The 72,089-nt window shown below is 39.8% G+C and overlaps 1 protein-coding gene across 2 annotated transcripts; it reads left to right on the top strand.

The window, feature by feature from the left end:
* The first annotated feature begins 19,950 nt into the window (after positions 1-19,950).
* TERT (telomerase reverse transcriptase) lies at positions 19,951-71,311 on the top strand. Of its 2 annotated transcripts, XM_020976714.2 has the most exons (16): positions 19,951-20,530; positions 25,453-27,358; positions 27,892-28,087; positions 31,256-31,445; positions 34,302-34,484; positions 36,780-36,941; positions 38,446-38,541; positions 41,633-41,718; positions 46,709-46,822; positions 49,971-50,042; positions 51,710-51,898; positions 55,648-55,774; positions 57,822-57,883; positions 64,397-64,521; positions 66,936-67,073; positions 70,635-71,311. In XM_020976714.2, exons 1-16 carry the CDS (start codon positions 20,237-20,239, stop codon positions 70,736-70,738), a joined length of 4,044 nt encoding a protein of 1,347 aa, XP_020832373.1. In that variant the 5' UTR covers positions 19,951-20,236; the 3' UTR covers positions 70,739-71,311. The 2 variants fall into 2 exon arrangements, with proteins under 2 accessions (XP_020832373.1, XP_020832377.1); XM_020976718.2 differs by lacking the exon at positions 51,710-51,898.
* Positions 71,312-72,089: the final 778 nt, after the last annotated feature.

Below are 72,089 nucleotides of genomic sequence, written 5' to 3'. Positions count from 1 at the left end.
GGAACTCTGGATTTTGACTCTGACATTCTTGGGTTTGGAATGTTCTTTTTGGAATTTCTTTTAAGAAGTGGTTGGTGAATTCCTTCTATTTTCACTGTCTTCTGGTTCTGATAGATCTGCTCCTTTCTCCTCCTTAATGAGTCTTTTCATTTTCCTGAGGTCATACTGGTTTCTCAATGCAACCCCTCTACTTGCCTCCATTGTCTTCTGGTCATCGTTTTATGCAGTCCTTGACTGAATGGAGCTCACCTATATTCCTTTTGAGTTTTCTTTTTCATTGGTCTTTTTGGTTTCCTTTGCAGATATTTTGGGGGTATCTATGCTGGAAAGCTGAGCTTCTCTACAACGTTTCACATTGCCATTTTAACTCTAAATCTTAAGGTTAATTTTCAATTTTGGTTTCTGTAACATTTTAGAGCACTTTCAAGGCTCAGAGGAGGATCATTTGTTTAAAAAAAACTTCCTAATCACCACAAACCTAGCACTAATCAGAATAGGTGTACAGACAGCAAGAGATAATTTGGGGGAAGATAGGAAGAGGTTCTATGAAAATGCATTTAAACCACTATGATATAACAACTTTGATATTAGAGGCCCCTCCTGCCTCTCCCCCACCCCCACCAAAAGAACTTATAGGATGGCATCCTGGCACTGAGAATGGTCAAACTATTGTGTTGGGTGAGTAGTGGTCATCAGCAGTGTCATGGCAGTCTCTCTCTCTCTCCATGTACATATATGTGTATATGGGTATAGATAGATAGATGGATGGATAGATAGACAGATAGATAGTGTGTGTGTATATATGTATATATACATACATACATACATATATATCTATCTTCCTCCCTTCCTCCCTCCTCCTCTTCTTTTTCTCACTAACAAAAGCACAGAGGCTAATAACTTCTCAGCTTGCCTTAGTGATAATTTCATTCTTAGAGGCTTGTTTCTTTAGGGTAAATGAAACAGCTGCAAGAGCTGTTGATCCAAAACGTGCCCAAGTGGTCCTAGAGCCATGCAGAAACCCCAGAAAGATCCGAGATTCAGATTAAATTAGAGAGATGTATCCTCTTCAGACCCCCCGAGAAAGATAACAAGTGGATCTTGTCCCAACAACAGATGGTGTGAGGATGGTAGCAGCCCCAGCATATCTGCTAGGACCAGGCCTCAGGGTCAGGTTGTTTGAGAATGCAGCCCAAAGCAAGTGGTAAATTCCATTTGAAGTTAAATTTTGGACACTCCCTCAGTTTGGTTTCTGTAAAATAATTACCTAGTTATGGTTGATCCGGGTTTTTTGTTTTTTGGGGTTTTTTTTTTTGGGGAAGCAATTGGGGTTAAGTGACTCGCCCAGAGTCACACAGCTAGTAAGTGTTATGTGTCTGAGGCTGGATTTGAACTCAGATCCTCCTGACTCCACTGCTGGTGCTCTATCCATTGCGCCATGCCGGAAGCGCCTGCGTCCCTGGCTGTGGTCTGATGCTGGCAGAGTGTGAAGAGAGAAAGAATCACGGGCCAGGAGAGAGCAGTGAAGAACAAACTCTGCTTATTGATCTGAGGGCTCAGGCTTATATAGTACTGGATCAAGCAACAGTAACATTGTTATTCATGAAAAGTACAAATCTAATTAGGTGATTTCCTTACTTCCTTGTACCTTGTCTGTTACTTTCTTTCCTGCATCCTGTCCTGTACCCTATCCGTTTCCTCCCTTCCTGCATCCTGTTCTCAAGAGATGGAACAGGGGGGTGGTGGCCGACATTCTGAGTTTCACAGCTGTTGGGCTTAGTACAAGCTGCAGGTAAGACCCGGGCTGGCCTAAGCCCTCCAACTCCCCAAAGCCGGCCCTCTACAGCGCCACCTAGCTGCCCCTGATCCTTCATTTTTGAAGGGGACCTACAACACCATGGAGCGATATCCTGACTTGCTCGTGAATTTGATTTATGTGAGACAGAGTTGCACGAAGCTGTCCAAGCTAATGGGCCCATATAATGGCCTGTAAGGTCTAGCTTGTTTCTACCAGGCAGCGAGTTGGCACAGTAGATAAAGCGTGGGACCTGGAGTCGGGAATACTTGAGTGCAAATCCAGCCTCAGACATTTATTAGCTATGTGACCCTGGTCCAATCGCTTAAACTCTTTGTGCTTCCATTTCCTCATCTATAAAATGGCGAGAATTATAGCACCCACCTTCCTGGGTAGTTGTGAGGAATTAATGAGTTAACATTGGTCAAGTGCTTTGCAAACCTTTAAGAGCTATGTAAATGGGGGTACCCTTGTAGAGTAGCCTTTCTTTTCTCTACTGTGTTAGAGGTTGTGTGGTTTGTCCTTTGTTCTCCAAGAGGACAATGATATCATCAGGGAGATGAGTGAGGGAGGGCTGTGCAAGATCACCAGCCCCACTTTCTCCTCTGGAGCCATCTGGGTCAGATATAGATCAGATGGCCCAGGATGCAATGGGAGACCCTGGCCTTTTTGTTTTGTTTTTTGTTGTTGTTGTTTGTTTTGCTAGGCAATGGGGTTAAGTGACTTGCCCAGGGTCACACAGCTAGTCAGTGTTATGTGTCTGAGGTCAAATTTGAACTCAGATCCTCCTGACTCCAGGGCCGGTGTTCTATCCATTGAACCACCTAGCTGTCCCATAACCATGGCCTTTTTAAACTAAGGTCTTTCCAAGTTCTCACTTTGACTGAGGCAATCCCCATTCAGTGAATAGGCCTGTTTAAGAAATGAGTCAAAAGGTGGGATGCCTCTTTAATTAAAAAAAAAAAAAGACCAATTATTATTTACCCAGGAGGGCCGGGGAAAACTAACCATTAAGTGGTGCTTGAGCAGGGACTTATTTATTGTTGTCCAATCAAAGACAGCCTGAGTGAATTGGGTTTAAGGCGTGGTCTTTAAGAAAGACCTAGCCTGTACACCCAAGATAACTAGATAGGTTTTAGACGTCAAAATTTACCTTCTTTTGGGCAGAGCACTCTTCGGTTAAGGGCGTGAGTTAATTATGAACTAAAGGTTAAGGGTATAAAGTACCCCCAAACGGGGTTGCACTCTTTGTTTCGCTATGGAATCTAGTATAAATTCAATAGCTACATTGCTATCCTTAGTCATTTTAGTAGTTGTTCCTTAAAAATTTTTTTTTTATAACAGTGGTAGTTCATTTCCTCAAAACCATAAGAAGATTAAGATGAAAATAGTGATTGTAAGTTCTTGCTGTCTTTTTAAAAATCACGTGGCCCCATTCAAATATTTTAACTTATATAAGCAAAAGTATCCATAAATTCATCTTTTTTTATCTTGCAAAATGAAGACACTGACTAAATATGTATATATTTTTGTTAAAGTTAAACATGTAATTGCTATGTTTTGCAATAATTTAAGTTTGTAGCTATGTCATTTGAAATATTTTAAATGTAATCTATATTCATACTGCCTATAATATGTTTTTTAAAATTTGTATACATCAGATGTATATTTTTGTTTAGGCATAAGCTACTGTCTAATTTTTCCTGACATTTTGTACATATGATAGGCTTTTTGAAGGAATGGAATCAACTTCTCAAAAATTGTAAATAAACACATTTTTACATTAAAAAATTTTTAAAGGGCTATAAAAATGCTAGCTAGCTAATTGTTCTTTAAAATTTAATATACTTTAAAAAACAAGTTGCATGTAATAAAGATTCATGGTTTCACATACAATTCTCTTTTCATGATCTTTGTATATATAAATTTTCATGTTTGTCAAATTCATAATAAAAATTGCTTTTAAAAAAAAGGGAAGATTTGAACATGGGCCTAGCATCAGATGGTGTGTCCTTTGTCTGAGGACTAAATTCCAGCACAGTTATCACCACAGGACTGGGGACAAGATGATGGATTTGAGGATTGGCTGGTGTTCTCCCATCATACAAGCCAGATTGGGGGTGGTGGGAGGAGGATGGGAGTGGTGGGGCTTCTATTTTAGATCAATACAGCATACGATTCGGCTTAATTCTGGAAGGGAAATATCAAACTATACTACATAGGACAGCTTGTCAGTGAATTGTCAGAGGTTAAATGACCCACAGAGAAAGACAAGTCAAGGCCAGTTCCTATAAGAAGGCAAAGGACCCACATTTGATGGAACAGAGTGCTGACCTGGCAGAAGTTCAGCCAGGACCTCCGGAGGCCTTTCAGTAAAAAAGGCAGAAATGCTGAGAAGTCTGAAGCAGGTGGCTGGGTTTCTGTTTCACTCCATACGATTAACAGATTAAGATGTTTCATGCAGAATTACCTTAGAAAGTCTTAAGGGCAATGTGGAAATTCAGGCTTGCTAAGAGTTACCCAGTTCCCCCTACAAAACTTGGCAGTGGCATATTCTAAAAGACATATATCAGTGTTCATTCATTCCTCTTCATTTTACTGATAGGAGAGCTAAGGTTCAGGGAATTTATGCGACTTGCTCAAGGGGCCACATATGCGTCAGAGCTAGGGCTGGAGCCAGGGGCTTCTGATTCCTAATGATGATGATAATAGCTAGCTGTCTCTGTCTCTCCCCATCTACCTATTTGGATAGATAGATATTATGTGTGTGTATGTATACATGTGCAATGTCTAGCTTTATATTGATATTTAAAGTTTGCAAAATACTTTACTCCTAATGATAATAAATACAATAGCTATCTAGCATTTATATAGTGCCCATCATGTGCTAGGCACCGTGCTAAATGCTTTACGAATTGTCTCATTAATAACTCTGGGAGGTTAGGTGATATTATTATTTCTATTTTACAGATGAGGAAACTGAGGCAAACAGGCTAAGTGACTTGCCCAAGGTGGCACAGCTAACGGGCATAAGCGTCTGAGGCAGGGCTTGAACTCAGGTCTTCCTCTCTCCAGGCATAGGGCTCTAGCATCACCGCCCACCTCTAGTTCACTGCTCTTTCTACTATGTCACACTACCTCTCAAAGCATTATAAGGAAAATAGAAACCTAAGTGTACCTGGAGGCTGCAAAGTGCCCTGCAAAAGAATCATAGATCTCAGACCAGAAGGGACCTTACAGACCATCTGGTCTAGTCCCCCCACCCTCCATTTTACAGATGGGGAAACTGAGGCCCAGATTGGCTAAGTGATGTGCCCAAGATCACTGAGGTAGTATAAACATCACAGACAGTATCTGGAAAATCCCCAGGCTATAACTCATTCCAGCCCCTTTCCCTATGCAGAGCCACTCGCACAGAGAGAAGCTGATTCCATCCCTTCCTCTACTGGAATCATAGGGATGGTTCCAGAAGCAGCCAGAGGCAAGGAGAGGATGAGGTCCAGCGGTACTCCACACAGACATGCATGAATATATGTATGTATATGTATATATTATACGTCACATTGTATATATGTGTAGAATTAGGTTATATACATAAAGGTATACAAGTACATACATGTAACTAGGTAGAGCAGTGGATAGAGTGATGGGCCTGGAGTCAGGAAGACTTGAGCTCAAATCCTACCTCAGATATGTACTAGCTGTGTGATCCTGGGCAAGTCACTTGACCTCTGTCTCTCTCAGTTTGCATATCTGTAAAATGGGGATAATAATACTATCTACCTTCCAGGGATATTAGGATATGAGGTAGTATTTGTAAAGCACTTTGCAAGCTTTAAAGCACAATTTAAATGCTTGATATTATATAGGTATACATATATAGGGCACACACACACACATATATGTATATACATTTGTTATTGTTGTTCATTCATTCCATTGCGTCTAACTCTTTGTGACCCCATGGATCATAGATAGCACACCAGGCCCATCTGTCCTCCACTATCTCCCGAAGTCCAAGCTCATGTTCATCGTTCCTATGACACTACCATCTCATCCTCTGCCATCCCCTTTTCCTTTTGCCTTCAGTCTTTCCCAGCATCAGGGTCTTTTCCAATGAGTCCCATCCTCTCATTATGGCCAAAGTATTTAAGCTTCAGCTTCAGTATTTGACCTTCCAGTGAATTGCCTGAATTAATTTCTTTAAGTATGGACTGACTTGATCTCCCTGCTGTCCAAGGAACTCTCAAAAGTTCTCCAGCACCACAGTTTGAAAGTGTTGACTCTCTGATGCTCAGCTTTCCCTATAATCCAGCTCTCACAGCCAGCCATACATTATTACTGGAAAAACAATAGCTTTGACTATATGGCCCTGTGTTGGCAAGATGATGTCTCTGCTTTTTAATATGCTCTCCAGATTTGCCACAGCTTTCCTTCCAAGGAGCAAGCATTTTTTAATTTCATGGCTGTAGTGGCCATCTGAAGTGATCTTTTAGTCCAGGATATAAAACCTGACACTGCTTCCATTTCTTCTTGATTTGCCAGAAAGTGATAGGACCAGTTGCTATGATATTAGTTTTATTGACATTATGCTTCAAACCAGCTTTTATACTCTCCTCTTTCACCTGCATCAAGAGGCTTCTTAATTCTTCTTCACTTTCACACATCAGAATGGTATCATCTGCATATCTGAGATGGTAGATATTTCTCCTGGCAACCCTAATTCTGGTTTTTAATTAATGGCATTTCCCATGTTGTACTCTGCATATAAGTGAAATAAATAAAGTGACAATATACAGCCTTGTCTTCCTAATCTTAATCCAATCCGTTGTTCCAAGTTCAGTTCTAACTATTGCTTCTTGACCTGCATAGAGGTTCCTCAGGAGACAAATAAGATGATCTGGTACTCCTATCACTTTGAGGACTTGCCACATTTTGTTGTGATCCATACAGTCAAAGCCTTTAGCACAGTCAATGAAGAAAAAGTAGATGTTTTTCTGGAACTCCCTTGTTTTCACTATAATCCAGTGAATTCTGCCTCTTCAAAAGCCAGCCTGTACTTCTGGTAATTCTTGGTTTGCATATTGCTGAAGCCTAGGTTGCAGTATTATAAGCATATGAAATGAGCACAGTTGTTTGGTAATTTGAATATTCTTTGGCATTGTCCTTCTGGACTGGGACGTAAACCGATCTTTTCTAATCCAATGGCCACTGCTGAGTTTTCCAAATTTGCTGGCATATTGAGTGCAGTAATTTAATAGCATCATCTTGTAGAATTTTAAATAGCTCAGCTAGAATTCCATCACTTCCACTAGTCTTATTGTTAGCAATGCTTTCTAAGGCCCACTTGACTTCATTCTCCAGGATATCCAGCTCTGTATGAGTAACCAACCATACCATGTTGGTTACTGGTGATGTTAAGATCTTTCTTATATAATTCTTCTGTATATTCTTACCACCTTTTCTGAATTTCTTCTACTTCTGTTAAGTCTCTGTCATTTCTGTCTTTTATCATGCCCATTTTTGTATGAAACATTCCCTTAATATCTCTCATTTTCTTGAAGAGATCCGTCTTTCCCATTCTATTGTTTTCTTCCATTTCTTTGTATCATTCATTCAAGAAAACCTTATCTCTTCTTGGTATTTGCTGGAATTCTTCATTCCGTTGGGTATATCTTTCCCTTTTTTCTTTCCCTTTTTCCCTTTCCTTTTTTCCTCAGCTACTTGTAAAGCCTCATCAGACAACCACTTTGCTGACTTGCTCTTCTTTCTATTTGGAATTTTTTTGTTGCTGCCTCCTGTGCAATATTATGAACCTCTGTCCATAGTTCTATAGGCACTCTATCTACCAGATGTAAGCCTCTCTCTCTCTTTCTCTACATATGTATATACATATATATGTATACATATATATACACATATATATACATATATATATACACATGCCTATATATATACATACACACATATAGGCATGTATGTGTATATGTGTATAAATGCATACATGTATGTATATATACATATATATACACACCTATATATACCTATGCATACATATATAATAGTTATCCATTCCAATAGATAGTTGGGGGTGGGAGAGAGAGAGATTGAGAGAAAGGAGAACGTTCTAGAAGTCCAGATAAGTAAAGTCCTCCATCACTATGACAGCTATGTCACCTGGTGGGCAGTTAGCTTGTACAGTGGATAGAGTGTCAGGCTTGGAGTCAGGAAGACTCATCTTCCTGAGTTCAAAACTTGCCTCAGATACTTATTAGCTTTGCCTCAGATACTTACTAGCTTTGCCTCAGATACTTGCTAGCTGTGTGACCCTGGACAAGTCACTTAACCCTGTTTGCTTTAGTTTCCTAGTCTGTAAAATGAGCTGGAGAAGGAAATGGCAAACCACTTGAATATCTTTGACAAGAAATCCCAAATAGGGTCACCAAGAGTTGGATATGACTGAAACAACTGAATAACAACATTAGATTTTGAATGCCTTGAGTGCAGAGATTATCTTTTTCCTTTCTTGTATCCCCAGTGCTTAGCACAGTGCCTAGCAGGTAATAGATGCCTAATAAATATTTAATGTTCATTGACTGACTGACTGACTGATTATTTGTGTATGTGTCATGACCCCATTAGATTGTAACTTCCACAAGGCCAGGGCCCAGTAGCTATTCACACTCTTCCTGTAGCACAGTGCTCTCTACACAGTAGATACTTAGTACACATTTGTTGAATTGAACCAATTTGACTCTCACTCTTGCTTTTCCCATAGCCCTTCTTCCAGACCACTCACCTGAAGGGAAGAACTTTGTGGATTGTTTCCTGCCTGGCTGGGCTAGGCTTGGAGGGAAGTGCTCTCTGATTTTATTAGGAAAAAAAAAACCAAGAGATTTAATTCCTAGAGTAAATTTCAAATCTTCAATATCCAAGTGAATAATTGTATATCACCGTTTTCTTAACTTCCGCCAGGTAACTTCCAGAGCTGTGGAAATCCGGAGATGTAAAACAGGGAGTGAGCCATGTTTGCACAGGTAGAGGGATTAAGTAGCTGCCTTTGGAAGGATTTTTTTCCTAAGTACTTTTTATTAGTTTTTATGAGGTGGTTTAAAGAATGAGGAAAGGCAAACAGGGAGACAGAAATGGTATCTGGGTGGATTAATATAGCAAAGCCACTACAGGGAGGGGATCAGATGTCTGATCTACTAAGAAAATATGACAACAAAATTATGTTCACAGAAAATTGTAAAATGTTTAGAGCATTGACAAGTCAAAATTTTCATAATATATGTATGTATACATATATTATAATATATGTATATGTAATATATCATAATGTGTATATATGCATATATTATAAAAACTTTGACTCTATATATTATATATAAAACATGAATATATAAAGACTTACTACATATGTATATGTGTATATACATACATATATCTCCATATAAAAGCTTGCTATATGTGTATTATATGTGTGTATGTATATAGGCATATATGTAGTATGTAATTAAAATACATAATTTAATGTATAATTAATTAAAATACAGAATATTTCTATGTAAATATGTATATGAAGGCATAATGTATATGTATATATGTACATACATATATGCGAGTGTGTACGTATAGTAAGCCTTGAGATAGATATCAGTTTCTTGATCATCTATCCATCTATCCATCTGTCTATCCATCCATCCAACCATCCATCCATCTATCTATCTGTCTACTCATTATGTGGCCAGCACTGTGCTAAACTTTGTTGATACAAAAATAAGATGTCCCCTACCCTCAAGGAGCTTACACTCTAATGTTCTTGTGGTTTTTTCAGTTGTATCTGACTTTTTGTGACTCCATTTGGGGTTTTCCTGGCAAAGATACCAGAGTGGCTTGCCATTTCCTTCTCCAGTTTATTTTACAGATGAGGAAACTGAGGCAAACCCCTAGGGTTAAGTGACTTGCCCAGGGTCACACAGCTAGTAAGTGTCTGAGGCTATAGCAATTTGAACTTAGGAAGGTGAGTCTTTATGACTCTGGGCTTGGCACCCTTTCCACTGCCACATTGTTTCTTCACCTAGCTTCCCCCAAACAGTTCTAATATAATACAATAAAATTAACATTATTAGGTGCCTACTACATGCCTACTACACTGTGCTAAGAACAAAAACATTCTGCTTACATTGTTTCTGTGTCTCCTAAATTATTTTATTTCTATTTCAGATGTTGGTAGATTTACATAGGTAAAGTAGTGGGTCAATTGTTACTTTGATTCTGTTTTCTTCACTCGACCCTATTTCATATTTCTTCCCATATTCCTATGAATTTTTCAAATCTGTTATTTTTTTGTGTGTGCTGTAATAATATCCCATGATGTAACACATTTGGTTCAGCCATTCCCTGATTGCTTGACACATAGGTTGTTTCTAGTTTTTTGCTCTCAAAAATAATGCTACTCATCAATATTTTTGCACAAGTTAAGTACTTTTTTCCTATCCTAGTCCCACCCTTACAGTATAATCCTAGCAGTGGTATCATTGGGTCAAAGGGTATAACCAGTTTTGTAACTCTGTTTCTTTTCATATAGCTATCTGAAGACTACTCCAATTCCTAGCTCCACCCACAGTATATATAGAGTGTCTATTTCTCCACAGCACTGCCAACATGGACTTATCACTTTTAACTACATTTGATAAATAAATATATATATATATATATGTAAAACAGTATTAAAAACAGTATTTTCCTCTAATTTTTAGAACATGAGCAAAGCAATTTTTCAGATGGCTATTGTTAATTTATTTTTGTTTAAAAACTGCTGGTTTGATTTTTTTTTAAAATTACTTACCTGTTGGACAACAGCTGGAGAACAGTTAGAATTATCCTCAGCTATTTATTTCACATTGCTTAGAAACAACAGGGTCTGTCTAGTGCAATATATTCAACAGGTTAGAAAGATTTTTTTGAACCCTTAAAGCATCATTTTCTCAGAATTTTGTCATTTTCGTATGTGCCTCATTCAGCCTTCCTTTTAAGGTTATTAGTTTTGTGAAGGGCAGCTAGGCAGTGCCATGGTGCACAGAGCGCCAGGCCTGGAGTCAGGCAGACTCATCTTCCTGAGTTGAAATCTGGCCTCAGGCACTTACTGTGTGACAGTGAGCAAGTCATTAACCCTGTTTGCCTCAGTTTCCTCATCTGGAAAAAGAAATGGCAAACCACTCCAATATCTTTGCCACAGCAACAACAAGAAGTTTCTGAAGATAGGCTTTAGGTCGAATGCTGGGAAAGAGTTTTCTGGAGATTAAGTGTATATGTTGGCAATTTTGAAAAAAAAAAATTTTCTCACCAGTAAATCAGTTAATTGTGCCTATATGACTTTTTGCGTCCCATCTGATTTGCACTTGTTTATTGAACTTAATTCTTGTTTTCATGGTAAAATGTTTATTCTTTGTGTTTTTATAATCCCTTGATGAATGGAATACTAATCTCTTTATTAGAAAGTGAAGTAAAGCCAAACCATCTGTCAGTAGGAATAAGTAATTCTCAAATACAGTCCTTAAAACCAGGTTTTTACATAGTGCTGCTCACTAAATGTGGTTTAAAAATAGGAAAACCTAATCCTGACTATTTACAATACCATGGCAGTTGAGAGATGTTGAAAATGATGCATATGAAAGACCTATATGCCTGGTGGAAGCAGGTGAGGAAAGGACTATTTAAATGCTATTCTCTAGGATTTAACAAACAAAAAAAGAGCAATGTCATTCACAAATGTTTAAACATCACAAAAGGTTAGTATTTCCAAGTCTAACCAAATGTGTTTATTGACTGACTGACTGATTCATGGAGTCAGGTGGCGTAGTGGCTAGAGCGCCAGCCCTGGAGTCAGGAAGACTCACTTTTCTAAGTTTAAATCCAGCCTCAGACACTTACTAGCTGTGTGACCCTGGGCAAGTCACTTAACCCTGTTTGGCTCAGTTTCCTTATCTGCAAAATAAGCTGGAGAAGGAAACAGCAAACCACTGCAGTATCTTAGCCAAGAAAACCCTAAATGGAGCCACAAAGAGTCTGCAATAAATGAGGAACAACAGATGACTAACTAGAATTCTGTCCAATAAGTGATCTAGAAGAAGCGTAATGGAGAGGAAAGACCCCTGGATCTGAGATCAGGTGGCCCAGGTTACCCGTTGTCCCAACACACACTTATCTAATCAAATCTGTGATTTGGGGGAAGTCACCATGTCTCTAAGTCTCAGTTTCTTACATAAAATTATATATGCACACACACATATATATATGTATATACATATGTATATATATAATATGTATCATAAAACAGGTATGCACATATATGCATGTATATATATTCTATGTCTCTACACACAATTTCCTGCGTAATATTACATATATGTGTATATCTACATTTATGTATGTGTATATATGTGTGCCTATGTAGTCTTAGAAGGTAGGATGGAGGGGCAGCTAGATGGTGCCCTGGATTCAGGAGGACCTGAGTTCAAATCCAGCCTCAGACACATAACACATACTAGCTGTGTGACCCTGGGCATGTCACTCAATCTCTCAATCATCCAGGCAACTTTTGAAAATTAAAGGCTGCAAAGCAGCCAAATGCTCTGCATTTGGTAGAGGCTGTTTCTTCATGGGAATTCTTTAAACTAATGAAATTACAGGTCAGTCCAGACGAAAACATCACCTGTCTCACAGAGCGGTTGCAAGATAAAATGAGATCATATATATGAAGTGCTATATAAATTTAAGGGCAGCTAGATGGCTTAACCTTCCTTAGCCTACTTGAGTGACCTTGGGGAAGCAATTCTTCTTCTCTGGGCTTCTGCTTCCTTATCAGTAAAATAAAGAGGGTGTACTAACCTTTTGTGATCCTAAATATATGTGTGTATGTATATACGCACATATATACACACAGACATACACATATATACATGCGTATATTTGCGATCCTAAAATGTTTACACACATGTAAATATGTATAAGGACAGCTAGGTGGCACAGTGGATTGAGCCCCAGGCCTGGAGTCAGAAAGACTTATCTTCCCGAGTTCAACTCTGGTCTCACACACTTACTAGCTGTGTGATCCTGGACAAGTCACTCAACACTGTTTGTCGCAGTTTCTTCATCTGTAAATGAGCTGGAGAAGGAAACAACAAACCACTGGTTTGTCAAGAAAACCCCAAATGAGGTCACAAAGAGTCAGATATGATTGAACAACAAAATATGAATTTAAGCAATTATTATTAAAATATTAATTCAGGAGACATAGCAAAAATCACCCACAGCCAATCTTTTCCTTCTTTTCACTCCTATTGCAACCCTATTCATTCTAACTCTACCATACTAACATACAAACACACTAACTCTACTCATGCAGGCTATCATAATAGGCTCCTACCTAGTCTTCATGCCTAGTGTATCCCTCCTTCAATCAATACTTCAAACAGCAGGTAATCATTCTGCTTACATCACTTTGATCACATTACCTCCCTACTCAAAAATCCTCAGTGGTTCCCAGTGTCAACAAAAGAAGCATAAACTCTGAATCCTGGTATTCAAGGCCCTGCCATGACCTGACTACAACCTATCTCTCCATCCTTATCAGGCACTATTTTTCTTCACAAACTCCCAATTTCAGCCAAACTGGCCTATTCTCTTTCCTATCTTCTCATTCTGCCTTCTTCCAATTGCACAGCTTTACTCTGTACCACATCTTTCCAAAACTCTCCATTCCTTCAAGCCTCTGGCTCCTTCACAAAGTTGCCTCTGGTCTCTCAAGCCAGAAGTGACCCCTACTCCCGCAGATTTCTCACAGAACTTTTTCTGGACATCTCATTAGCACTTACCACAGCCCCTCTTCTCCTCTCTTCCCCTAATGAATGGCAAGGTTCTTGAGATCAGAGTTTATATTGTATCTTTTTTATGCCCAGAGTAGCATATGTTTGCTAGATTGAACTGAGACGTCCAAATGGTTTTTGTTCATTTTGGGATTTTGAACTTAATAATAGTGAGCTTAAGCCAAAATTATAGAAGATTCATAGAAAGATATCATTGTGAGACAATTTTACTTAATAACCTTCTAGTGATTAAAAAAATATACAGATCCCCAAAGTTATTGCCATTTTCAGGTAGGAGGTTTAGCATAGGTTCCAAATGTAAGAGGGATTCCCAGTAAGGAAGGGGAGGGAATAAGCATTTATATAGCACCTACAATGTTTCAGGAACTGTGCTAAGCATTTTAGATGAGAAATTCTTAAACTGGGGTCTATGAACTTAAAAACAAAAAAAGGTTTTTTGATGAATATATTTCAATATAATTAGTTTCCTTTGTAATTCTATGTATTTTATTTTATGGATTTAAAAACATTATTCTTAGAAAGAGATCAGAAGTTTCACCAGACTACTGAAGAAGTCCATGACACACAAAAAAGCTAAAAACCTCTGTTCTAGATATTGAGGTCATTAAGCTATTCCTGTTTGTGGATAATAATCATAATACCTAACATTTTTATAGAACTTACCATATGCCAGCAACCTTACAAATATTATCTCAATTGATTCTATTATTATCATCCCCATTTTACAGTTGAGAAAACTGAGGCAAACAGAGTTTAAGTGACTAGCTCAAGGTCACACAGATAATGAGTGTCTGAAGCTGAATTTTAACTCAAGACTTCCTAATTTCAGGTCTGGCAATATATGTATCACACCACCTAGCTGCTACTATGACATTATGCTGATTATATCAAGTACAAGAACATATCAAAGTCTCCTAAATGAAATCCAGAATCACTCACAAGAGTGATTAGCTATCCACAGAGGTAAAAAAACAAGTAGATGAAAAATGTATATTTTCTGGATTGTGATAAATGGTTGGATGGGGCAACTCATAGCAATAGTCCATATGTATGCATGCATGTATGTATAGGTATATGAGTGTATGCATGTATATGTGTATATATGTATACATGTGTATGTATATGTGTATGTGTATGTGTATGTATATATCTTAGATACTATGAATGGATAATGAACTGGGCCCAGAAATACACAGCAGGAGTGATTTGGACTGCTTTTTATGGAACTGCATAACACTTTTAACAACCCCAAGTTTTGCCTGGTACCAAAGGATCTTTTTTAATAACACATTTTTTCCAGTCATGCTGTAGGGTTGTATGCTACACACGCATAGCTCTCTGCGTTTAAAAGTTGTGTCATTCAAAAGGGTGGTGGAAAGGTACATGGTGAGCATGAGTAGGCTATCACAACCTACCAATGAAAAAAAGCACTAGAGAAGCAGTGTAAGAATGTCATAAGAGAGAGTTATACGAATAAGGAAATACCCAAAGAGAAAGAAGGGATAGTGGACTGGAGGAAGACAGAAAGCCAGTGGGGCTGGCTTCTATTTTTTGGCTTTCTCCTGAAGACCTCATATTCCTCACCACCTCTTCTTTCACTCTTTCTCATAGGACCAGGAGGAGCACTTTACATACCATATCATTGTGCTGATTACATCAAGTACAAGAACACAGGAGAGTTTCCTAAATGAAATCCAGAATCACTCACAAGAATTCAGTTTATCCCCAGAGAAAAAAACCAAGTAGTTCCCTGGCCACTTTCAGACCCTTGATCTGACATTATCGTTCACCAGCCTTTCTCTCTTTGAAGTTAACATCATCCAATTATATCATATCGCCTGGATCCTTCTTCCAGGGTGCTCTCTCACCTTCTTCCACTTATAATTCCTCCATCACTTCGGCACCTAGCTCATAATTTTCCTTTCCAACCCAATCCTTGGTAACTCCTCTAATAATATTCACTACCCTTCTAACGAACTTGCTGCTCAGTTGATTAGCGTCTTCGACTCCCATGAACTCCATCTCCATGTGACCTTAGCTAGCCCACAAAGGTGTTCAGTATGAGACCTTATCATCACCAGAATGGTTCCTCCTCCAATTGGGATCCAGAACTCTGAAGCTGCCTTCAACAACTTCCCCTATCACCTCCTCTCTCTCCTTCTCTCCCATTCGCTCATTCCTCTTGAAACTCTTCTTTGCCTTCATAATGACATCTGGGTCCCCTTATTCTTCCTTGTTTTCTCAGTCCATCACTCCTGCTCTGGCTTCAGTTTCTTCTCTTCATAATCTTGACCCTACAGTTAGACATGACACCAAGGCACTGCCTTTCAATCATTACTCCCTTCCTTGTCCCCTTGTCCTTCATTCTTGCTTCACTGCTAATCCTTCACCATAGCTTATAGAAGAATCACAGAATCACCAAATTTGAGAGGTACAAAGAACTTCAGTAGCTATTTAGTCCAACCCATACTCATGAAAAAGTTCCCCATTACAACATTCCCAGTAAATGGTCATCCCAGTCTCTGCTTAAAGACTTCTAGGGGGAAAGAACTCATTGCTTCCTCAGACTGCACATTGCATTTGTTAATTATGTCAATCCTAAACTGAGCTCTTTGCACCCACCACTGTTCTTGGCTCTTCTCTCTAAGGCCAAATGGGATAAGGCCAGCCTTATAGCACTTCAAATACTTGAAGACAGCTACCTTGATCCCTCAGTCTTCTCTCTTTCAGGCTTACCTTCCCCCCATTCATTCAACTTATCCTTATGTGGCATGGATTGAAAGCCTTTCACATCCTGGTTGTCCTCTTCTAGACACTTATCAATATCCTTTTAAAACTGTGGCACTAAGAACCGAACACAGTACCGCAGAGGACAGAGTAAAGGACTATCACATCTTTATTGCTGGAAACTTTGAGTCTCTAATGCAACCCAAGATTATCTTAGCCTTTTTGGTTGATCCTCACACTGCTGACTCATACTGAACTTTCAACCCACTAAAAGCTTCAGGCAAGCTGCTAACAATTCTCCCTTCATCTTGTACTTGTGAAATCTACTCTCTCAATTGTGAGACTTTACATTTTGTTCCTTTAGACTTTCATCTTATTAGATGCAGCCCAATGCACTTTACTGTTAAGTTCTTTTGGGATCCTGACTCTGTCATGCACTGTGTTAGCTATTGCTCTGGACTTGGTGTCATTTGCAAATTTTAAAAGGATTCTGTTTCTGACTTTATCCATGTACTAATAAAAATCTTAGCACACAGTCCAGCACAAATTCTTGGGGCATTCCAGTGGGGACCTTCTTCCAAGTTTATATTGAATCATTAATGACAATTTGAGTCTGGCTATTTAATCAATTCTCAGTCCATCTAATTACACCATCATCTAGTTATCAAACATGTGGCCAATAGCCCTTGCAGCAACACTCTCATATGGCAGAAACTAGATTAAAATGTAATTTAGAAGTACATAACAAAATAAGAAAAAATACAATAGAACATAGACAATATTAATATATGGTTTTCTAAATCAATATGTGGCAGAGATCCTTATGTACAGTTTAGTGACCCCACTTTTATTCAAATTTGATTTGGCCCTCACTTCTCTTATTTTTCCCCCACAAGAATAGCATAAGATACTCTATGCACTATTTGGCTAAAATCCAGGTAAACTCTATCTGTAGCATTTTCAAGGTCTTCTAGTTTAGTAGAAATAGGAACTAAAGTTAGTTAGCATGACTTGTTCTTGAGGAAGAAATGCTGGCTCTTTGTGATCATCTTTTCCTTTGCTAGATGTTCTTCTGGGTCAAGAAATAATCTTTATAAATACACAACACGGGAGAGGCATAGTCAGATAGTAGTTCTTTTTAAAAAAAGATCTGAGAGTTTTAATCTATTCTGCCCTGGTTAGATGTTAGTGTGTATCTGTTATTGTCAAAGAGTACTGTGTTCAGTTTGGGGCACCCCAGTTTAGGAAAGCCATGAGAAAATCCAGAGAAGGGATGAACAGAATGATGAAGGGCTTGGAGGTAACACCATGGGAAGATGAATAGAAGCAGTTAGGAGCCTGGAGAAGAGTAGATTTGGAGAGGGAGGGAAGGGAACATGCTAATTGTCCTCAAATATTTGAAAATTCCTACCATCAGGAAGAGGATTTGAACTTGTCTTGCTTGACCCCAAAAGGAACAATGATTAAAGTTTAAGTGGAACAACTTTGGCTCAACAGAAGTAAAAAACCTTTTCAAAACTGGAGGTGACCAAAAATGAAATACAAATATTTGAGAGGTGTTAAGTTCTACCTCTTCAAGCACAGGTTGGATAATGAATGAATACAAAAGCATTTATTAAACACCTACTATGTACTGTGTTAGGTCCTAAAGATACAAATTTTAAAATGAGACATTATCTGACCTCAAAGAGCTTATATTGTGATAGGCAGAGACAATATATGTAGGAAGAGTTGTAGCCAGGGAAGAGAGTTTTGGTTTGGGCAGTCACAGGAATGGTAAATAGAGCCATAGGTAAGGAGGTCAAAAAAAGCTCTGGTAGTATTGATTTAACTATTCTTCCTAGAACAAGAGGTGGAAAGGGTTGGAATTGGATTACTGTGTAATGGCAGAGCAGGTGACAAGATTTCTGGGGTAGTTGGATGTGACACATGGCCTGAGGGCTGGCTAGAGATAATGGGTTAGGTGATTTTGTACTTCACATACCTGTCAGAAGAGCTGAGCCCAGGATGGAGTTCCAAAGCAGAGTGGGTTAACCACTAAAGGCATAGTCTCTAGAAATCTGGTCAGAAGTGTGCTGTGCCAGGGAGAGTGTACCACAGTAGATGGTAAGATGTCCAAAGTCAATAATGGTATTCAGGTGATGTGGATGTTATAGTGGGCTAGAATACTTCTGAGGTACTTTCCATATCTGAATTTCTATAATTCTTATTCACATTTTCCCCTGGGAAAACTGGGAGAATTTCAGAATACTTATTTCATTTCAAAAGTTCGACAAATGCGTCACATCTTGGTATTCATATCATTTCATGTGCATACATTGTTTCTCCCAGATGGATAGTGTGTTCTCTCAACAAAAGGGATAGATGATCTTTTCAGTTTTTTAGGTACTTAGTACAGTGTTCTGCTACCAGTTAGTGCTCAATAAATGTTTAATTCCATTCCATTAGTTATCTCATTGTCAACAAAACTTCGTACCCAGGAAAGAGAGACAAGTTTTCCATGAAGACCACATAAGCAGGGATGGAATTGATGGGAGCAAAGAGAATGGGTATGTCTACCAGGCTCCAACCAGTTATTGTTTGTCCTTAGAAGAGGACCAATGACATCATGGGGTGATGGTCCAACTTCTGAGTGAACTGGATATAAGTGAGGCAGAGTTGCAGAGTCAAAGGCCTCACCCTGTCTTCCACAGTCATCAAAGTCCAGTGGCAAGACAAAAGTCAAGATGACTGGTGATGGATGTGGTGGATGACCTTGATTCGTTGATACCTGACCATTTTCTAAGCACTTGCTTCAGCCATCTTCATGGCGGTTGGAACAAATTGTTCTCATTGCCCTCGTCTGTCCTGGGAAGTCTTCCCTGCATGGGGTAGAGACCCCCCCCCATTGGTTTGAGGCCTGTCAGTTATCCCCCACTTGAGTTATCCCATCTGCCCACACGATTTTACCAGGGTGTGGACGCTGAGCATGCTACAGCTTCTTGGAGCCACAGGTGAAAGTTGGTGAAGGTGGACATCAAAGGAGGAGCAGCCCTGAAAAGGGATCGGTCAAGCCCTCACACCAGACGTGCTAGTCCCTAGGACAGTAAAAAATCAAGATAGAATTTCAGCTGCTGGCAACACTTATGCCTATTACAAAGTCATAGCAGGAAGGAGGACTTTGCAGAGGGAACTTTTTTTTTCAGATTTGGGATGGGCTAGATGGATTTTTGAAGTTGAGATTCCGTGATTTTATCCCCAGTGCTTAGCACAGCGAGCGGCACACAGCACAGACTTAATAAATGAGGGAAAGAGAAGGACTTTTTCCTCCTTCCATTCAATTAACAAATATCGCTGAACCTCTTCTCCTGGAAAGTGCAAATGAAAATTAAACAACTTGGTTCCCGAATCCTTCCCAACGCTCTCTAGTCTTTTTCCAGTTGTTGCCCCTTTAAGAGCCCAGACCTAAGAAGCCCCCTCCCCTTTTCCTCTTCCGCCTCCTTCTTCTCCCCGCCCCCAGCTTCTGCTCCCCCAGGCTTCCCCTCTTCCCCGCCCCTCGCTCCTCCCCGCCGCCCCTTCTGCTGCCTCAGCCGCGGGTTCCTCGACTGCGGCCCGGCGTTGCAACTGCAGCAGCAGCAGCAGCAGCAGCAGGTGCAGCAGCAGCAGGAGAAGCAGCAGCAGCCGCGGCAGCAGGAGCTGCAGCAGCAGCAGGAGCCTCAGCAGTAGCAGCAGCAGCAGTAGCAGGAGCCGCAGCAGCAGTAGCAGCAGTAGCAGCAGCAGCAGCCGCAGCAACAGCAGCAGGAGCCGCAGCAGCAGGGGCTGCAGCAGCAGCAGGAGCCGCAGCATGGCCTCCCGGTCCCCAGCCCCGCGCTCCTTGCTCGTCTCGGCCGCCTTCCGCCCCGTGCGCTGTGTGCTGCGGGCCAGCTACCGGGACGTGCTGGGACTAGCCGAGTTCGTGCAGCGCCTCGAGGACGAGGCGCAGACTGCGGGGGGTTCCGGGGATGGCCTGGGCGGGCAGGGAGCTGTGCAGCTCCTGCGCAGCGGGGACCCCGAAGTCTTCCACGCTTTTGTGTCCCGGTGTGTGGTGTGTGTGCCCTGGGATGCCCGGCCCCTCCCCAGGCCTCTCACCTTCCAGCAGGTAATGAATCATTGCCTTGCTTTGCGCGCATCCAGAGGAGCCCTGCGATGGGTGTATCGGCCCGAAGCTCGGGCTTCCTTAGTGGCTGGGGGCTGCACTTTTCTGCCCTCCGGACCAAGAGAGTGTTTGGATTGTACCCCGATTGTGCCGGGGGCACGTGCCCCTCCTACCCGAAGTCTGGGGCAAGTCATGTAACAATTTGAGTTTCTCTATCTCTACCTTTTATTCCTCCCTAAGTGATTTCCTATCCCGCCTCCCCACCGAAGCATCTCCAGGCTGTCTGTCCTTAAGTGCCACATACCTCCCCCATCTCCTCACCTGGGGAAGTCACCTCTTATTTGACAACATCCACCTCTCTCTGTGATGGGGTGGGCCCTTCCTGCCAAGGCCAGCTTTTCTACCTATACTCACAGATCTCATTCCTTGGGCTCTTCTTCAGCAGATTGCACCTCCCCTCCATTACCTAATCATTAGTCTCCCCCTCTCTATTGATTCCTTACCTATTGCCCAAGGATCCCCAATTCTTAAAGAACTCTCTCTAAACCTTATCATCTCTTCAAGAAATTAATTGTCCTATACCTTCTTTCCCTTTCTCAGTTAGACTTTTGGAAAAATCCTTCTAAAGTCTTCTCTCATTCTGTTCTCAACCCTTTGCAGTAGGGCCTTGGACCACATCACTCTGACTGGAATTGCTCTCTCCAAAGTTGCCAGTGATCTCTTTTTTTTGTTTTGTTTTAAAATTTATTTTTGGTTATCAACTATCATTTCCATATCTTTTGAGTTTTAAATTTTTCTCCCCCTCCCCCCATAAGACAGTGTGCAGTCTGATATGGCCTCCACATATACATTCCTAGTAAACATTTTCACATTAGTCATGTTGTAATGAAGAATTAGAACCAATAGGAGGAACCACAAGAAAGAATAAACAAAACAAAACAAAAAAAATAGCAAATAGTGTGCTTCAATCTACAGTCAAACTCCATAGTTCTTTCTCTGGATGAGGATAGCATTTTCCATCATGAAACTTGTGTAGTTGTCTTAAATCCTTGCATTGCTGAGAAGAGCTAAGTCTATCAACCTCAGTCCTTTCACAGTGTGGCTGTTACTGTTCTCCTGGTTCTGCTCACTTCACTCAGCATCAGCTGGAGATTTTTTCCATAGGGATGCCTTGTTCAATTTCTTTTTCTGAGATGGGGTTATTTAAGTATTTAGTTTCTTCTTCTGTTAATCTGGGCAATTTATATTTTTGTAACTATTCATCCATTTCACTATGATTGTCAAAAATTAACTGTTGAAAACAAGTTCTTAAAAAATACAATTGACCAAATGGGGAAAAAAAGTACACTGAAGAAAACAAGTCCCTAAAAAATATAATTGTCCAACAGGAAAAAAAGTACACTGAAGAAAACAACTCCTTAAAAAGCAGAATTTACCTTTGTCTGCCTCCTTTCCTTTTCTTCTAGTACAATCCCTTAATTAGATTCGATTAATCCACTTACTTAGATCCATTTAACCCACTTAATTAGATTTTTAAAAATCATTACATCAAAGTCAACTTATACCCACCCTCTTATACCCCTTTAAATACAGTTCTCAAGAGTTACAAGTGTCATTTTCCCTTGTAGGGATATAAACAATTTGCCCTTATTAATAACATGGTTTTTTTCTGTCCTGTTTACCTTTTTATGTTTCTCTTGAGTCTTGTATTTGAAAATCAAATTTTCTGTTGAATTCTGGTCTTTTTATCAGTAAAGTTTGGAAGATTATGAAAGATTATGCTCATTTTAGATGGGTAGTCGATCCTTGGTTGTAATCCAAGCTCTTTTGCCTTACAGAATATCGTGTTCCATGCCTTACAGTCTTTTAATGTAGAAGCTGCAAGGTCCTGCGTAATCCTGACTGTGGTTCCATGATATTTAAATTGTTTATTTCTGGCTGCTTGCGGAATTTTCTCTTTGACCTGATGATTTTGGAAATTGGCTGCTATATTCCTTGGCGTTTTCAATTTGGGATCTTTTTCAGGAGGTGATCAGTGGAGTCTTTCTGTGACTATTTTACTCTCTGGTTCTAGGACTCTCAAGGCTTGATGATTTCCTGAAAGATGCTGTCCAGGCTCTTTTTTTCATTGTGGTTTTTAAATTGTCTCACCTGGATCTGTTTTCCAGGTTAGTTGTTTTACCAGTGAGATATTTTACACTTTCATCAATTTTTCATTCTTTTGTTGATGTTTGACTGATTCTTGCTCTCTCATGGAGTCATTAGCTTCCACTTGCCCAATTCTAATTTTTAACGAATTGTTTTCTTCTATTAGATTTTGTACCTCTTTTTCCATTTGGTCCATTTTACTTTTGAAGGAGTTCTCCTCAGAGGATTTTTGTGTCTCTTTTTCCATTTGGCCAATTCTGCTTTTTAAGGAGTTGTTTTCTTCAGTATACTTTTTTTCCAGTTGGCCAATTGTATTTTTTAAGGACTTGTTTTCTACAGTTAATTTTTGTCCTTCCTTTTCCAAGCTATTGACTTTCTCTTGCATACCTTTAATTTATTTTCCCAATTTTTCTTCTACCTCTCGTATTTGACTTTTAACATGCTTCTTGAGCTCTTCTAGAAAGGCTTTTTGGGCTTGAGACCAGTTCATATTCCCTTTGAGGTTTTGGATAGGAGTATGCTGACAGTGTTATCCTCTTGTGAATTTCTGCCTCGATCTTCCCTGTCCCCATAATAAGAATCTATGGTCATAGTACATTTCTTTTTGCTAATGGTGTTTACTTATTTCCTGATCTTTAAGAAGACTAAGCTCCTGCTGAGGAGCAGGCATCACTGACCCAAGCTTCTTGTGCTGGGGCCTCAGGTGCTGACAGCTGGGGGCTGTAGGGTTCTGACAGCTTACCAGTTGATGAGCTGGAATCAGCAACTCTGGAGCTCTAAGTATAGGGGTGGGGAGTCTGGCCCCTGGAGGATGCCTGCTCACCCTGGCCTTTCGCTCCTTTCTCTGGCTCCTACTCCCCAGGCCTTGCAGAGGAATGTTTCTCCACCTGGAGCTTTCCCTCTTGGAGTTGGGCTGCCCAGAATTTTGCTGAGGCATTGGGAGACTGCCATAGAATTCTGTGGCATGTGGTGGTTTTCCAAGATGGTTTCCACTGGTTCCCCTGCCCCTACTAAGGCACTCAGGGGTCCTAGTGTTAGTGCTTGCCTGCTCCACCATGCTGGAGTACAGGATTTCCCCCTGAAGTGGGGCTTTCCACTAGCTTGCTGGGACATCTCCTGTTCTATATTGCTCCTCCTCCCCCAGAGCAAGAGGGCCTTTCCTGTTAATCCCCTAAGCTTCCTGAGCTATAAGACTGCTGCACCCCATCTTTCTCCTGGTTCTGCTATTCCATGGTTTTTCCTAGGGTGATATTTTCTGGGCTTTCAGAGGTCAGTAGGGGAGAGTGAGTGAGAGAGACTTGCTTCTTATTCCACCATCTTGGCTCCCCAGTGATCTCTTAATGGCCAAATCTGGTGGCCTTTTCTGACTCATCTTTTTTGGCCTCTGCAACATTGGGCACTGTTGACCACCCTCTCTTCTCCTCAGTTTTTTTGTAAAAAATGCTCTCTCCTGGTTTTCCTCTTACCAATCTACCATTCCTTCTCAGGATGCTTTGCTGGTTCTTCATCCAGGGCATGCCCTCTGTGTGAGTGTTTTCCAGAGTCCTGTCATGGGCTCTCTTTGCCATCATTCTCTCATTTGGTGTCCCCATCATCTCCCAGAACTAAATATTCAAGTCCCAGCCTTTCTGCTGAGTTCCATCACTCCTTGCCTGTTGGACATTTCAAACTGGACGTCCCAGAGACATCTCAGGGTCATATCCAAAACAACGCATTATCTTTTCCCCCAAACCCACTCCTATTTCTGTTGAGAGTGCTACTATTCTTCTGGTGTGTCAGATTTATAACCTCAGCATTACTCTCCCTCATACCACGTATCTAATCAGTTGCTGGATCCCACCATTTCTACCTTTACAACATCCTTCCAACTCTATTTTCAAAGCCATCACCTCTTCCCTGGACCGTTGTAGTAGCCTTCTAATTTATCTCCCTGCCTCATGTTTCTCCACACTCCCATCCTTTTCCACACAGCCGCCAAAGTGATGTTCCGTAAGCTCACATCTGACCTTGGCATTGCCCTACTCAGTAAACTCTAGGGGCTCCCTAGTACCTCCACTGCCCTATTAGAGCAGTGTGGAGCCTTTAAGGCCTCTCATAATTATACATTACTCCACTTCCCCCACTTTATGGTGAAGCTTAACAAGCCTTCTCTATATTGTTCATACGGGCACTCGTTTTCCTTCTCTGAGACTTTGCATTGGCCATTATCTTCCTTGCCTGGAATGCATGCCTTCCTCACCTTTGTCTTACACCAATCCCTTATTTCCTTCAAGATGTGCCTTGTCCAGCAGCACCTTGTCCAGGAAATCTTTCTGGATTCTCCTAGCTGCTAATTAGTGAACTCTTTCCCAAGCTACCTTTTGTTGAACTCTTTTCTGTTTATACTCTATATCCTTAAGTGTATAGGTTGTCTGACTCCTCATAGAATGTAAGAGAAAGGATTATGTTACTCCATTAGAATGTGAGACCTTTGAAAACAGGCTTTGTATTTTGCCTTTCTTTCTGTCCCCAGCATTGGCACATGGTTGGTGCCTTTAAAATGGTTGTCGATTGACTCATATTTTCTTTAATCTCCCTTCAAGGGGACGTAGTTCCAGCTTCTTCTAACCTGGTGCCCTGCATATAGGAGAAGCTTTAAAATATTGTTGAACATATTTTTGAATTGGCTCTCTGCTTTGAGTAACTTTGAGATGAATTTTGGCCCCAGGGTCACTTTATGAATGTTACTTAGAAAGTTGTAGAAAACTGCTATCAATAATTTTGAATTTTTTTTTTAGCTGTCTTCCCAGAAGGAAGTAGTTGCTAGAATTGTCCAGAGGATTTGTGAAAAGAAAAAAAAGAATATTCTGGCTTTTGGATACACCCTGTTAGAGGAAAACAGAATGCCATTACCAGTTATGTTTACAACAAATGTCTACAACTATCACCCTAACACAATAACGGAAACAATTAGCGTCAGTGCCTTGTGGGAGATGCTTCTAAGCAGGATAGGAGATGATGTGATGATGTATATGTTAGAGCACTGTTCCCTTTTCATGTTGGTACCCCCAAGCTGCTGTTACCAGATCTCTGGCCTACCTATCTATGAACTCTGTTTAAAAGATTCTGTCTCTCCATCTGGGTTCATGCGGAGAAAACACCCAAAGCAGAAACCAAATGCCTCACTTGACAATGTCAGAAAGAAGATTTCCTTCCATAAAAAATCCTTGGTCAAAATGGATTTGAGGAAAGAGATGCTTAGATCCAAAGACAAGGCCTTAGAAATTGCAGATCAAAACCAGAGTAGTGCAGAGGATCTGGTAGGTGAACCTCTTCAAGACAGACCTGAAGATTCCTGTGGGACTGAGCAGGGCTCTAACCAAGTAGAAGAACAAGCCAAAACCCATTCCACGATGGCTCTGTTATCAAAAAGGCAAAGGGAGGATGAAGAGGAAAGTGAGATGTCAGCAAAGCGACCAAAGAAAGAGGAGTGCCATCATGAAAAGAGAAAAGAGCTGTTCTTGGAACAGGGTTTTGAACTTCATGAGGATGAATCTAATTCAACCAGTACTGACAGCATAACCCAAAGATCAATGGAAATCTGCTCTTCAAGGCATTTCTCCAATGAGAAATCTGCCCTTGAAGAAGATGGTGGTGGGAATGAATGTTTCATCGAGACCAAGGGTGGCCTTCCCCTTTTGGAACATAATGATGGAAATTTAACCTGTCGTGATTCTTTGGTTATCAAATCCACTCCTGAAGGTAAAACGGAAGCCAGATCTTCAGAAGAAGATTTGGATGGAGAGACCAAACAAACAGATACCATTTTCTCACATTCCCTGTGCCCTGGGAATGAACCACCAAAGAGACTGAGAAGTGCCTCCAGTTCCACTATATACATTAACAGGAAACGTTTCTTATATTCTGCCCGAAACTTCAGAGAATGTTTGCCTACATCATTTCTGCTGCACCATTTGCATGATTCGCTATCTGGCGGTCAAAGGCTGATTGAAACCATTTTCTTAACCAGTCATCTCTTTGAGCAGAAAGGTGACCCCCCGCAGCCAAGGACACCTTGGAAAAAGAGACGTCTCCCCAAACGTTATTGGCAGATGCGGCACCTGTTTAAGGAATTGATAAAGAATCACCGAAAGTGTCCTTATTTCATGCTTCTGAAAAAGAACTGTCCCCTGAGGTTTTCGGCAGCCAAAGCAGATCCTTCCAGCCACCTGAAAAAGCCACAGGCCATTGCCTCCAGCCATTTAACCGAAGCTGAGGAAATGCAGCAGAGGGAACAGATGACCGAAGCTCCCCTGAGCTGTGGAAGTAACAACACGGAGAAGCCTAGTTGCTCACTTACAGACCAGGTGCCTGATAAAGATTCAGCCCTTTCTGGTAGAATTTCTGAAAAAACACAGCCAGGGTCACGTACAGTTGGGAAGACAGTGTTCCCGGGCAAGGGTGGTGGTGATGTCCTGCAGCTTCTCAGTTGGCACAGCAGCCCTTGGCAGGTGTATATGTTTCTGAGGGAGTGTCTTCACCGTGTGGTGCCTGCCGAACTCTGGGGATCAACTCACAACAAATGCCGCTTCTTTAAGAATGTGAGGAAATTCCTCACTCTGGGAAAACATGACAAATTTTCTCTTCGGGAGCTGATGTGGAAGATGCGAGTGAAGGACTGCGCTTGGCTTGCCCTGGTCCAAGGTACTAAGTCTTATTTAACGGCAGCTGACTTGTGATGCAGCTGGTGGTGAATAGATAGAGAGCTAGTCCTAGAGTCAGATTTGAACCTGAGTTCAAATCCAGCCCTCAGGTACTTACCTAGATCTGTGACTGGGGAAATCACTTAACTTCTTTTCTATCTTAGTTTCCTTCTCTGTAAAATGGGAATAAGAGGAGCACTTGTCTCTCAGAGCTGTTTGAGGATGAAAATGGGATCCTGTATTTAAGGTATTTTTATTGTAAACTCTTTAGTGCTATATAAATGTTAAGTGTCAGGATGATGATAATGATGCTAGGTGCTAGGGATTAAAGACAGACATTAAACAGTCCTTGCCCTTGGGGAACTAATATTCTGCTGGGAGATTGTACTGTCCCTCTAATTTCCATTTTGTTCCTGTGACCTGAGAGTGAGGATGGGAGAGGTAAGGTGATGAGGAAGAAGGCTGCTGTTCAGTAATGAAGCTCGTGGATTCTGTGGATGTAATTTAGTTTTCTGACATTTTGACTCATTTCAGGGAATCACTTTGTCCCAGCCTCAGAACACCGTTTGCGTGAAGAGATCTTGGCCAAATTTGTGTATTGGTTGATGGACACATACGTGGTTGAGTTGCTCAGGTCTTTTTTTTATGTCACCGAGACCATGTTCCAGAAAAATAGGCTCTTCTTCTACCGGAAGTGTGTTTGGAGCAAGCTGCAAAACGTTGGCATCAGGTATTTCTCTCTAGAGCACCACCTAAGCCATAGAGGGAGATGATGTAGATACAAGAAGGAAATGAGTTTGCTTCTCTAGCATTCAAATGCCAGCTGTGAAGTACTGGTCCTGTACTTTCCCCAGGTTGTGTGAAGCAGTCTCAGATTCAGAGTTATGAAATTGAATGCTCTCTCTGGTGCCGGGAATATAGCTCTTATCAGTTTTATCCTGTCTGCTTTAAAAATAGTTACTTATACGTTCCGTTAGAAGAAAAGTCATCTCTAGGCTTCAGCAGGAATGGTGCCAGGGATCTGTTGGATAAACCTTTTTTTGGGGTAGACCTAAGGATTTCTGTGGTTAGAGCAGGGCACCAACCCTGTGGAATAAGTAGAACAGCAAGCCAGAGCCCAGTTAATTTCTATAACAACTTGGTTAACAAAAAGGCAGACACTGAAGAGGAAACAGATTCAACAAATTGGCAGAAAAGAGAGAGAGGCACTCATTCACAAAAGGAGTAAAGAGCTGGTTTGAGGACAGACCAAATACTCTCTCTAGCATTATATTTAACTGCATGCCCTTATATCATTCTCTCCGCCTCTTCTTCAATAGAACATACTACAGGGCCTGTGACATTCTTTATGTTTGCACATGTAGGTGAAAGTTAATTAATGTCTATTGTTGAGTTGCATTGAAGGGTCTCCTTATTAGTGTAGATCAGTCCCCCATATTACAACTAGAATAATACTGTCCTTTAAAGGTTAAGATATTCAGATTCCACCCAGTGGCTCACTTATTTCAAGAAGCGCTGAGTACAGTAAAATTTCAGTACAGCAGAAGACAGAACACTCTCTTAGGCTTGGAGATTGGATCTTCTATGCAGTTGGCTAATTTTCCAAACTGAGTGTTGAATATTTTCTTGAACATTCGGATTGTTACGATTCCAATAATCAGTCAAATCAATTTCCAACTTTGATTGGGCATTACTCCAAGTTAAAAAGATGCATGTAATTGCACAGAGCTAAAAAGAAGGATGTGCTTTGATTCAGCCTTTTCTGCTCTTTTTACACTTACTACTCAGTGTCAGTGTTTCTCCAGATATTGGCCACAGACCATCAGTAACCCATGAGAGCTACCTCTTGAAGAAGTATCAATATTTGCAGTTGGACAAAGTCTAGAATTTTTGTTTTCTGGTGAAATTAGTGATTTCCTCACATTATTTTATTTAGTAATTTTCATTTAGTTAGTTAGTTAGTGAAAACCAGAAACCACATTGTTAATGTCTCAGCCAAAAGTGTGCCTTCATGGTGTTAATTTGGAGGGGAAAGTGGAAATGAATAAAGCAGATGTTCTTCTGGGACTTTGCTCCTGTTGGAGCTGAGAACTGAGAAGTAGGATTCTCATACTTTGTTCTTGTGCTTTGATGCAGTGTGGGTGGGGGAGGAGGGGAAGTACTGCATCATCTAATTAAAATTATTTCTTACTCTTCTGTAAATGGCTTGAGATGAAATTTTTGTTCCTTGTCAATTGATCCTGTCAAAATGCCTGACGAACTCTCTTCTGGTTTGGATCCCAAGTAGCCAGTAACTCTTCCACCGTGGTGCCTAGGCACCTTGGCCAGTTACAACAGTTAGGGCTCCTTACATTTTCTTCTCCACAACCCATGCTGATAAAAGGCTAGATGGAGCTTCCTCCAAGCCTACAGTCATGGTTTTAGTGCCCAAAGGGCAGTTCTAAGACAATGACTACATCTTCTATATGAATTCTGCTGGTACTAGATAGCATAGTGGTTTTTTTTTTTAATTTAAATTAATTTTTTTAACTAACAAAATTTTCTTCCTTTTACCTTCCTCCCAACCTTCACTGAAAAAGAAAGAACAAAAACCCTTAAAAGAAATAGCATAGTCAAACAAAACCAGTAGCTATATTGGCCATGTCCCCAAAATACATGCCTTAATCTATAATCTGAGTCCTTCACCTCTCTGTCAGGATGTGGGTATGGTGTTTCATCATTGAGCCTCTGGGAATCATGATTGGTCATTGCGTTGATCAGTCTTCCAAAGTTGTTATTAGCACTGTTGTTTAAAACCAGATATTAATGAGGCCAAGTTCATTGCCCACAAGGACCAGGTAGTCTTGCAAGGAGAGAATTTGTTCCTGAAGAAGCATGCAGTTGTTCATAAGGGGAAATACCTGCAGAACTGTGAATAGTTAAGTACTTAGGCTCATCATACCCACCGAGGAAAAAAAAAATGCCCTTGAGGAACATATCTATAGATAATAAATACACGTCATTTCTTTGTATGTGAAAGATGTCAGTTCGGGACTGTTCCGTTTTCTCAGCTACACTGAATTCATTTATTCCATTGCTATCCTAGTTGACTCTAATGTTGCTGTACATTTCTCAGCCCCAAGGCCCAGCCTTTCTGTGAAGCAGAGAGAGCCCATGAGTTTGGGCTGATAAGCTCTGTACCAGACTGCATTACTGCATTAAATCTAAGCATAGATTTAATCTGGCTTAAGGGAGAGATTTAGGATTTAGGACTTCACAGTGAAGACGATTCCAGTACAAATCTTGCCTCAGCAACTTATTAGCTCTGTGACATTGGGCAAGTCACTTAACCTGTTTCAGCTTCCTCATCTGCAAAATGGGGATAATAATAATACTAAAGCCCCTATTTTCCAGGATTATTGTGAGGATCAGATGAAATGACATGTGAAGCACTTTAGAAACCTTAAAATGCTATGTAAATGGTAGCTGTTATAGAGATGATTTGATTTACTTTTAATTGAAATGTTATCTCTATATATTTCATACGTATGTATGTCTATCAACTTAATATGTGTTATTTGAGGGGCCGTTAATGGAATAAATATTTATTAATGAATAAATAATATTTATTAATCCATGGGCTCTAATGGAGTGCTAAGGGAAGAGATTACAATTCAGTTAGTATAACTAGTGGTGTGATCTTGGGCAAGTCATTTAACCTCTTTTTGCCACAGTTTTCTCAACTGTAAAATGGAGACAATAATAGCACCTAACCTCCCAGGGTTGTTGTGAGGATCAATTGAGATATTTGTAAATTACTTAGTACATAATAGATGCTATATAAATGCTATTATTATTTTATTATTAACTGTTATCTTCATTATTACTATTATTAACTTAATAGTTATTTGTTTTTTAGAAAACATTTTGATAAAGTACATCTTAGAGCATTGTCAGAAGAGGAAATTAAGCAAAATTTGGAAGCGAGATTTATCTGCCTGGCATCCAGACTCCGGTTCATCCCCAAACCCAATGGGCTTCGGCCAATTGTGAATGTAGACAGCATCATTGGAGCCAAAGTATTCAATAAGGGAACCAAAGATAAGAAGGTAATTATATTTCATATTCATATACATGTTGACCCTGCACACATTAAAAATATATATATATATATATATAGTTTGTTTTTACGTTGCTTAGCTTTCCCTCTGTATTTCTCTCACTTCCCAGAAGGCCATTCTTTATAATAAATATAATTTTTTAAAGGGACTGGTGGAACAAGGAAGAAATTTTCTTTTAAAAAATAAAGCCAATCAACACATTAGGAAAAAAAAATGACGGTATATACAATATTCCATAACGATGGATTTCAGCCTTTGCAAAGAAGGGAAGAAGGGGTCTTCTTGTAGCCCTTCTTTGGGGCTAAGCCTTGTTCTTAATAATTTCACATCATTTGGTTATGATTATTTGTGGTGGTGGTAGTTTGGTTTTTTTTTATATTACTGTAATCATTGTGTGAGGCAGCTAGGTGGCTCAGTGAATGGAGCATTGAGTTTGGAATCAGGAGGACTCACTTTCCGGAGTTCAAATCTGGCCTCAGATACTTACTGGCTGTGTGACCCTGGGCAAGTCACTTAACCCTGTTGGCCTCGATTCTTCATCTGTAAAGTGAGCTGGAGAACAAAAAGTATCTTTGCCAAGAAAACCCAAAATGGATTCATGAAGAGTCGGACAAGTCTGAAAAATGACTAAAGAATAACAACAGAAATCATTGTGTATGTTTTTTTCTGGCTCTGCTTAACTTCACTTTGAGTCAATTGATGTAAGTCTTTCCACGCTGTTCAGCATTCAGCGTCTCTGTTTATTAAGACATGGTACGTTCCATTTCATTCATGGGCCATAGTTGTTTAGTCATTTTTCAGAAATGGGTCACTCACTTTGTTTCCAGTTCTCTGCTACTATGAAAAGTACTGCTATAAATATTTTGGTCTGCATTGAACTTGTCTTTCTGTATTTTACCTTCTTTGGATATATGCCTATCCCTGGAATCTCTGGGTGAAAGCATGTAGACATTTTAGTTCTTTTGTGTCCATAATTACATATCGTTTTCCACAATAATTTTACTAATTCATAGTTCTGTGAACATCGCATTAATATGCCTGCCCTTCTGTGGCCCTTCCAACACTCCTGTCCTTTGTCATTTTTGCCAATTTGCTGGGCGTAGTTGTTTTAACTTATGTTTCTCTTATTAGTGTGATTTGGAGCATTCTTTCATATATTTATTAATACTTTGCGATTCTTTTAAGAACTGTTCACATCATTTGACCACTTCCCTCTGGGAAATGACTTTTTAATCTTATATATTTCTATTATTTATATACATATCTTGAATGTCAAACCTCTATCAGCAATATTTGATAAAAATATTTTTTTTCTGAATTACTAAATTTTCTTACTGAATTACTTATCCTAGATTTGTTAATTTTTGTTTGTGCACAAACTCCAATTTCACGTAATCAAAATGATCTATTTTATCTTTTGTAATTGGTTCTATCTTTTATTTGGTTAAGAATTCATCTCTACAAATGTGAAAGGTATGTGACTTGCTTATCTTTTAAGTTTCATGGTAAGATCTTTAATATTTAAGTGACATTCATTTTCGATTTTTTGTAGACTATGATTTAACTTATTGGTCTAAATTTCTCCCCCACTGCTTTCTGGTTTTGACAGCAGTTCTTCTCTCTCTCTGTAAGTTATTATGCCTTTGGTAGTTTGATTGGTATAGAATTAAATCTGTAAGTAATTTTAAGAATGTTGTCATTTTTATTATATTGGCATGGCCCTGCCATGAGGGCTGAATATTCCTCCAGCTTTTTAAGTTGTTTTTTATTTCTTATTGGAGTATTTTGTAATTGAGTCTATATAAATAGTAGGTTTTCTTTGGTAGATTCATTCCTAGGTATTTTGTTGTTATTTAACTTAGACTTCTTTTTCTATTATTGTTTCTTGAATTTTGTTGTTTTATAGAGATGCAGTTGATTTTTTTGTGGGTTTATTTTGTAGCCTATTTATTTTCTCAGTTTTTTTCTGATTCCTCAGGATTTTCTAAGTAAATCATGTCATCATCAAATAAATATTGTTTTCTCTCCTCTTTGCCCATCTTTATGTCTTTAATTTCATCCTCTTCTTATTGATATTGTTGGCATTTCTAGAATTATGTCAAATAATATTGGGGAGAAGGGGTATCTTTACTTTATTCCTGTATTTATTTGGAATACTGTATCTCTTTTGCATTGTTGTAAGGATAAAATTAGGTAATATTTGTAAAAGCACTTTGTAAACTTTAAAGCTGTACATAAATGCTATTATTATTGTCACGTTTATTATGCTTACTTTTGGTTTTAGGTAGATTTCTCTATGCTTGTACTTTGTAGGGTTGTTTTGTTTATAGCATAAATTAATGTACTTTGTCAAAGGCTTTTCTGAATCTGTTGATATAGTTTGGATGCTTTTGTTTTTTATTTGATTAACTATGTTGATTGTTTAACTAATGTTGAACGTTGTATTCCTGGTATAAATCCATCATGGTCATAAAGACTGATTTAAAGGAGAGTAGTTTTTTCAGGATTTTATTTAAAATTTTAAAATTGATATTCATTAATGATAGTGGTGTATAGTTCTCTTTCTTTTATTTTTTCTTGGTTTGGGTATTAGAACAATACATTCTTTTGTAAAAGGAGTTTGGCAGAGTGCTTTCTCCATTTTTGAGAATAATTTTTGTAGAGTAGCTATTAATATTAATAGCTATTAATTTTTCCTTAAACGTTGATTAGAATTTTCCTGTAAATCCATAGAACAAGGAGTTTGTCGTCCCCCCCCCCACCCTTTCCTCCCCTTGGGCCATGTGCTAAGGAAGAGGGTCATTTGGAATCTTTTTAACCCATTCTCCATTTGTTCCCCTTTAGATAAGGTGTTTTAATGGCCAGCTTAAAAACCTGTTCAGTGTTCTGAATTACGAGCGGACCCTACACCCTGATGTCTTGGGGTCTTCCTTGTTTGGGATTGATGGCATTTATAAAGAGTGGAGGCAGTTTGTGCTCAGAGTGCAGCAATCCAAGGACAAAGTTTCCAACTTTTACTTTGTAAAGGTTAGTCTTCCTAAGGGTCGTTATGCTAGGAGCTGGGGATGTGAAGATTGAATTGAAATATTCCCTGCCTTCAGTTCTGCTGGGGAAGATGGCATACATGTACGTATAATATGTGCAGAATAAATGCCAAGTAAATCTTTGAGGTATAGGACGCTAGCCCCTGGGAATATCAGGAAAGACTTACTATAGAGGTTATAATGCTATTTTTTTTTTCCTGGTGAGGCATTTGGGGTTAAGTAACTTGCCCAAGGGTGACACAGCTAGTAAGTGTCAAATGTCTGAGGCTAGACTTGAACTCAAGCCCTCCTGATTCCAGGGCTGGTGCTCTATCTACTGCGCCCCTATAGTGCTATTCCAACTACCTCATCCAAAGAATTAAATGGACCCTAACTTCAGGAAACTTTCACCCTAAGATGGACCACAGTGACACATATGTACGAACTTAGAGATGTTTGAATATGTACAGTGTGTCTCACTGCAATTTTAGGCTTTAATAAGCTCAGAAGTGCACTAAGACTTCTGGGAAACTATACACATGCGTCTGTGTGCACGTAGTTAAGATCAGCTGCTACATTTTATACAAGTGAAAGGTGACACTGGTAATGTGATAAGTGATTGTTGATGAAATTTTCGTGTTTGTAAAGAGTAATGAGGGAATATGCTACTATTGCTTCCCTTTAATATAGGAAGAATTCACAATGGAAATAGGATTTCAGCAACTGCATTCGTAGATAGATGGTAGACCTGGTGATAAGCTGGCCCTGTGAGAAGCATTTTAAGATACCGTGGCCTTGCCAGCGTGGGCACTTTGCCCGCTCCTTCTTGGTTCCTTCTTGCTCCTACTTTGGGAGTACTTGAGGCTACCATTCTGTTTTTTATTTTATTTTTAGGCAATTGGGGTTAAGTGACCTGCCCAGGGTCACACAGCTAGTAAGTGTCAAATGTTTGGTCTGAGGCCAGATTTGAGCTCAGGTCCTCCTGACTTCGGCCGGTGTCGGCCGGTGCTCTATCCACTGCCCCACCTAGCTGCCCCTTGAGGCTACCATTCTGAAAAGAGCATATCAACTTAACCGGACCACGCCTCCACTCACAATTCCTGTGACTGCCCCTAGACTAAAGCTTTTTCACCTAGTCACTGCTCCTCTATATGTGTCTGTTAGAATGTAAATTCTCTGAGGGTAGAAATTGTCCTATTTTGTATTGGTATCCCCAGATTCAGTACAGTAGTGATCTGCCACTTAAAATAGAAAAAGTATGAATATTATAAATTATATACAGATATTATAAAGTATATAATTATATGTAATTTATATTATATTAAAATATAAATATTATAATATAGAAATAAAATATAAATTTTGAAATAGAGACAGATAAATTGAGAGTTGGCTAAATTTGGTCTTAGAAAGAATTTTTGCTGGTGTTAATTTGAGAGGCGTTTTGGCGTAGTCAGTAGAGAATTGACCTGGGAACTAGGAAGATGTGGGTTCAGATCTACGTCTGTGACGCGTGCTAGCCAGGTGTAGCACTGCATGAGCAAATCACTTAACTTTTCATTGCTCTAGGTGGTTTTCTGAGACTGTAAGTTACAGGGCGCTGACCTGCGCTGGCAGAGGCCATATCCTTCCCCAGGAGTTCTCCATACCAATGAAATCATAGATCTAGTTCCTAGCCTTCATTAGCCTGGCATGTAGTAGGTGCTTAATAGATACTTGTTTATTGATCATATTAAAATGTTTCCCTCTAGGCTTGCATTACCCCAAAGAATAATTATGTTAAGTACGTTAATAAACCTTAAAGGAAATTATACAGATGGGGAAATAGGTTCTGAGAGCTTGTGATTGACTTAGAAATGGCAAGCCAGGAATGAGATTCAAACTGAACATCTTCACTTCAGATTCGGAACCCTTTCCATCAGACCACACTGACTCCATAAAAATCTTGAAACATGCTTAATTTTCAGGTCGATTTTAGTCTTCCTGCCCCACTCCCACTCCAGACCACTGTTATAAAGCAGGGGTTCTTCACCTTTTGTGGGTGTCCTGGAGCTCTTTGACAGTGTGGGGAAACCTGTGGACCCTTTTGCAGAATAATGTTTTTAAATGCATAAAATAAAACACATAGAATTACAGAGGAAACCAGTTCTGTTGAAATACATTTACCAAACTTTGAGAAGAAAACAAACTCACAGTTCCCAGGTTGAGAACCTGTAAAAGAATCGCAGAGTTATTTAAGCCTTTGCCTGTCGAGCAGCATTCACTTTTGAAGCTCTAACCAGCTTTTCTTCTCACATAGGCTGACGTGACGGGTGCTTATGATACTGTCCCCCATGACAAGCTTGTCGAAGTGGTCTCCAGCATTATTAAGCCTGAAGAGAAGAAGGTCTACTGTATCAGACGTTATGCTGTGGTCCAGAAGAATGCTCATGGAAACATTCAGAAATCCTTTAAAAGACATGTAAGGCAAAAATCTAGTGTCCTTAATGCTGACATTCTGATCTTGTATCTGCTTAGATTTCTCTACTTTCAGAGGATACAAAAACAGAACTTTCTTTTACAGATATTACATGTGGAGACATTCTTGATTAGAGAGGCAGTGTGGCATAGTGGATATATTGTGGACTTGGAGTTGGGAAGAGCTGGGTTCCAGTCCTACTTCTGATACTAGCTGCATGACCATGGAAAAGTCACTGACTTTCTCTGAACCTCAGTGTCTTCATCTGTAAAATGGGGATCCTATCTGTAGTACCCACCTCCTTGGGTTATTGCAGGACTTAAATGATATGTACTGTACTTTGCAAAATTTAAGACACAACTTAATGCCAGTTACTTATGTTTTGCTTGCATTATGTACAGTTATTTTACTTATATTTATTAATGTTATTCCTATAGCTTTGTACTCTACTTAGACGAGACAAGAGGTTGTAGACTGTTTATTCATTATGTGCCTCTCTATGGTGTATTCTGCTTTGACAGTCTTAATCCCTTGTTTCAAGTTTAGAAAATCAAGATTAGAAGGGACTCAGAGACAAACCAGTTGGCCCTCATTTCATAGATGAATAAGGCTCGGAGAAACTTGCCCAAGTTTATACAACTAGCATAGGCAGATAGGTGGCTCAGTGGATTGAGTACTGGGCCTGGAGTCAGGAAGACCTGAGTTCAAAAGTGGCCTCAGACACTTACTGGCTGTGTGGCCCTGACAAGTCACTTAACTGGATTTGCCTCAGTTTCCTCATCTTTAAAATGAGGTGGAGAAGGAAACAGCAAATCACTCCAGTATCTTTGCCAAGAAGAGTTAGACATGAATGAGCAGTAACAAAAATAGCTGTTAAGTCCCTTCAGGCCCAGGTCTTCTGGATTTCAGGTGTACCACTGTATCCACTAATTAGCCGTGCAAATAGAGAGAGAATGAGAATAAAAAGGAAATAAACGTTAAGTGGCTCTAGTCATATTCAGTATTGTTGGAAATTTTATAATGTGTTTCTCAATTTAGAAAATTAGTCCTTGGTAAAAGGTAGAGGTGAAAAAACTCTAGGCAGGGGAGGGGAACCTGTGGCCTTCTAGGTCCTTGAGTGTGGCCTTTTGACTGAGTCCAAGTTTTACAGAGCAAATCCTTTTATTAAGGTGATTTGTTTTGCAAAGTTTGGATTCAGTCAGAGGGCTTCACTTGAAGACCTAGAGGGCCACCTGTGGCCTCATGGTGGAAGGTTCCTCACCCGTGCTCTAGGATATTGGCTCACCAATGAGTTTCTAGGTGTCATGCAATGCCAGAGGTCATGTGATGCTTGAGAAAAACTTTGTAATAGGGTCTTCCTTGAAATTTAAAGAAAATGTTTTGATTTTTATCATCTGAGTTTTGATTCTTTTGACACTTAATTTAATGGACTTTGAGTCTAGACCTTGGAACCCAAATACTTCCTGTGTTGCTTCTCCAGGACTGTTTTCTCCTTTGTTTATCATAGGTTTCCACTTACAAGGATGCCTTGCCTTATATGAACCAGTTTGTGGCACATTTGCAAGAGACCACCTCCCTGCAGAATGCCATTGTGGTTGAACAGGTGATGCATAGTCAGTCCAATTCAGCAAATGATTGTTAAGCATCTAAGTGTTGGGGATACAGGGATGAAATAGTCAACTAACAGTTATTTATTAAGCACCTTCTGTGAGCTGGTCACTGGGGGAGCAAAGACAAAAATGAAACAGTCTCTGCACTCAGGGTATTTAACATTCTACTGGAGGAGACAACGGGTAGGTGTATATGTGTTTAAAAAATTAATACATGGTAATTTTGGGTAGTACTAGCAGCTGTAGGAATCATGAGGCCACTAGGTGGCACCATAGCACATAGAGTGCTGGACCTAGAGTCAGGAAGACTTGAGTTCAAATTGGGCTTCATACACTTATTAGCTATATGACCCTGGCTGGGAAAGTTATTTAATCTCTGCCTGCTTCATTTTTTTCCACTGTAAAATGGGAATACAAATAGCACCCACCCCCCGGGGTTGTTGTGAAGATCAAATGAGATAATATTCATAAAGCACTTAACATAATGCTTGGCATATAGTAGGAGCTTAATAAGTGCTTATTCCTTTCCTTCCCTTTTCATGACTACAAGGAAAGTGGCCCTTAGAAATACAATGGAGTACTGGCTCTGGAGTCAAGAGAATCTGAGTTCAAATCCAGCCTCAGACAAATAAGACTCACTAGCTGTGTGACTCTGGGCAAGTCACTTAACCCCAATTTCCTCACCAAAAAAAGAAGAAAAGAAAAGGGAGTAATGGCTATTAAGGCTAGAGAGAGATAGGTTGGGGCAAAGCTGTGAAGGGTTTGATGTGCCAAACAGAAGAGTGGCATGTCCCTGAAATTTATTGAGTAGGGGAGCGCCATCATTAGATCTGAGCTTAAGGAGAATCCCATTGGTAGTTATGGAGGATGACTTGGGGAAGGGAGAGCCCTGGGTCAGCAGACTAATTAGGAGGCTGTTGTAAGTGGTCCAGGTGAGAGGTGATAAAGGCTAGAACCAGGGTAGAGACTGTGTGGGTGGAGACAAAGGTTCTCTATGCAGAAAGATGGTGGGAGTAGAATTGTGGTTAGATACATAAGATGTGTGACAATGAGGAGTCTAGGATGATAAAAATGAGGGGGATGAAAAAGGGCATCGTCTTGGCCTTGGAAAGCTTGCGGTTTGGTAGGGTTACAAGATACTTATGCCATAGGAAATGCTTGTTTTATTTCTTAAGTTCAGAAAAAAATAAAGAATTTTTTAAAATATATGTGCAAAAAGTTGTAACAGCTAAGTGTAGGAGTGATTAAATAAAGTGAGAGGTGAGAAGTTGTGAAGGGAGGGATCACTCCTAGCTCATCTCAGAACTCAAGGAAGACTCCTTTGATGCTTAGAATTGGAAGGCATTTTAGAGATCTTGAAATCCCATCTCCTTATTTTATGGAGGAAGAACCTTAAGCCCAGAGAAACTAGAGAAGAATTTCAACAGGCAGAGGTGGGGAGGGTGTCAGTAATAGGTGTGCACATGTGTGGGGAAGGGGTAGGATGAGACTGGGAACAACGGTTTACTAGGCCAGTGAGGCTAGACCCTAGAATATGCCAACTGAATTCATTAAATGTTGAATGAGCATTCTTTGTGATTGAGAGTTATGTGACATAAAGCTAGAAAGGCAAGCTAGAGGCAATTTATAGGAAGCTTTGAATATCGACATAAGAGTTTATGTTCTGTCTTATAATATTAGGGGAGGCTTTGGGTCAAGAAATGATAAGATCAAGGTTGCATATTGGGAAGATTATGTTTAGTGGGGTAGAGGAAGCTGTATCTGAATTCAGCTATCAGAGAACAGAGACCTAGAATAAAAGTTATAGGCGTCCGCCAGTGCTGACTCTCCCTCTGGTGGGGGATGGGCCCTAAGAGGGGGAAGCTCAGACCCCAAATAGCCAAAAAATGAAGATGGAGAAGAGGTAGAAGAGGAAGGCCTCCTGGCAGCCAAGCCTGAATGTCAGGTCTACACCTGGTCTCTGGTTGGAAGGGCTTTGGGCTGTTGCAGGCAGTCATGAAGAAGCCAGAGGGAAAGATGCTAACACCAAATGAAAGGTGGAAGCCACCAGCATCCCCAGGTATCTGAAATTGCCCTTTGTTTTCAGAGGCAGGCCGCTAGCCCTGGAGTCACAGGGATGTTTTCAAGTTGGAGTCCCGTGGATCCTGAATTCTCCTCTCATTCAGTGGGACAACTTCGGGCTGATCCCAGTCATAGAAATGGGATGTTCTTCCCTTTCAGGCCAAGTCTCTAGCAAGGCCAGCAGCTCAGCTGGCTACTTGTACTGACCACTGCCTCCTGAGCTATGTTCATACAGATGTTAACACTTGAAGACCCCATCTGCCCCATCCCAATTGCAGTTTGGGTCTTTGGAACCCCCGTCTTCCTCGTCGGCCACTAGTATGGCCCCTCAGTTGTCCCAGGCCATTACTTCTGATATACCGTTACCTTCTCCTATGTTTCCATTGGCTTTTGATTATTTTTGCCACCAGTTATAAGCCAAAAGACAAGACGGGGCTCCTTCCCGTGGCTTCTTCCTACATTTTTTTGATGGAATTTTAACCATTAACCAGAAGACTGCTTCCATTTTCTTGTCTCATTGGACCTCTTAGCAGTCTGATGAAGCCTGTGGACTCCCTTCTCAAATTAATATTTTTAAATGCATAAAATAAATTACATAGGATTATAAAGTAAAACAATTACATTGAAGTATAGTTAGAAAAATATTTTTAAAAACAAGTTTACAGACCCTGAATTAAGAACCTTTGGCATAGTTAATAGAGTGCTAGACTTGTAGTCAAGAGGACCCGAGTTCAAATCATGCCTTAGACAATTATTATTCCTTGTGACCCTGCACAAGTCACTTAATGTCTCTTAGCCTGATTTTCCTCATCTGTGGAATGAGGCAAAATATGTGTAAAATATAATAGCACTGTCCTCCCTAGTGGTGTGAGGACCAGATGACAGTTATAGTTCTCAAAATATTCAAAAAAAAATTCACAGGCCCCAGTGAAGAACCCCCGTTATAGCATGTATGTGACTTTCCCTTGCATTCTCTAACTCTCCTACGTCTCTGATGGTAATTTTGAATTTTTTTTTTTGCAGAGCTCTTCCTTAAATGAGACCAACATCAACCTCTTCACTTTCTTTTTGCATTTGATTCGTAACAGCATCCTGAAGATCAAGAACAAGTAAGATGCAATTAAACATTTTGAGAGACCTGTCCCTTACAAGAGAAACTTCATTTTGACACATTTCATTCAGAGAGTGAGCCGGGTGGTAGACAAGAAGCAGATGGCAAGGGTAGTCAGCCCAAGGCATTGGTTGGCATTGCACCATTTCCCGTGATTATTTTCTCTCCTTTTCTTCCTCTTTGCCTCTTTCTTTTGCAGAGACAGTATGACATAGTAGCTGGAATACTAGACCTGGAGTCAGAAAGACCAGAGTTCAGACCCTGCCTCTGACACATAGCTAAGCTCTGTGATCACTAGCATATCACTTCATCTTTCTGAGCCTCAGCTGCCTTCTCTGTGAAATGAGAGAAAGGGAAGGGAACAAGTATTTATTTAATTCAACTCGGAGTTCATTACTGTGCTATATCTCACTTACATATATCTCATTTTTGTCCTTATAACAATCCTAGGAGGTAGGTCCTCTTGTGTTACCCGTTTTACAGGTGAGGAAACTGAGGCAGACAGAAGTTAAATGACTTGCCCAGGGTCAAACAGCTAGTAAGAGTCTGAGGCTGGATTTGAACTCAGGTCTTCCTGACTCCAGGCCCAGCACTCTATCCACTAAGCCACCTGGCTGCCCCCGTATGTATGTGTGCACATATATATATATATCTATATCTATATCTATATACCTATATATTTTTATGTCTATATCTACTTAGAGCTATATCTCTTTATATATCTTTATTTGTATATACATACATCTCCATATATATGTGTGCATGTGTGTGTATGTGTATATGTGTGTATATACACATGTATATGTGTGTGTGTATACACACACATATATACATGTGTATATATACACACACACACATATATATATACATACACACACACACACACACACATACACATACACATATTTCTGTATATTTTTAAACCTATCTATCTTTTTTCCTTTGAAACAACCACCACGTCTGCTGGTAGGAGCTCACACAGTTTTCGAAAACATTAGTATGCATCACAGCTGATTGCATAGTGATCTTGATATAATTAAAACAGTAAAGCTTAAAGTCTTTTTTTTTTTTGCTTAAACTCTATTAAGGAATGCTTTTTGCCCAAGTGCGTCACTGTGGCCGAAATGGATAAAAGGTTAAATTTAAGAAGTGACAAAAAGCGCTTAGTCACTTCATCTACCCACTGAGTTAGAAAAATGGTGATTGTTTCTTTGACTTCTCTGCAGGTAGACTCAGGAGCAGTGGTCTGGGCCTGCAGCAGCTGCTTTTTCCCTCTTCCCCTCATCCAAAGGTGCCCATGCTATGAACCAGAAACTTAAAATAAATTCTAAATAAAAACACTTTGAGTCACTATGAATCATTTGTACCTTGTACAAATGTACATTTGTACCCTGCTACCTTCCCCTGCTGTCTCTGTCTCTCTCTCTCTCTCTCTGTGTCTCTCTCTCTAGCATGTTGACTTTCCCCACTGACAAAGTCTCCTTTATAAATTTCTCAGTTGCTGAATTTTTCACTCCAGGCAGATCCCTCCTGGAATTCAGGTTGCTGAACAAAGGGAAATGTTTCAGGAACTACAGGCAAATCCACTGAACCCTGTTTAGATAAGACATAATCCCTGTCTCCCTCATCAGGCTTACAATCTAATGGGGAGATAGACAAAATCACCCAGTGGGATGAGGTTGGTGGCAAGAGATTACAAACAAACTTTGGACCTTTGGTTCTCACAACACCAGGGAGGACAGTGCTATTATATTTTGTACATATCTTCCCTCATCTTACGGATGGAAATCAGGCTAAGCTACATTAAGTGACTTGTCCAGGGTCACAAACAGCCATGACTGTTGCTATGATTGTTTGGCTCTCTGGATGGGTGGGTAGGTGAAAGACAATAAGGGCCGACCTTCTCCTCTAATTTCCCCATACCTTTATCCCCACTGTTTTTTTTTGAATGAAAATATGGGGAAAAGTTCCTGTGATCCTGTGTATAGCCTACAGGAGCTTGATGAAGTTGAGAAACACTGCTGAGTGAGGTTTGAGAGGGAAATTTTGTTTTAAAGAAAGAAATCAGAGATTTCTTGGAGTAAGCAATTTGAAAAAGTTTTCATAGGATGGGTAAGAATTAAACCAGTTAAGAGGGCATTGCAGGCAGAGGGACCATCTTGAGCAAAGACATGGAGGTAGGAGAGCTCAGTTAGTTCTTGGGAGTAGGAAAGATTGTCCAGTTTTACTGGGGTGTGTGGTACGTGAAAGGGAAAAGGAGATAATGGCTAGAAACGTGGCATAGCCCTGGATCATGGAGGGCTTTGAATTGCAGGCTGAGGAGATTGAACATTGTTCAGTAGGGATTCACTGAAGATTTTTGAGGAGAAAAGCGACATGACCATATCTTCGTGTGTGAAACAGATATTATCCGTTGGCAGAGTAAAGGATGGATTGGCATGGGAGGATGAGGAGTTGGCAATACTGATTAGGAGGTAATTGCAGTAGCTTTAGGCAGTGGTAATGAAGGCCACGTGTGACAGTGGTTAAAAGTAGGAACAGAGAGGACGGCATGAATGGGAATCTCATGAAGGTGGAATTAAAAGAACTGTAGTAACTGATTGGATCTAAGGGGCCAGGAAGAGCCAGCTGTAATGTCGGCTTGGCATTATGGTGGGATATAAGCAAAATGTCCTCACACAGCCCCCAGAGTGTAAGAGGGGTCATGATCAAGGTCATGGACAGCCCAGCACAGAGGGATCTTACATCTCTCACCTGGGTATGGGAACCTCCTCCTTCCTCTCTAGTCTGGCTATCCCTCACCCCAGTCTATCCATACACTGGCAGTCTGCGTTCCCTGAGAGAGACCACCACCACTTAGTTACAATCTGACTCTCTAAGGGTCCTAAAGGGAAGCCTGTCGAGGGGAAATACTCTTCTTCTACTCACTTCTCTATCTCCTGAGCCCCTCATCTAATACATTTTCTGGCCATACAACTAGCCACTTACAAGTTAATTGTGCCCACACAGCGTGTGATACTTACACAGTTAGCCACTCCCAGTAATGACGCTTTTAAACCCGAAATATAACCATTTTCTTAATAATAGCCATCATTCATATGGCATTCGCTGTGTGCCAGGCATTATGCTAAGTGACTTGTCCAAGGTTACACAGGTAGTAGTAATAATTTTTTGAGGGGGGGCACTTAAGTTTTTTTTAAATATATTATACTTTAGTTTTTCCCCCAATTACATGTTAAAACAATTTTAAACATTTAAAAAAATTTTTGTGTTCCAAATTCTCTCTCTCCCTCCCTGTCTCTGTCCCTGAGACAGTAAGCAGTCAGATGTAGGTTATACATGTGCAATCATATAAAACATTTCCATATTACTCATTTTGTGTTAGAAGACATTTAAAAAAATGTGAAAATAGCATTCTTCAGTCTGTATTCAGACAATATCAGTTCTTTCTCTAGAGGCAGATAATGTGTACAACGTTCTCCTGCTTCTGTTCACTTCACTTTGCATCAGTTCATGTGAGTCTTTGCAGGTTTTTCTGAAGTCTGCTTACTCATCATTTCTTATAGCACAATAGTATTCTATTACATTCATATACCACAACTTGTTCAGCTGTTCCCCAATTGATGGGCATCCTCTCAATTTCTAATTCCTTGCCACCACAAAAAGGGCTGCTATGAATACATTTGTACAAGTGGGTTCCTCCTCCCCTGCTCTTTTTTTTTTTTTTGATGTCTTTGGGATATAAATCTAGCAGTGGTATTGCTGGATCAAAGGGTATGCTCTTTGGGTATAGTTCCAAATTGCTCTCCAGAATGGTTGGATCAGTTCACAACTCTGCCATCGATGCATTTGTGTCCCAGTTTTCCGACATCTCCTCCAGCATTTATCACTTTCCTTTTTTATCATATTCACCACAGTCTGACAGGTGGAGGTGTTACCTCAGAATTTTAATTCACAGCTAGTAGTAATAATAATAATAGCTAACATATAGTGCTCACTGTGTGCCAGGAACTGTGCCAGCTCTTTACAGTTATCATCTCCTTTGATCCCCGTAACAACTCTGGGAGGTAGGTGCCGTTATTACCCCCATTTTACATATGAGGACCCTGGCAAACAGAGGTTAAATGACTTGTCCAGGGTCACGCAGATAGCAAGAGCTGACATTTATGTAGTGTTTATTATGTGACAGGCACTGTGTTAAGCTCTTTACAATTATGTTATTTGATCCTCACAGTCATCCTGGAAGGTAGATACTGTTGTTATCCCCATTATACAGATGAGGAAACTGAGGTAAATAGAGGTTAAGTGACTTGTCCAGGGTCATGCTGCTAGTAATAATAATAGTAGTACAAACATTTTTTATGAAGCACTGTGTAGCAGATATAGCTAAGCATTTTATAATTATTGGTTCATCTGATCCTCGTAACAACCCTGCCAGGTAGATGCTATTGTTATCCCCATTTTATAGGTGAGGCAAACAGAAGTTCAGTGAGAAGGCAGAACAAATAATATCATGGGTACTAATACAAGACACCCCAAAATCTCAGTGCAGTTAAAGCTTTGGCTCATCCTGCACATTACAGCCCATGCATAAAGAATAACCTGCCAGAGGGGGCAGCAGAGACAAGGCATCAGAGTCTCCCAACAGGAAACGCTTCACCCCTTGCCGCCTCTAGAGGGTGCTGAAGGGCGAACCTTGTCCCCACAGGCTCTCGGCCAATGAAATGAGTTCTTTCTCCACCAATCAGGAATCCCCAGAGCAGAAGCTTTCTGCAGTCTCACTGCTGCTCCCGGTCCAGAGCCCAGGCAGCGACTTCCTGAGCAGCAGCACGCCTCTCCTGAAGGTCTGGGGGCGTGTTCCTCTCCCAAGTTCCTGTTCGTGTGTAAGGCAGCCTCTTTTTTAGCTTCTGACGGTAATGGTACTTCATAACGTAGAATTAGTTCGACTCGTTCCAATTCTCACGTGCCTCTCTTCTGCCTCTTTCTAGGTATTACGTCCAGTGCCAGGGAATTCCGCAAGGCTCCATTCTGTCCACGCTGCTTTGCAGCTTATGCTACGGAAACATGGAGAACAAATTATTCCCTGGAATTCAGCAGGATGGGTAATGTGTTATTTCACCTTTTCAAAAATAGTTACTTGAATTTAATAGTAATAAGTATGTAACATTTATATGATGCCTCCTGGGTGCCAGGCACTGTGCTAAGTGCCTTACATTTGAATGTATAAATAGTATTTAATTTGTTCCTCCTATTAACTCTGGAAGGGAGGTGCTGTTATTATCACCATTTTACAGACAAAGAAACTGAGGTTAAGTGACTGTCCAATGTCACACAGCTCAGTAGTAGTAGTAATAATAATAATAATAATGATAATATCTTAGCATTTCATAGTGCTTATTCTATGCGGGGCACTATACTAAGGGCTTTACGATTATTATCGCATTTGATTCTCACAACAATCCTGGGAAGGAGGGGCTGTTATCCTAATGTTACAGTGGGGGAAACTGAGGCAGAGGTTAAGTGACCTGGGAAAGGTCACACAGTGAAGAAGTCTGAGGCAGGATTTGAATTCAGATCTTCCTGATTCCAGACTCAGTTCTCTCTACAGCTACCTACCTCCCTCAATCAAATGTATTGGATATTAAATAGCTTATTTAGTAGTTTTCCTTCTTAATAATAATAATGATGATAGCTAGCATTTGTAGAGGGCCTACTGCGTGCGAGGCACTGTGTTAAGTGCTTTACAATCATCTCATTGAGGTGTACAAATAATATCTCATTTGATCCTCACAACGACTCTGGGAGGGAGGTCATGTTGTTATCCTCATGTTATAATTGAGGGAAACAAAGGTTAACTGTCTCGCCCAAGGTCACACAGTGCAGAAGTATTTGAGGCTGGACTTGAACTTGGGTCTTCCTGATTCTGGGCCCAGTTCTGCAGAACCACCTAGCTCCCTCAATCAGATGTGTTAAATATAAATAGCTTTTCCCTATGTGAACCAATGATATAATGAATAATAATGATGATGATAATAAAAGCTAATGTTTATAGAGGATCTACTCTGTGCCAGGCACCATATGGAGTACTTTGTAATTGTTATTTCATGTGACCCTCCCAGCGACCCTGTGAACTAGGTGCTATTATTATCCTCATGTTGCAATGGAGAACTGAGGTGAAGAGGAGGTTAAGTAACTTGCCCAAGGTCATGATCTGATAAGTATCCAAACTCCCGTGTGAAATCAGGTCTTCCTGACTCCAGCTCTCTAGCTTCACCTAGAGCTTCACCTAGAGCTTCACCTAGGTTTTAAATGTAAATCTTCAACTTATGCGGTAGGCTTCCTTCGAGTACTCTGATGATAGAGATAACATGGTGTAGTGGATGAGAGCTGACCCTGAAAGCAGGAAGACCTCAGTTCAGGTCCTGCCTCTGATCTAGAGGCATCTAGATCTGTGACTTAGGGCCAGTTCCTTAACTTCTTTGTTCTCTGGGCAGCTAAGATTTGCCCATTGATGGGGCGGAGGGGTTCCCTCATTTGGAAATCCCTTACACCAAAGAAATCCCAGAGCTAGTCTCTATCCCTTGTCCTTTTGACAAGAAAACATTATATTATGTTTCATAATATAAAAAAATGCCATAAACATTTAAGTATGCTGTCCAAGTAAAATTTCAAACAAACAAACAATGGTGAGGTTAGTGAAATGCTAGTCTGATAAGTTGGGAAAATAAGTTAAATCCACAGTAGTATTCCTGTTTTATTTAGGGATACCTAGGGAAGTAAGATCAATAAAACCTTATTACTTTGAACTGATTGGAGTAATATTCAGCTTGAACTGGAAAAAGTCTGAATTTTTGAAGAAATAGTTTTATTACTTTCAAGTAGATAGAATAACTCATGGTGGGGTAGCAAAATGTTGACTTAGTCTGTATGGAACTTGCTTTCATGAATAGATGAGTATTTCATGATTAGCTAGATTATTTTCATGTGTTTGAAACAAATTTATTAATTTAAAGATTCTGACTGCAACCTTAATTACACCCTAAGTTCACTTACTTAGTACTTTTTTGTTCAGAGGCAGTGCAGCAGCAAAATTCAGCTCACTTTTTCCAAAAGACTCCAAATTCTGAGAGTATAATTGAAATTTTTATTGAATGACTGGTTCAACTCTTGAATAAAAGAATAAAATTTAAAAATCTTGCTTTTGGTTAACTTTGTCATGAGGCTTTGGTTTACTAAGGTTATTTCTTAACCAAGTTTCAAAGCACAGATTTGGAATAAACTTGCCTGAAACAGATGAACATTTAACTCATAAGATGTCACTCATTGTATTGAAAGGGACTGAGTGAGAAATTTGGCACAATGGAAAAATCACTGCTGGATTTGGAGTCAGAAGATCTGTGTTCAAATCTTGTCGCTATTACTAAATACCTTTGACAGGTGACAAACTGAGCCTTCTCCATTTCTTCATCAAGAAAGTGAATGGGTTGAACTGAATGGTGTCTGGTCCCTTCCAGTTTCAAGTCTGTTCTTTCTGCTGCTGTTTTCAGTCATTTCAGGCATGTCCAATTTTTTGTGACCCCATTTTGGGGTTTTCTTGGCAAAGGTACTGGAGTGATTTGCCATTTCCTTCTCCAGCTCTTATAGATGAGGAAACTGAGGCAAACAGGGTTAAGTGACTTGCCCAGGGTCACGCAGTTAGTAAGTGTCTGAGGCTGCATTTGAACTCAGGTCTTCCTGACTCTAGGCTTAGCACTCTATGCAGTGCAACACCTACCTGCCCCTCAAGTCTGAGCCTATGAAATAGCACTCTGATTCAAGCCCTTGCTGTGTGTACAAAAAGAGGTTTTGAAAGGGTTCAAGAAACTCAGTTTTGTTCTAATCTCTTTTATCTAGAACTGAGAATTGGCACCATTTGAAAATGCTGCATTCATCAGCAAATATTCACACACACACACACACACACACACACACACACACACACACACACACACACACACACACACACAACCTAGTTCTAAGTCATAACAACAGAGGCTTAAATAAATTGAAATATATAAGAGAGTATATGTATTCCTTAGAGAGAAGTTTAGTGTTTGTATTAATTATTCTAATCCCACTAGGAGATTATATTGTCTTCCTTATTACCAATTTGAGTCCAGTTATTCTAACTTTTTCTGACTTATGTCATTTTGAGGCCAAAACCAAAGAGACATTAAAACTCTTTCCCATCCTTTCTTTTCATTGCTCCAGATTGTTGATCCGACTGATTGATGACTTCCTGCTTGTGACTCCTCATTTAACACAAGCCAAAGTCTTCCTGAGGTATGGTGTCTAAAATAAGACTTTGAGTCTCTGACCATATATAAGCTGTATTAGTTTTACCATTCAATTACTTGCTGAAATTATTAAATTCTTGTACTTGGGTTTAAAAAAAAATAGGTTTTACAAGATTGAGGGGAGGGAGGAGAAGGAGTGGTTAAACAGAAGATTGTCTGAGGGAAAAAAAAACAACAAAAGTGAAGGTTATGGTAGACTGCTCAATATGAATCAGCAGTGGAACATGGTAGCCAAAACAGTTAATGCAGGCTTAGTTTGCATTGAGCGGCAGAGCGTCTAGGTTTGGGGGGATGGTCATCCTCCTGAGCTCCGCCCAGGTGAGACTTCTTTTGACATTTTGTATTCAGTTCCAGGGGACCCTATTTTTAGAAAGATGCCAGAAATCTGGAAAGCACCCCAAGCATAGTGACCAGGATGGTGGAGGGCCTGGAGATCATGCTATAGGAAATTTGAACTCGTTTTCCTGACTCCAAGGCCGGAGCTCAATCCACTGTGCCACCTAGCTGCCCCTAAGAGGAGGGTCTTGTTTGGGTATGGGCTTACACTAGGGATTCCTGAACTTTTTTGGTCTCAGTACTTTGTATTCTAAAAATTATTGAATGAAAATCACCTCCTAAAGAGTTTTTCTTTATGCGTGAAGCTGTGGCATATGTGTATATATGCATATCTTAGTATTTTCCTGATTAGAAATTATGTATTATTATGAAAATAGTTTATTATGTGTACTAATATGAAAATGGTTTATTACGTATGCTAATATGAAAGTAGTTTATTGTGTATTAACATGAAAATAGATTATTATTATATATTAATATGGAAGTTTATTATTGTGTGTATTAACATGAAAATATTTTATTGTGTGTATTATTATATGAATTATCAAAATAGTTTATTATTGTTAAAAATAATTTGATCTCAAAGATTCCTTAAAAGGTTCTTAGAGATACCCCAGGAACCTGGGACCACCAACATACTTTGAGAACCTTTGGTTTAGTTCATGATTCTACTCCTGTGGTGAGGTTTCCCTTTTTTCAGAGTATGCTAGGGAGCAGAGGGAAAGTATCTGGTAACTCAGCATCCTTAAGGATTAGTTGCTTCTTGGACTGGAAGCAACTGGAGTCCTGGAAGATGGTCATTAAATCTAGGAGAGTTGCCAAGCTTACTTAGAGCACTTGAAGTGATTCCTAATGGTAATTTTATGTAGTGTGGATTGGAACTCTTTTCCCCATAAGTGGTCTTGTGATGATTATTTAACCATTTTGGACTCAAGCTTCAAGGACACCCTCGTGTGATTATTTGCCTTTGGTATCTTTGGCATTTATCCCCTGGATAGGATTATTAACGTTTGACAAATGTTGGAAATGTAGAGATTTTTTCATTTTGTCTTTTTTTTTGCCTTTGGACTGAGATGCCTCTGGTGAAGGGAGAGGAGGTCCTACAGCCTTGCCTCCTGGGCCTCTAACATGAATGTTCCATGAACCTTGGGTCTAATCTTTCCACAGATCAACTTTCAAAAACCCCTTCATTTTCTTTTTGACTTCTTAGAGGTTTCGGTTGACAGCCAATACCTAAAATACCTCTTTCAAAAATCTCTGTTAAGGAAGCTTTCCTTCCTTCTACAGTTTGTTAACCATTTTCCTCCTAAAATTTAGGACTCTGGCAAAAGGTATTCCTGAGTATGGCTGTTTAATAAACCCTAAGAAGACAGTGGTGAATTTTCCTGTGGAAGAGGATATTCTAAGTGACTCTGATTTTACCCAGTTACCAGCCCATTGCCTATTTCCATGGTGTGGTTTATTACTCGATACCCGGACCCTAAACGTGTTTTGTGACTATTCCAAGTAAGTACATTCACTTGGCTGGATGGTTGTTGAAGCATTAGCCATAGGCTCATAGGCCTGGGAAGAAGGAAAAGACATTGCACTGTGTTTAGCCTGCCTGTATTAGTATGAAAGGTAATTATCAAGCGTCTTCTACCATCTCACTGCTGCAGTGTGTAGCAGTCTGTCACCAGAACCAGACTTCAAGAATATCACCTCCTTTCTTTTGGGAATGAGAGACTGAGAGGCCAGTGATTTCTGGTCTCTGCAGGGAAAAAGGCACTGTTCTCACATCCTGTAATCAGCTGTGTGTCCTCAGCTTAAGTGTTCCTTCTATTTTGTTTCAATTTGATGGACTGGGTCCTTAGAAAACACACATTTCCCTCATTAAGGGATGATTGGTACTAATGCAGCTGTGTGCATTTATCTAAGCATCTGAATGCTTTAGGACATGGCCCAATAGAAAGGTCATGTTCCATACACCAGAGATGCCAGAGTCGCTCAGCATTTACCTACTAAAGAGGAAGATCAATTTTATTCACAGGCAGTGGAATTTTTTTTCTTCTCATAGATGCAATTTATCAACCACCTGCTTTAAGCAGAGTCATTGGTAACACCAATTAAGTTTGTCTAGAGTTTTCACAAGGTCTCATTTTTAAAAAATTCCTCTTTTATTTAATATAATTAAGCAATATTTAACATAATATTTAATATTCGAAGTCAGAGACTCACATCTTGTTTCCATTTCTTTATTGTCAAATGAAACCTTTATTGTATTTCCATTTCCCTCTTATACCAACTATAATACTTTTAATACTTCTTCCTTATTGTTAGGCTATTGTGGAAATTTGTTGGATAATGTCTGGTTAATTCTTTATACATCTTCTCCCTCCTCCCAAAAAGATACTGTAATTACTGGGTGGTGGTTGTTGTTTAAATCCATCTTATTAACAAATTTTTCTAAGCATTGACTACCATTTTGCTTTCATAGCAAACCTGGTTATAGTTATTAGACTATTTTAAATATATTGGAATGTTTGTGCTCATTATTTTCCTCCAAAGCTCAATTTTAAAAGCTTCCATAATTCTTGTAACTGTTATTGATTAAGACTCTAGGCGTTTTCACTGGCTGTCCCTCATGCCTGGAATATTCTCATTCCTCATCTCTGCCTCCTGATTTTCCTTGACTTTAAGCCCCAATTAAAATATTATCTTCTGTGAGAAGCTTTTCTTGATCCTGTTAATACTTAAGCCTTCCCTCTATTGATTATCTCCAATTTATGCTGTAGATATCTTGTTTCTACATAGACTGCAAAATGCGTAAGACCTTGGAGTAAACGTCTGCCACCATAAAATTTATGTAAATACAGTTATAAAATGCCTTTTTTTTTTTTTGCTAACCAGTGGGATTAAGTGACTTGCTCAGGGTCACACAGCTAGTAAGTGTTATGTGTCTGAGGCTGGATTTGAACTCAGGTCCTTCTGAATCCAGGGCCGGTGCTGTATCCACGGCACCACCTAGCTGCCCCCTATAAAATGCTTTTTATAGAATTAACAGGAGACTTAAATGACTGTAGAGGTAGTCACTTGTCATGGTTGGACCCTAATATAATAAAAATGACTAATTTAATTTACAGACTTAGGGCAATGCCAATCAGATTATCAAGAGGATATCTTACAGAACTAGACAAAATAGTAACGACTCATTTAGAAGAACAAAAGGCCTAAAATCTCAAGGAAAAAAATATGACAGAATAAAATTAGCAGCTTATATTTCAACTTTAAGGTTTGCGCAACCCTTTGCATAATGACTGTGCTATACCCATTTTACAGATATAAGGTAAAGTGACTTGCCCAGAGTCATATAGCTGGGGAGCATCTAACTCTAGATTCAGATGTTCGTCTTACTGGCTATGCTATGTATTGCCATTTCTTAGATCAAGTTATAAAGCATTAATTGTTAAAATTATCTTATATTGGTCAAAACACAGAAATTTTGATATATTGAATATACTGCTCATGCCCTAAATAGAAGCAATATTGTACAGTAACCCAGTGTTTGACAAACTTCAAAACATAAATTATTGGAGGAAAGGCTCCCTTTTTCACAGGATCTGTTGGGGAAAACTCTAAAATTTAGACCAACGCCTTACACCGTAAGTTACAACAAGTGCCAAATATTGAAGCACCTGATTATAAAAGCTCACGTCACAAAACAAAATAAAGCCTTTGTGAATAAAATCAGAGAAATAACAGAGTGTATCCAATTTCACCAAAAAAGTCATATCCAAAATAGGAAATTGACAAAAATGTATAACAGTAAGAGCCACTCCCTAATAGTTAAGTGTTCAAAGGATGTGAACCAAGTTTTCTTTCTTTCTTTTTTAATGTTCAAACTTTTAAAAAAATTATTTACTTAGCAAGTTTTCAAAAGAATATATGTAAATTATAAGTGATCTCATGAAAATGTGAAAAAGTCAAGATTTGAGGTAGGCTGTGAAGGATTACATTAGGCAGGGACAATAAATTAGATGCAAAGGTTTGCTTGTGAAACAATGAATGGACGAGTTTGGCTGGAGTTCCTTTGAGGAAAATGTTGGGAAGGGAGGCTAGAGATAGATCTTCTGAGGACTTTGAGGCTAGGGTAAGGAGTTTGGGCTCTTATCCTGTAGGCACAGATTTTTGAGTAGGGAAACTGAGTTGATTATCTGACTTGATCAAAGTGATGTCTTAGGAAGTTTAATTTAGCATAGGAATACATAGCATGAACTGGAGGGTAGAGATAAGAGGCAAAGAATCAAATTAGGAGACTTTTTGTAATAATGTAGGCACAAGGGGCCTGAATGAGGATTACTGATGGGAAGGAAGAACTGTATTGAACAGATAATGTAAAAGTAGAGTCAAGAAGACTTTGTGACTGATTTAGATATGAGAAGTGAAGGAGAAAGTAATACAAAAGTAAATCCAAGATTATAAGCCTGGATTGCTAGGAGAGTGCCAGTAAAAGAAAAAAGGAATCGGGAGGACGATCCACTTTGGGGAGAGGGATGAGTTTGATTTTTGATGCACCATTTGACGTGACGAGGAGATATGGGTAGACACGGCCAGCAGGTCATTGGAAATGAAGCTCTGAAGTTTGGCAGAGTCAGGAATGAACATGTCTCTTCATCTCTCTCTCTGTGGGAAGCCCCTAGAGCAATATTAAGTGATGGCAGCAGGGTCAAATAGAAGTTGAGTGTTTTCCTCCTCAATTGGTCAGTGAAACACATATTAAGTGTCTACCACATAGCAAGCATTGTGAAGGTGTTAGCTACAAGACAGGTGGGAAGGGTCCCACGGGCCTCATTAGGGTGCAGCAGCAAAGTGGATGTCAATACTTCTATTTTCATGTCATTTCCACAGAGAAAATCCTATTTTTTTTGATGTTGACCCATTTGACAGAGCCAAAGATTTTGGTGGCAAGAACTTTCTCTTCTGGGTCTTTAGTAGGTGTGGCTGAGACACCCACGGAAGCAGTCTCGAGGCTGCATCTCTACACTGTCTGTTTCCCAGGATGAGGATCCGAGAGCTGATGTTCCCCAGGCTCTCAGGTTCAGGGTCCAAAGCTGCTTCCATCAGTGTCCGAGCGGGACGGCAGTGGTTTGCTTTGCTACCTCTTGTGTTGCCCAGGGTCCCCGGCTGCTCTGGTCGCTTTCCTGAATGACAGGAAAGCTGGGCAGGAGGGGGAGCAGCTGCACAGCCTGACCGGGGCCTTCTGTTATCTCTCTCAGCTACTCCCGTACTTCCATCAGAACCAGCCTTTCCTTTGACCGCAGCGTCAGAGCAGGGAAGAACATGCGGAACAAGCTGGTTGCGATGCTCAGGATGAAGTGTCACAGTTTATTTCTGGATTTACAGGTGAGCACTTTATTTCCAGAGGACTGCTTCCGCCAGGTGCCCATTGTCTTTCTTGAAATCCGTTTCAGTCTTTAGCACCTTTGTTAGAAGCGATGCAGAATGCTGTCTTTTGAGTTTTGGATGACTCAGTGTTTGTAGTTCAGTGGATTGTTTGTAGCAAAAAAGGTATACATTCAAAGCCCGTGAATGTGATTTCTGTTGTTGTTCAGTCGTGTCTGATTCTTTGTAACCCCATTTGGGGTTTTCTTGGCAAAGACACTGGAGTGGTTGAACATTTCCTTCCCCAGCTCATTTTACATTTGAGGAAACTGAGGCAAATAGGGTTAAATGGCTTGCCCAGGGTCACACAACTAGTAAGTGTCTGAGACCAGATTTGAACTTGGGTCTTCCTGACTCCGGGCCTGGCACTCTATCCACTGTGTCACTCAGCTATGTGAATTTTAGCTCTACCATTTACTCACCGTGTGACTTAGGACGTCCTTTGCCTCCGTGCTAGTAGAGAGGTAATAATACTACTCAGTTTCACTGATAAGTATGAAGGGATATCTAGAAGTAGTTGCAAAAACCCTTTTAATTAAAAGAGTTTTCTGTCCAGTTAAGTAGCCAGTTCTTAATGACAGACTTTAGTTTAAACCCACAGATGATCAGCAGATCTCACTATAGACATGAATTTCATCTCTATCCCAACCCTCCGTCACTTGCCGCCATTACAACCATATCTTTCTCTACTGGTTCTACTGACAAGAATCAAAACGGATTTGTTTCCTTCCCACTCTCAATTGGTGGTGCTGTGTCAGGAAAAAAACCGTATGACTTGGAAAAGGATTATAGGTCTTAAGCTAGAAGTTGCCTTCAAGATCACCTTGTCCAGTGACGTCAGACTCAGAAACAATCCCTGTCAGCTACTGTGATTTCCAAAACGGCAAAGTAACATTACCTATGTTGTGTCATGTTTATATGTATTTTATTTAATACTTCCCAATTACATTTTAATCTGGTTGGGGCTGCATGGACAACCAGGAGGCAAGTTTGACACCTCTATCTAGTCCAGTCCCTTCATATCATAGATGAGGAACTGAGGGAAGAGAGAACAGTCATCCTTCCCACAAAAGATAGCAATCCACTTAAGTTGGATTATGGAGTTTAGTCAGTGGAGTATTATTAACTCAGTTCTGTGTTCTCTTCTGATGGAGTAGTCTCCCCTTAAATCTTTAGCCCTTTAGGTACACTTTATTAATAATCTCTTTGTTCATTCTTTTACCTCAGTTTCTCTCTCCTCCTTCCCTTCTTCTCTTCCTCATTCCCTTTGTTCCTACCTCCTTTCCTCTCTTCCTTTTCCTCCCTCCTTTCCTGCCTATCTTCCGTTCCTACCTCCTTTCCTCTCTTCCTTTTCCTCCCTCCTTTCCTGCCTATCTTCCCTCCCTCCCTCTTTCCTTCTTTCTTTCTTTCTTTCTTTCTTTCTTTCTTTCTTTCTTTCTTTCTTTCTTTCTCTCTCTCTCTCTCTCTCTCTCTCCCCCTCCCTCCCTCCCTCCCTCCCTCCCTCCCTCCCTCCCTCCCTCCCTTCCTTCCTTCCTTCCTCCCTTCCTTCCTTCCTTCCTCCCTTCCTTCCTCCCCTCCCTCTCTCCCAAAGGACTCTGGATAATTTATGGAAGTGAATAATCAGGCAACAAAAAACTGGATGTATTTGGTGGAATGGACAAGTGAATTAAAAGGCATTGATTAAGCATTCGGTATGTGCCAAACACTTTGTGAAGCTCAGAGGATATAAGCAGAGTCAAAATAGTCCTTGTTGTCAAGTAATTTAGACTCTGGTTGGGGGGCAAACAACATAGATAGGAGGTTTCAGCAACCGGGCAGATGTGAAAATCCAGGAGTCCTAAGGGGTCATCAGAGGATGGAGGGCGAGGCTCAGGGGTCCCCAGCATGGTTGTAGGCATTGCAGTTTCCTTCCTCAAAAATTTCCTTTTATCCTACTTCATGATGATTGATGATAAAGAATGAATTTCTATAAATCTTACCCCTTTTTGCTCTTTTTCTTCCTGACCAGGTGAATAGGCTTCAAACTGTCTACATAAACGTTTACAAGATATTTTTGCTGCAGGCCTACAGGTATGTCAACATCTTCCGTAATGAGTCCCATAGCTGCTTTACCCCACAAGAGGGAGGCATACACCATCAGAACCAGAAGGTTAGCTAGATTACTTCCAGCAGCTGTTTTCACAAGGGTGCTTCTCAGTTACTGCCATGAAGTATGGTTTTCTGAAAAAGCAGTGATTGTGAAGGGAAGGAGGCCCTCTGTCTCCTAAGTACAGGTAACAGGAATCTCTTCTGTTGATTCTTCATAGGTATATTCTATCTTGCAGGTGTCTGTTTTCCTTAGCTCGATTCTGTGTCAGGCTCTTTGCTACATCCTTCTGCCTACTGTATTCTTGCAGTTCTTTGCCCATGGCATGGAATAGGGACATGAAGTCAGGATTATGGTACTCGAAGCTGGACATGAAGCCTTTTAATTGTAAACTTCAGAAGAGGAAGCTAGGAAGTCAGCCTTGATGTAATGGATGGAGGACTGAATTTAGGGTTAGAGGACCTGGGTTTCATTCGCTGCTCTGCCCTTTACTATTTTTTTTTTGAAGTTTTGAATACTGTGGATAACTTCATTTACCTTGGCAGCATACTTTCCAGAGATGTACACATTGATAGTGAGGATAACACACACATTGCCAGAGCTAGCTCAGTGTTACATCATGTAACTGTATAGTATAGTATTGTAAACAAGTCATTACATGAACATATTCCTGACAATGCATGCTGGACTTCCCAACAATGCGCGCACGCGCACACACACACACACACACACACACACACACACACACACACATGTGCACATCCATGCCCAGGCTCTTTTGCCAATACTTGCTTGTTAAGATCTGTCAGTGGACTTGACCACTAATCCATTATAACTTGCATTTTGTGTATTTATTTGGAAAATAATGTAATCACTATTACTTTAACTGTCACACAACAGATGAGACATGTATGAACAGTTTTTCAAAATTTTCTTATCTTTTCTTCTTTCTTTATGCTTCCACTTCCCCCTTATTTTTATTTAATAACCTTCACTTGCACCCAAGGCTATTACTGCCTCCCCCCATTGTTCCAGAGCCCCCCAGGGGGTGGTATCACCAACTTTGGGAACCTCTAAATTATTATTTTCTAAACCCAGCTCTTATCATGCATTTATTTATTTATTTGTTTGTTTATTTATTTATTGCAGTTTAATATAAATTTATTTATTTTTAGTTTTCAACATTCACTCCCACAAGTTTTTGAATTCCAAATTTTCACCCCATCTCCCCCCTCCCCCTACCCCAAGATGGCATGCATTCTGAATATCCCTTCCCCTAGTCTGTCCTCTCTTCTTTCTCTCTCCCCTTCTCTTATCTCCTTCCCCCTCTATTTTCTTGTAGGGCAGGATAGACTTTTGTACCCCATTTCCTGTATTTCTTATTTCCCAGTAGCATGTGAAAACATTTTTTTTAAACATATATTTTTAAAACTTTAGGTTTCAAATTTTCTCTCTTCCTCCCTCCCCACCCACCCTCATTGAAAAGGCAAGCAACTCAATATAGGTTGTACACGTGCAGTTATGCAAAACACGTCCATAGTAGACATGTTGTGAAAAACTAACTCTATTTCCCTTAATCTTATCCTGCCCTCCCATTTATTCTATTCTTTCTTTTGACCCTGTCCCTCCTCAGAAGTATTTCCTTCTGATTACCCCCTTTCCCAATCTGCCCTCCTCTCTATCATCCCCCTGCTCTCTTGTCTCCTTCTCCCCCTGTTTTCCTATAGGGTAAGACAGATTTCCATACCCAATTGAATGTGTATGTTATTCCCTCCTTAAGCCCAATCCTGTGACAATAAGATTCACTCATTCCCTCTCACCTTCCCCCGTTTCCCCTCCACTGTAAGAGACTTTTCTTTTCTGTTTTTTTTCCTGCCCTTTACTATTACAGGACCTTGGACAAACCAAGAAATCTTTTCTTCCATGCCTTAGTTTCCTTATCTGTAAAATTATAATAATACTAACTTGGAAGTTTGCAAAGTTCTTTATATACATTCTCATTTAGTCTGTACAACAGCTCTGGGAGTGGGTTAACATTTATTAAGTGTCTACTTACTACTTGCCAAGCATCATAGTAAACATTGGGAATACAAAGAAAGGCAAATTAAAAACAGTCCCTGCCCTCAAGGAGCACACAGTCTAAGAGAATGGGTGGTAACTCCTATAGATATAATTTCACAGATGAGGATGCATATTCCTAGAGGTTAAGTGGCCCGCCTATGGGGTCACATAGCTTAGTTATTGTCAGAGGCAGGTTTTTAACCCACATCTTCCCAGCTCCATTCCTAGCATTCCGTCTGATATGGCATGCAGCCTTTTGATGATAACAATATGTACAAGTGTACATATGCACAGGGCACATCATCAGATGAGATCATGTTTGTTCATTATTTTGTAAATCTTAAAGGGCTGTCTAAATGCCAGCTGTTATCAGATAGAGAGATAGATAGTTGTTCAGTTGTGTCCAGCTCTTCATGACCCCATAGACTATAGCATACCAGGTCCTTCTGTTCTCCACTTCTCCCAAAGTCTGTCCAAACTCATGCTTGTTGGTTTCATGACACTATCTATCCATCTCACCCTCTGCTCTTCCCTTTTCCTCTTGCCTTCAATCTTTCCCAACGTCAGGGTCTTTTCCAATAAGTCCTGTCTTCTCATTAGGTGGCCAAAGTATTTAAGCTTCAGCTTCAGTATTTGACCTGTCAATAAATAGTCTGAATTAATTTCTTCAAGTATTGACTGATTTGATCTCACTGCATCCAGTGGACTTTCAAAAGTCTTCTCCAGCACCACAGTTTGAAAGCACTGATTCTACAGTGCTCAGCTTTCTTTATAGTCCAGCTCTTATAGCCATACATTGCTAATGGAAAAGCCATAGCTTTAATTATGTGGACCTTTGTTGGCAAGGCAATGTCTCTACTTTTTAGTATGCTGTCCAGATTTGCCAAAAGCTTTCCTTCCAAGGAGAAAGTGTCTTTTAATTTCATGGCTGCAGTTGCTGTCTACAATGGTCTTTGAACCCAAGAATGTAAAATCTGACGCTACTTCCGTTTTTTTCCCCACTCTTTGCCAGGAGGTGATGGGAGCAGTTGCCAATATCTTAGTTTTTTTGATGTTATGCTTTACATCGTCTTTTACACTCTCTTCTTTCACCTTTATCAAGAGGCTTCTTTTTTACTTTCTGTTCTCTTTCCCATTCTGTTTTCTTATTTCTTTGCATTGCTCATTTAAGAAAACCTTATCTCTCCTTGCTGTTCTCTGGAATTCTGCATGCATTTGGGTGTATCGTTGTCTTTCTCCTTTCCCTTTCCCTTTCCTTCTTTCCTCAGCTATTTGTAAAGCCTCATCAGTCAGCCACTTTGCTTTCTTGCTCTTCTTTTTCTTTGGAATGTTTTTTGTTGCTGCCTCCTCTGCAGTATTGCAAACCTCTGTCCATAGTTCTTCAGGCATTCTATCCATGAGATCTAATCCCTTAAATCTATTTATCACTTCTATTTCATATTCATAAGGGATGTTATTTAGGTCATACCTATATAGTCTGATGGTTTTCTTTATTTTCTTGAATTTAAGTCTGAATTTTGCCATAAGAAGCTCATGATCTGAGCAACAGCCAGTTCCAGGTCTTGTTTTAACTGACTAGATTCAGTTGGTTGTAAAATATATAATCAATCTGATTTCACTGTTAACCACCTGGTGATGTCCATGTGTAGAACTGCCTTTTGGGTTGTTGAAAAAGAGTGTTTGTTATGACCAGCGAATTATATTGACAAAACTCTGTTAGTTTCTGCCCTCTTTCACTTTGTAATCCAAGCCTGAACTTACCTGTTATTCCAATTTTCTTTTGCTTTTCTACTTTAGCATTCCAATCCCCTATGATGAATATGACTTTTTTTTTTTTGGTGTTATTTCTAGAAGATGTTGTAGGTCTTCATAGAACTGAGCAACTTTGTCCTCTTTGGCATCGCTGGTTGGAGCATAGATAGTACTTTGTAAATGATGAAGTGCTGTACAGATATCGGCTAATCCAGAGTGTATATTAGCTGGCTAGGGAATGAAAGAAAGAATTGTGGTTTTGTGTTATGAAAAAGAGGCTAGGAAATGGAAGCGCCCTAGGGGCAGGATATGGGGAACAGTATAACAGCTGATCACCCAAGCACATTAAGAGGAAGAGGAAGAGCTAAGTTCTCCAGTAAAATATGCCCATTTGTTAATTCCTTAGCATTTTTTAAAAAAAACCTAAGTTAAAAAATAATCTACCTTGGGTTGGTGCCTTCGATGGAATTTTACTTGGAAGTAGAAGGAATTTTTTAAAAACAAATTAATGCTATAAAAATAGGAATTAGTAATGCTTAATTTATTGACACAAGGCTAACAATAAGAATTAAGCAAAATTATGCTTATATGTCTCTGTATACATACATGTATATATACACATGCATATATATGCATACACATACATATATACATATGCACATGTGATATAGAACAAATTTAAGAATACTTCAAAGAATCAAGCTGTGTCGATTGATGCAGTATAAATTTTTTCATCACTTGAAATGCCTGACCCTTCTAGAGTTAAAAAGCCCTCGGCATCCTAAAATTCTTTCATTAACTGAGTCCATTTATTTGATTTTGAATTAAAATAAGCTCACAGAAATAACAGTGGTTTCTAAGCATTGTCATTCTTATAAACATATTAAATTCTCTGCCAAATTATTTTGGATTGATAGTGTTAACACACAATCCATGTGCAAAAGTAGGGAGCATACTTGGTAAAGATCCCAACTGTAGTATATTGTTCTGTCTGAGAACACTGCATTCTTTTTATTGAAATAATGGATTAAATGACTTTGCTGTATTTCTCAGTTTGGGGATGACTTAGCAGTTTAGAATCATCTTCAGCAGTTGAGTCACCGTCACCTTCAGATTTCTGGAGGCATCACAGTACTCTGATGGCTGTCATTGCCTGGGAGGGAGGGACAGTAGGTGGACCAAGAGAGTCCATTTCTTTGTGTTAGGAGCAGCATTGATTGACAGGTGGGGGCAGGTAGGAGTTAGGATTAGATGTCCTCTAGAGGTCTCTTCGGTATCTCTTGATGTCTCTTCAGTGTTTATCTTTTTTTTTCTTCAGTGTTTATCTTCTGAATTTATAATTAGATCTTTCCACAGTGGCCTTTTACTCTCCTAGCAAGGCCAAGAAACATCATTCATTAACCTGATCATTTCCCTAACTCAACCTTTGGACCAGTAGACCGGACATTGACCTGCTCATTTTCCTAGCCCAGATTATCCCAAGTTAAGTGAAGTTTGATTGCAGATAACTAACTTCTTGATGACTTTATAGCTGAACAAGTGAAGCTTGTTCTGTGAAAGTATTTTAATCATTGGTTAATGTTTCCTCTTAGAGTAAGGACAAAGAGGAGAGGCAGATAAAGAGAAGCTAGCCAAAAGCAGTAATCTATTTATAATCTTACCAGTTAGAGTATAACAGAAGTCTTTACAAAGAATCTGGAGATCTCCCCCATCCACACACTTAGCCTTTAAAACTGTGCCTTAGACATCTACTTTTCACTGAGTTAAAAACCTTCAGTTTTCGTCTAGGCCAGGAAGTGCAATGACAAAAACTATGATAAGTTAGGTTGTTTTTTTGCTGTTGAACTTCACATGCTAGTGAGAAAAATAATTGGTACTTTCAGGATGTTTTTGGAGCCAAAATCATCCTGACTTGAAATGACCTAAATGGTCTGTGTGTATCTCTGTCCCAAGTGGGGTGTGTGTGTGTGGTGTCTGTCTGTCTGTCCCAAATGGGATGAGCATATATGTCTGTCTCCATTGTCCAAATACAACCCAAGAATAGGACCTAGGCTCCTTGACTTGCCCATATTCTTGTTCCTGTTCCTTGTTATACCCTTTGTCATTGTTATTCTTCACCATTGGTTCACCTACTCCCTCTCCTCTTTGGAGAGGTTTTAGGAGGGAGATGAGGTGCTAAATCTTCAAAGCATAGGTAGGTAGGGAAAAGTAGGAAGAGAATGAGCCTTGTGCAGGCTGCTCCTGTCTGTAACCACAGTGTCATGAATGGGGAAGCCAGAGGGAGATGAGGTGATAAATCTTCAAAGCATAGGTAGGTAGGGAAAAGTAGGAAGAGAAAGCCTTGTGCAGGCTGCTCCTGTCTGTAACCACAGTGTCATGAATGGGGAAGCCAGAGGGAGATGCCTGATTCCAGCCCTGAAGGGCAGAAGTCTTGACTCCTGCTGGACTGAGAAACATGGAGCCCAGTGGGACACTTTGAACTTCAGTGTTTTGAGAATTTTATTATCTTTAGATGCCAGAATGGTAAGAACACCAAACCATACCTATGAGCACATGAGGAGCATCTTCCATTTACAGTGTATGTGTCCTCTGGTGTAGGGAGTTAGATATAAGAGGACTTTTGTGTTTTTTGTAATGAATGGGGCACTTTGCTTATACTTCGTTAATCAACTCTCTTTCGTTAGGTTTCATGCATGTGCTCTCAAGTTGCCATTTAATCAGCAAGTCAGAAAAAACCCTGGTTTTTTTCTCTCAATCATTTCGGACATTGCATCATGCTGCTATTCCATTCTGAAAGCCAAGAATCCAGGTATGTTCAGATGAAGTTGGATAATAATTGGCTTGGGCTGTTATTATTACAGGCTACTGTGATGAATTTAGTTTTGTTAGTGGTTCCTGTAAATGTATTAGTATCTGATAAAGGTTTGAGTGTTGGGAGGAAGGAAGAATAAGTTCATAAGCTTTTCATTTTCTTTCTTTCTTTCTTTCTTTCTTTCTTTCTTTCTTTCTTTCTTTCTTTCTTTCTTTCTTTCTTTCTTTCTTTCTTTCTTTCTTTCTTTCTTCCTTCCTTCCTTCCTTCCTTCCTTCCTTCCTTCCTTCCTTCCTTCCTTCCTTCCTTCCTTCCTTATTCCAGAATGTAACTGTCACTTTATTGGACCGATAATACTTTAGGCCCCAGGGCAGGCATTGGCATATTAATTGAATGCCTAGTGTGGAATTCAGGATTTATAAAATTCAGATGTACTGTCAAATCCAAGATAAGTTCCTTTCTTAATGACCTATGAACAAATTTAACCTGTTAGCTAAACAGTTATCTCTTTTTGTTTGAATTATATACTAATTATAATTTGGTAATTTTTCTTTGATATGCTTATATTCAGTTTTTTCCCAGTCGTATGTTTATTTTTCTCAGTAATGTGTGTATTCAGAAGTACATTTCCTAAGAATTGCTGTCAGCCAGCAAACAGGACAGAGAGTTGGACCTGGAGTCAGGAGGACCTGATTTCAAATCTGATCTCATATATACTTCCTCGCTGTGTGACCCTGGGCAAGTCACTTAATCTCTGCCTCAGTTTCTTCACCTGCAAAATGGGAATAATAATAGGATCTACCTCCCAATGTTGTTAAGATAAAGCACAACATTAATGCTAGTTATTACTGTTTAATGTGAGTGCCTTGTAGAAAAGGCACAATATAAATGAAAAATATGAAGAAGAATAATGCAAATGTAAAAATTTCTAGGAAAGGGGTGACATCATCCCAGAACCAGGGAGTAGACATGTTGACCATTGTACAATAGTAATAAAAATAGCACTGGACTGTATGTCAGGAGACCCAGATTCCAGTCCCATTTTGCCAGTGACATATTAGCAAGTCACCTTTACCCTTCTAGGCCCATTTCCTTACCTGTAAAATACTAGGTGATTTCTTAGGTCCCTTCAAGTTCTAAAAGCCTGTGGTTCTTTTATGATCATTGTCCTCCATTTTGCATTTATATTTACTGCTCAATCACCTGGAAAAAAAAAGTTAATTGATAGCCATGATGTTCCAGGAAGATGGAAGTTTCTAATATGAACAGTCAGGATGATCCTGATGGACAGTTTTGCAATTGTGAAATGACAGAGAAGGCAGCTTCCTGAGGTCATACTGCTGTAGTATGGCTTACATAGACATTCTTTGTAGGTTTATCAATATGTGGTGTTCCATTGCTCATCATGCTGTAATGGAGAGTATCTTGCAATAAATCTAAATAGGGTTGTTAAGAAGAGGTACTACACCCTCCAAGCTTGACTTTTCCCCTTAGCCCTTCCTCTTAATAAGTGGCCAAGATGCAAATGACTTCCTCCAACAGGATGGTTTCTCTCATTTTTTTGGTTCTTGGATTAGTTTTCTGCCAAGATAATTGTTGTTCCCTTCTGCTAGTAGTTTCCCTTTTTTGAGTAATTTTGTTTGGGAAACTCTGACCAGAGCTGTTCCCTTTATGTTACCTAAGGAATTAAAAAAGACTACATACATAAGTGTATGATTTCATGATCTTAGTCCATAAACTGAGTTTTGTGTGTGTATGTGGGGGGGGATTGTTTGTTTTTTGAAAAGTCACTTGGAATGTCAGAGGATTCAAAAATGGATTTAAGCAAATTCCTACATGAAATACTGTGATATTTTTCTCCTTTGAGATCTTCCTCAGGGTCAACCTGCTCTGTACTTGTCAGACATGCAGCAGGGTGCTGTTGGCATGACTACCTAGAATTTTTTGTATAGTTTTAAAAACCGTAGGTTCAGAAGGACAGATACATTTTTAGACCTGACTATTTCAACATAAATTTGTTTTGCTTGACTATACTTTTGTTATAAGGGAGGGCTTTTATTAGGGGAAGGGAGGGTTGGAAGCAATAAATAAGGAAAAGAGATAAAAGCATCAACGAAGTGTTTTAAAATACACAGAAGAATGCAGAGTGAAGTTCAGAAGGGGACGTAGACAAGCAATGTTGCTACTACCACCTTAGATTTAATATTTTTTAATTTTTATTTATTTTAATTTTTTTTGATTTAATATTTTTTAAAAGAAAATATTAGCCATGAATAATTATTACTTGTGTTTACTTTGTTAGCATGGATTCTCTCCCTTTGTATATAGAAAGGAAAATGTGTGCCTGTCTAGATGCTAAGAATACATTGAAATTGGGCTTGTGCAGTCTTGAACTCGTATGTTTGTGTCTGCAGGAGTTACTCTGGGGGCCAGAGGAGGCTCAGGCCCATTTCCTTTCGAAGCAGCACAATGGCTGTGCTATCATGCTTTCTTGGTTAAGCTGGTGAATCACAGGATAGTCTACAAGTGTCTTCTGGGAACTCTCAAAATGAGTAAGCAGATGTGTGAAATTAAAATGTTTGCCACGTTGTCAAACAAAACCCTCATGCTGTTTTCCAAACTTTTTGTGTATATCTAACTGATGTGATACAGAATGGAAAAGGTTGGAGGCTGTGAGATTAGAGTGTAGTTCAAATGAATCCAAGACTTCAAGTTTGATATGTGTATTGCTCAGTTTCTGTTGTTGCTCGGTCTTTTTCAGTTGTGTCCAGCTCTTTGTGACCCCATTTGGGGTTTTCTTGGGAGAGATACTGAAGTGGTTTGCCATTTCCTTCTTGAGCTCATTTTATAGATGAGGAAACTGAGGTGAGTAGGGTTAAATGACTTGCCCAGGGTCACACAGCTCGTAAGTGTCTGAGGCCAGATTTAAACTCAGATGAATCTTCCTGAATCCAGGCCTAGCGTTTTATGCACTGTACCACCTAGCTGCTCATTTAGCTTTTATTGTGACCTAGATAGCTTCAAACTATTCCTTAGCTATAGATTGAACCCTTCATCCCAGCCATCACTCACATAGCTGTCATTGATCATAAGGAAGACTGAGTGAGGGAGTACAGGTAACTGTCACAAATGCCCTACTAATGGTATGTCCATAGCATCCTCTCCTTTTAGAAGAAAGGCACATTGGTACCTATTAGAAGTATGGATGTGGCTTTCAGGAAAGAGGGTTGAGCTTAGAGTCCAGAAATCTGGGTTCTTTTCTAGCCCTATCCCTAGCCATACAACTTTAGTTAAGTTATTTAATCTTTCTGTGTCCCTCTAAGGGAAGTCTTTTCATGGGACCCTGCTGAGGATTGATACTATATAAGCAAATGAGGTCCCTCTTGTAATTGACCCAGAAACAAGCATTGTATGTAATGGGGATACACTAGAAACTTTACCAGTAAATATGAGAATAAAGTAAGGATGTCCCCTTTCGACATAGTATTGTTTGGTATCGTTCTAGAGGGCAGCTAAATGACATAGTAAAGAGAGTGCCAGGCCTGGAGTCAGGAAGATTCATCTTCCTGAGTTCAAATCTGGCCTCAGACATTTACTGTGTGACCCTGGGCAAATCACTTAACCCTGTTTGCCTCACTTTCCTCATCTGGAAAATGAGCTCAAGAAGGAAATGACAGACTACTCCAATATCTCTGCTAAGAAAACTCCAGATGGGTTACAAAGAGTCAGACACAACTGAAAAAGACTGAACATAGTTCTAGAAATGCTAGCAACACCAGTAAGAAGAGGACAAAAATCAAAGATATCAGTTAGGAGAAGAGGAGAAAAAACTATTTGCTGATGACATGATTTACTTCAAAAATCCTAGGGAATTACTAAGGATACTAATTGAGATAATTAATAACTTCAGTAAAGTTGCAGGTTACAAAATTAACCCACAAATATCCATACCATTTCTGTATAATAATAGCAAAATTCAGTTAGCAAAGCACATTTAAAACTTGTATGGACTCATTTACAAACACTCCATAAAGAAATAAAAAACAACTTTCATAGCTGGAGAGCTTTTCAGTGCTCATATGCCAATATCATAAAAATGATAATACTACCAAGGTTAATTTATAGATTTAGTATAACTACCAAAGGGGTACTTAATAGACTAGATAAAATAATAATTCATTTGGAAGAACAAAAGACCTAGAGTATTAGGGGAAATGGTGAAAGAAAGTAGGAATGAAAAGAAATAGCACTTCCAGACCTCAGACTATGTAAAGTAGCAAACATCAAAACTATTTAGTACTTACTAAAAAATAGAAAAGTAGATCAATGAAACACACAACATAAGGAAGACTCAGAAGTAATTGAACTCAGTAACCCAATGTTGACTAAACCTGAAAATAAGATACCTAGGAAAGAACTCTGTTTGACAAGAACTGCTGAGAAAACTGGAAAATGGTCTGGCAGAAATTAGGCTTATGTCAGTATCTTAGACCATATTCCACAAATTCAAAATAAGAGATCATAGCATTAAAAATTAGAAGAGAAGATCAAATATACCTTGGGGGATGAATGGGGTTAGCTAGGTGGTTCAGTGGATAGAGTGCTAAGACTGGAGTCAGAAGATTTATCTTCCTAAGTTCAAATCTGGCCCCAGACACTTATTAGCTATATGATCCTGAATAAGTCACTTAACTCTGTTTACCTCAGTTTCCTCATCTGCAAAGTTAGCTGGAGAAGGAAATGCCAAACCTCTCCAGTATTCTCTGCCAAGAAAAACCCAAATGGGCTCATGAAGAGTCAGACATGATTGGGGAGGAAAAAAACCAACTAAACAAAAACAAAGGGGATGATTTCTCAATGAAATGAGGCATAAAGGAAATTGCAAAAGACAAAATAGATAATTTTTATCATGAGAGATTGAAATGATTTTGTACAAGTATACGTAATGCATCTAGGAAAAGAAGGGAAGCAATCAGCTGGGAAAAATCTTTGCATCAAATATCTGATGCAGACTGAAGTAACAAGAGCCAGGAAAACATTTTACCTAGTGACTTCAGCAATGACAACCACAGAACATTTGAAATCCAGTGTTGTGGAACTAAAGAGCAAGCCTGGCCCCGAATAAGAGCTGTGGGGAGACATCTTTCCCTGCTCCCTTGCAGAAGCTGGGGTCCCTTCAATGTCAGTCCTCTGAAGTCGTGATTGGTAGTCACATTCATTAGAATGAGGAAATTCAATTTTGTTTTTCCTTTGCATTATTATGGTCATCATATAAAGTGTTCTTCTGGTTTTGGCTGCTTCATGACATCTGATAATTCAGATTTTCTTAAGTTTCTGTGCATTCTTTGTCTTTATTATTTTCTTGTGGCTTATTAATATTCCATTTCATTCCACAGTTTCCTCAGTCATCCCTCACTTGTTGGGCACCTACTTCCCATCCAGTACTTTGTTAACAACAAAAGTGCTGCTATAAGTTCTTTTCTAGAGACAGGACTCTCCCTGATTCCTGTAGTGATATTGCTGGGCAGAAGGATGGGGATAGGTCTGAGATACTTCTATCTAGCTCCAGATCCTATGAAGTATGAAGTAATCCTACAGAGTATGAAGTATGCATGGCATAGTCTAGGTAGCACTCAAGTTTACTAATCTCCCCTCTGATTTCTTAGACCCTTTGGAGGATCCTTTTCTTGCTTGACCCAAAATAATTGTTCCCTCTTTCTCCACAGATCAACTTCTCTTTCTTCTCCCACTCTCAACTTGTAATTTACCCAAGTGGGTATTCTGGAAAGGGTTCATTTTTGTGATCTCAGGCTCTTTCACATCTCGTCAGGATGCATCTTGTTTCATGCCATGCATTTGTATCACACTTTGTAGTATAGTTAGCTGCTATCTGTCCAAAGGAGGGGAAGAGAGAAAGGAGACATCGTCAGATATATTATAAAAGTTTTCCCATCACCCAGAAAAAACATCTCACCAATGCTTTATTCTAAACTCCAGAGTTCACAAGATATTCTTCTCCATGCCTAGCAACCTCAGAAAATATCACTTATCAGCAGAAAAGATAAACACATCGTTTGATTTCTAAAGACTAATCTAATACTGTTTATTTACAGGCAAACTGCGGTTATTCTGGAAGATCCCAAAGGCTACAATGCAGATGCTAATGGCAGCAACGGATCCATCACTCTCTCGAGATTTCAAAATGATACTAGATTAGCTGCTTGAGTCATTCATTTCTGTGGGTTGAATTGAGATGAGTAACAGGTGCTGTATTAGAGTGCCTCTTTTCCCTGCCTCAGGCTCTAATTCAAACTAGCATTTTTTTTTTCATTAACAGTCTTTATTTCACAGTGAGAAAAAGTCCATGTCTCCTTGCTACTGGGTCTGAATCGTGGACTGATTTTCTTGTTCATATCTTTTAGATGCTGTGGTGCTTTTGCCAGCTCTAACACGTTTTCTGCTTAGCTACTGATGGTGTCTCATTCCATTTGGGAATATTCCCAGCTGTTATGTGGACTTGAAAACAAATTACATCTAAAGTGTTACAACTTAAAGACACCTTAAAGGTTCTCCATGCACTCCTCCACTTCTTTATCTTACAGGGGAGGAAACTGAACATTGTCCTTTACTTTTTTCAGCATTCAGAGGGAGCCGTGTCCATTGAAGGGGCTTGTTAGAATGTAAGCTCCTCGAGAGCAGGAATTGTTTTGGTTGTTGTGTTTTCATCTCTGTATTGAGCAGAGCTGTTGTCCCCGAGGACGTACTTAATAAATACCTGTTGATTGCTTAATTGTGGAGTCAGATTTATAGCTGGGAGGAACCGTAAAGACATCCCTGGTCTTCTATAACAGCAGTCTCCAAAGTGGCAGCCATGGCATGACTTCAGGGTGTGTACGATCAATGTAAGGACTGGAAAGACGGCATCACACTCTGTCTTAGGGAGCCAGTAGTAGGATTTGTCTCCAAAACAACCATACCTATACTTCATCCACCATAGCCAGTCCATTTCCCCAACCCATCTTGTTGTCATTCAAGCTTTCGGTATTTCCCCTTCTTCACTGGGCCTCAGCATCTCAGGGCAATAATAAGCAAACTGGGATTGGGCCCCTACGTTAGTAGCTGCAGTTTGGGAAATTCCTCCCATCTCCAGCCTCCTTGCCCTCTGCCCCCATCCCATCCCCAGATCACCACGACTGTGGCGGGTACCCTTCCAAAGGCTGGCTCATCTCTCTGGGACAATGACCAGGAAATAAAGGGCCTGCTCTTCTTTTTTGTACTTAGCATCAGTTGAGCACCATCACCAAGACATGTATCACAAATCTCACAATTTGGTGTTTTTTTTTTGTCCCAAATCTGCCCTTGTTCTGAACTTGCCCATTTCGGTCAAGAATATTGTAATCTTGGCCACCCCGAGTCACAACCTCAATGTCCTTCTATACAGTATAACAACCAATAGCTAACATTTCTATAGAACCTACTGTGTGCCAGGAATTACACTAAGTGCTTTACAAATACCTCATTTGATCCTCACAGCCACCCTGAGAGGTAGGTGCTATTTTTATCCCTAT

Source organism: Phascolarctos cinereus, unplaced genomic scaffold (genome assembly GCF_003287225.1).
Source record: "Phascolarctos cinereus isolate Bilbo 61053 unplaced genomic scaffold, phaCin_HiC Scaffold_4;HRSCAF=312, whole genome shotgun sequence".
Classification (NCBI taxonomy): Eukaryota; Metazoa; Chordata; class Mammalia; order Diprotodontia; family Phascolarctidae; genus Phascolarctos; species Phascolarctos cinereus.
Note: the sequence above shows the minus strand (reverse complement) of the source record. Positions and strands in the feature narration are given on the sequence as shown.

Coding starts and splice junctions, on each gene's coding strand:
- TERT (XM_020976714.2), top strand. CDS start 20,237: ATGGCCTCCCGGTCCCCAGCCCCGCGCTCCTTGCTCGTCTCGGCCGCC. Junction 34,485..36,779: donor CCAACTTTTACTTTGTAAAG/GTTAGTCTTCCT, acceptor CTTCTCACATAG/GCTGACGTGACGGGTGCTTA. Junction 46,823..49,970: donor CCTGGAATTCAGCAGGATGG/GTAATGTGTTAT, acceptor TCATTGCTCCAG/ATTGTTGATCCGACTGATTG.